Source organism: Ammospiza caudacuta, chromosome 4, assembly GCF_027887145.1.
Source record: "Ammospiza caudacuta isolate bAmmCau1 chromosome 4, bAmmCau1.pri, whole genome shotgun sequence".
Taxonomy (NCBI): domain Eukaryota; kingdom Metazoa; phylum Chordata; class Aves; order Passeriformes; family Passerellidae; genus Ammospiza; species Ammospiza caudacuta.
Window position 1 is genome coordinate 73271087 of NC_080596.1, and position 71622 is coordinate 73342708.

The 71622-nt window shown below is 43.4% G+C and overlaps 1 protein-coding gene across 1 annotated transcript; it reads left to right on the forward strand.

Annotated features, from left to right (window-relative positions):
• The first annotated feature begins 1517 nt into the window (after positions 1-1517).
• DDRGK1 (DDRGK domain containing 1) lies at positions 1518-48383 on the forward strand. Its single transcript, XM_058803406.1, has 9 exons — positions 1518-1628; positions 10921-11082; positions 22883-22989; positions 25453-25554; positions 37604-37726; positions 40417-40455; positions 43459-43515; positions 44226-44274; positions 46808-48383. Exons 1-9 carry the CDS (start codon positions 1541-1543, stop codon positions 46978-46980), a joined length of 900 nt encoding a protein of 299 aa, XP_058659389.1. The 5' UTR covers positions 1518-1540; the 3' UTR covers positions 46981-48383.
• Positions 48384-71622: the final 23239 nt, after the last annotated feature.

Sequence of the window (71622 nt, forward strand, 5' to 3'; positions counted from 1 at the left end):
TGGCACAGGGTGCCCAGAGAAGCAGTGACTGCTTCTGGATCCCTGGAATGCCCAAGGCCAGGTTAGATGGGGTTGGAGCACCCTGGGACAGTGGGAGGTGTCCCTGCCCATGGCAGGGGTGGCACTGGATGGGATTTAAGGTCCTTTCCCAAACCATTCCATCATTCTGTGGTCTCAAGCCATGACTTTTCTCACTTTTACCCCAATTCTCTCTCTGAGCAGGGATGGATGGGATATTGGGAAGGAATTGTTCCCTTTGAGGGTGAGAAGCTGTGGCTGCCCCTGGATCCCTGGAAGTGTCCAAGGTCAGGCTGGATGGGGCTTGGAGCACCCTGGGACAGTGGAAGGTGTCCCTGCCCATGGCAAGGAATGGAACAAGATCATCCTTAAGGTTCCTTCCAACCCAAACCATTCCAGGATTCCATGAATGACTCCCAAAAGAAGGTTTTTGAAAGGCTATTACTAAAATAAAACTTTGCCATCAAGCACTCAGCCTGTAGTTCAGCTCTTTTTTGAGAGCTTCCCACTGTGTCGCTGGTCCTACATGGCTAAAATTCAGCAAATCCCTCAGCAGAAGGTGCTTTTTATCTGCTGACAGATCTGAACTCATCTTGAGCTGGTGACAGGGACACAGGCAGCTGTGGAGCTCACAGCAATGATTAATTAGCTAAACAGTGCTTTTGATCACCTTTAGGTGTCCCATAGCCTCTAATTTGCATTTTCAATTTATTAAAACACTTTCCCCCAAGAGTGCTTTAAACAGTCACGCTGAAAGCATTTCTGAAGCAAGAAAGGGCTTGATCAGCCAGAACTTCACAACCACAAAGTGAAAATGGATAAAGTTTAAAAAATTTCTCTCCTCACTCATAGGACTGGGGCAGAGCCTGACAAAGTTTCACATCTAACAGTGGGTGACCATGCAAAGGGGGGAAATTTCTTCTCCATCTCCAGTGCAAGTTTCTGCATCATTTTGTGCACTTTTGGTTCAGGCCGGGTCAGGACATCACTCCTGACACGGCAGCTCCAGCTTTATCCCATTCCCAAATTCCACAGACCTAAAAGCAGAAGACAGAAATTATCCAGAGGTGTAATTTAAGTTTCATCATTGCCTGGGTCACCCTGACAGCTCTCAGGGCCTGCCTGGGGTGCACCCGGTGTAGGGTCACGGCTGAGATCTCCCAGCCTGACCCTACCCACCCAGTGCGGAGGATGGACGCATCACCAGCCGCTCATAGCAGCCGTGCCGGGCGACCACACCGGCTCACGGCCGGTTTTGCCTCATAATTTTTAATTTCTCCTTTAACTTCTGCTTTAATCCCGCCTTTAATTCCTTTTTCCGCGCCCTCCCTCAGCGCCCGCCTCAGGGACGAGCCAGGACCCCTCCCGCGGGCTGCCCGAGCCGCGCCTGCCCCATCGCAGCGCGCCCTCCGCGCCGCGCCGCCACAGGCACCCCGCGGGGCAGCCCGCGCGCGGGGGGCCTTGCTGCAGGGGAAGGAGACGGGGCGTACCAAGGGTGATGTGGGCGGGGCCGGCGCTCGGGATGGACGCGGTTCTGCTCGCCGCCGTTGCCGTGCTGCTCGCCGTCCTTCTTTTCTTCACCACCCGCCTCCGCGGCCAAGCTAGGGCAGGTGGGTCGAAGCGACGAGCGCACCGGCTGGGCCTCCCCCCCCCCCCCCCCACGGGGCCGTTCCGGTGGGCGCGGCCCTGCTCTCAAGCGGGTCCGCACACGCGCGCGCGGGGGGGGGGGGGGGGGGCGTTACTTGGGAGCCGCCAGGGGGCGCCACGCGGCGGGGGCCCCTCAGGGGGACCCGTCATGTTGGGGGCTGCGGGGATTTTGGGGGGTCCCGAGGGGTTTTGGGGGATCCCGGGGAGGATTCCGGGGCTGTCCCGGTGTCTTAACCCCGGGCTGCCCGGAGGTTGTGGGGTGCGGGCGCCGCTGCTGCTGGGGGTTCCCGGTCTGAGGCGGCCCCAGGGTGAGGGGTGCCGGGTTGGAAGTCTGAGTTCTCTGTCAGGGGTTCTGTCAGGGGCTTTGGGACTGGGAAGGTGTCCCTGAGATTCCTGTAAATGAGGGGAGAATGGAGAACAGGTCCCGGAGGCTCGGGAATGAGGCACAGGGTGTAGGGGGGGCCTGTCACAGTGGTGTCCCCGGGGTTCTGTGCTTGGTGGTTGTGGCTTGTTTGGACAATGGGGTCGATGTTCCCTCAGCAAGTTCGCTGATGATACAAAACAGGGAATGGCCGATGTCTCAGAGGGTTGTGCCCTTTCGGAGGGACTTTGACAGGCAGGGGAGAAGGGCAGAGAAAACACTTCCAAAATTCAGCACAGTGCTGATGATACAAAACAAGGAATGGCCGATGTCTCAGAGGGTTGTGCCCTTTCAGAGGGACTTTGACAGGCAGAGAAAACCCTTCCAAATTTCAGCACAGTGCAGTTCAGGTCCTGCACATGGGAAGGACAACCCTGAGCACCGGCAGACACCGGTGTGAAAAACGCCAATCACTTGTGGTTTTTTTAAATTTTAAAAGTTTGATAGTAATAAAATCGTTGTAAAAATAGTAATACAATTAGAGTAATAATAATTTCGACAGTTTGAGTTAGGACAATATGAGACGGTAAAAACAAAGTTATGGATGGTCCAGGTACCTCTTTCTGGGCAAAATAAGGACACATGTTAGCAGAGGATTAACCCTTAAAAACAACAGCCTGTTGCATATTCATACACCTCATCCATGATGCATAAATTCCTCTCAAACACAGGATTCTGTCTGGTCAGTGTCAGCTTCTTCCTCTTAATGAGTGAGGCAGGAAGAAAGTTTGTTTCTTCTGATAATGGAGCAATACATTCTTTTTCTCTGAAAGCTTTAGGTGTCCTGTGGCTGCTATCTCAGTGCAAGTTCCTCATTCCTCTCTTTAAAAAAAAGTATCTTACATAGTGTGAAAAACTATGCTAAGCACTTGTTTTTAGGATTTTTAAAGTTTCATAGTAATTAAATGGTTCTAAAAATAGTAATATAACTAGAGTAATAAAAATTTGGACAGTTAGGGTTAGGACAATATGAGACAATAGAAACAAAGAGTTATGGACAGTCCAGGTACCTCTTTCTGGGCAAAATAAGCCCAAAAAAGGACCCACATTAACAGAGGATTAACCCTTAAAAACAATAACCTGTTGCACATTCATACACCTCACACAGGATGCATCAATTCCATTCAAACACAGGATTCTCTCTGGTCAGTGTCAGCTTCTTCCTCTGAATCCTGACGGCTCTTCAGGGTTGAGCAAGGCAGGAAGAAGTTGATTTCTCCTGATAATGGAGCAATAAATTCTCTTTCTCTGAAAGATTCAGGTGTCCTGTGGCTGCTATCTCAGCGCAAGTCCTCTCTTTTAAAAAAAGTATCTTACATAGCACAGTTTCTATTTTAGCATTATGTTCTAACCTAAAACTATATTTAACACACTACTTAAGCAAATTAATCCAGCATCACTTTCTAACGTAACACATATAATATTCATTTTCATATTTGCAAAAAGCCAATCATAAAATACACATTTTTCACAGCCAGCAATGCCACAGCAGGAACAGGCGGGAACTGAAGCTCCACCTGAACATGAGGGAGAATTTCTGGAAAAGATTGCCAAGCAAGGGAGGCTGCAGAGTTTTCCTCACTGGAGATATTCCAGAGCCATCTGGGATCAACCCTGTGCCATGTCCCACCTCACTGTGGAGCAGTGGATGATGCAGCACTTGTGTGGCACTGCTGAGCTCTGTTAGATCAGAAAATCACCTGGGCTGGAAAAAAACCCTTTAAAATCACTGAGTCCAACCATAACCAGCACTGCCATCCCGCTGTGGGGAGGTGACCTTGTGTGGGTGGGAATTGGTGCTGTGGGAAGGAGTCAGGTGTGCTGAGAGCTCACTGCCCTTGCTGGGCTCTCACTCTCAGAGAGGTTTATTGGCTGCCAGGTGTCAAATGAAGATGTTTAATCAGCACAGTCTCTGAACTCCTGGTCAATACTCCACAGATTTTGGGGATATGGGGTGTTTTGGGGTTGGAATTTTGTATTATTTTTTATTTTGTATTATTTTTTATTTTGTATTATTTTTTAATAGAAACTATAATTCCACAGATTTTGGGGATACGGGGTGTTTTGGGGTTGGAATTTCTATTATTTTTATTTTGGGGGAATTGTTTTGATAATTTAGAGGGAAAACCAGCACACATTTAATACAAGCACAGTGCAATACTGTGCTGGTAAGAGGTCTGTGCTAAAAGCAGATTTTTGGCTGCCAGGTGTCAAATGAAGATGTTTAATCAGGACAGACTCTGAACTCCTGGTCAATACTCCACAGATTTTGGGGATATGGGGTATTTTGGGGTTGGAATTTTGTATTATTTTTTATTTTGTATTATTTTTTTATTTTTTATTATTTTTTCTTTTGTATTATTTTTTAATAGAAACTATAATTCCACAGATTTTGGGGATACGGGGTGTTTTGGGGTTGGAATTTTGTATTATTTTTATTTTGGGGGAATTGTTTTGATAATTTAGAGGGAAAACCAGCACACATTTAATACAAAGTCACTCAGTGCAATACTGTGCTGGTAAGGGATCTGTGCTAAAAGCAGATTTTTTTGGCTGCCAGGTTTCAAATTAAGATGTTTAGTCAGCACAGTCTCTGAATTCCTGGTCAATACTCCACAGATTTTGGGGATATGGGGTGTTTTGGGGTTGGAATTTTGTATTATTTTTTATTTTGTATTACTTTGTATTATTTTGTTTTTTGTATTATTTTTTAATAGAAACTATAATTCCACAGATTTTGGGGATAGGGGGTGTTTTGGGGTTGGAATTTCTATTATTTTTATTTTGGGGGAATTGTTTTGATAATTTAGAGGGAAAACCAGCACACATTTAATACAAGCACAGTGCAATACTGTGCTGGTAAGGGGTCTGTGCTAAAAGCAGATTTTTGGCTGCCAGGTGTCAAATTAAGATGTTTAATCAGGACAGACTCTGAATTCCTGGTCAATACTCCACAGATTTGGGGATATGGGGTGTTTTGGGGTTGGAATTTTGTATTATTTTGTATTTAGTATTATTTTTTAATAGAAACTATTATTTTTCTTCTGTGGCAGTTGCTTTGATTATTTTTAATTAAGAGGGAAAACGAGCACACATTTAATACAAACACAGTGCAATACTGTGCTGGTAAGGGGTCTGTGCTAAAAGCAGATTTTGCTGGTAATAATTAAATTTTCCAACATATTCCTCACACACCTCTGCTTCCACACACCTGGTCTAAATCTTTCTCTTGGAAGGATTTGGAAACTGATGTAATTTCATTGGATTCCTATGAAAGAAGAGATGAACATTTGGTAAAAGTGAAGGATGCATGTCCTTGAGAAATAGATCATTTCTGAGCTTCAATCCTGTCATGATTTGGATAAATCAGGGGCTGTGGGGTTTGGGAAGATTTCTTTTCTCTTTAACCATTCAAAATTCTAAATTTTAGCCCAAGCATTTGTTTTAAATAGTGTGAATTATTAAAAAAAAAATAAAAACCTTTAATACTGGTTTTGAGCAAATTGGTTGAAGTTAATTTATGTCCAGGACACTTTAATCATGTTGCAGTTGTTTTTAGTGGTAACTTTTTGATACTTCCAAGTTGGCCATGCTTTTTTTTGGTTTTTTTTTTAACTGTGGTTTTAAGATCTTTTTTACTTTAATACACTGTTTAATATAATATGTAATTTAATATCTATAATATATAATTTAATATCTTGGTTTTTGTCATGATAAATCACAGAATTTCAGCTGCTGGGGATGACCTTGTTCTCTGCACACGACAGAAATTATTTTTCAGAACCACTGGGATTGTGGTGTATTTAATAGCCACAAAATTTAGTTTTAAGCAGGAGGTTTTTTTTCTATTCCATTTTCTTAGGTGGAAAATGGAAGCTGCCACAATTGTGCCAATAAATCTGTGTTGCCACCTGGAAAGGACTTGAAACCAGGGACACTGGGCCTAAAGAAATGGTGGGAGCTCTCACCTTTAATTGTTAACGTGCAGGGATTGGGGCAGCAGCTTCCTTTTGTGTTATCTCATGGAAACTGGCTTTTAAAATGTTCAAATGTTTAGGGAGTGAGGGTCAGGAGAGGTAAATCCTGTACCTTTGAGTGTCTTTGGAAGGTCACTTGGAGCAGCAGTCACGTTGTTTCCAGCAGGGTCATGCCTGGACTTGTTCTACTGAAAACGAAAACAAAAAAAAAAAAAAAAGGCATTTCTTGATTTTCCACGTGGCTGTTTCTGATAAGCTCCGCTGGGCCAAAGCTCCTCCTCAGGAAGCCTCCACCTGCTGAATTCTCATCCCTGTGTGAATTTCAGAGGTTTTGCACGGAGGCAGAAGGTGCTGGGTGGTGCCGCCCCGTGTGAGGGTGCAGCAGGTGGAGCTGTGTCCCTGTCCCTGCAGCCTCCACGCCTGCCAGCCCAGTGTCACCTGGTGGAGCTGAGAGGAAGATGCTGTGATAGACAAGGGGCTGTTCTCTAGAAAAACATCTCTGCTGTTAGCAAAAGTCTGCACAGTTTTGTGAAGGAGCAGATTTCTACCTGGAGAGTGCAAAATGAGGTTCTGACCTGGGCTCTGAATGATTCCATGGTGGTTTCTGCAGTTTCACATCCAGTTCAGGAGGGATTTCTGCTGGCAGAGCACAGTTGTGTTCTCTCTCCCTTCAGGAAGGAGACACAAGCAGAGTCTCAGAGCTGCTGCTGTGCCCTGGCTGACAAATCAGCTGAAATAATCTGCACTGATGCTTCCTGAGCAGCCAGGCAGAGCTGCTGGGCCCAGCACAAAAATCTTCTGGGGTTTTCAGGGCTGAGTCAGACCCTGGGCACCACAAACGCAAACTGAGCCCGTGTCCCTTTCCCAGACAGCTGTTGAGTGTTTTGTTTGTATTACCTGTTAATTAGAGGGGTTTATCTCATTAATTCAGCCTGGTTTGTCATTCTGCAAAGCTTCTGGATGGCTTGTCTCACCTCGTTAATGCTGGCCATTAATTTTCACTCAGATGGCTCTGGATCAAGGCTAATTAGTGCTTGTGTGACTAATCTCTGCATGATCTGACTAGCCTGGGGTGCCACTGCTGAGACCTCTCTGCAGCTCCAGGAAAATGAAGAGATGTGCTCAGATAAGTGCAGCAGCCAAACCCCACCCTGTGTGCTGCAGGAGGAGGTGAAAAAAAAAAACAAACTCAGATCAAATCATTGTTCAGCTCAGATCTGATGGTCAGTCCAGCCCCAAGGAGAAGGAAAAGGGATTTTTAAGTGTGTCCTCTGTTGTGTGAAGCCTCCCCTCTGTGTGCCACAGCTCAGGGGGAGGGAAGCACGGCTGAACTTTCAGCATTCTGAACAAAAGCTGTGTCTGGAGTCACGTAGGCACAGCCCTGACCCCTGAGGGAGCAGGTCCAGGTGTGGCACAGCATAGCAGAGGAAATGAGGATTTTCTGCTGCTCCTGTGAAGGACAGGGAGAAATGCAGCGAGGAATATTCATGTTTTCCAAATCCCTGCCCAGCTGAGTGCCTGGCAAACAGAAGCTCGAGAATGCTCCTGTCAGAAAGGCTGGAAAAGCCCTCTGAGGTCAGGCAGTCCAACCATTAACCCAGTGCTGCCAAGGCCACCACTGACCGTGTCCCCAAGTGCCAAATCCACATGGATTTTAAATCTCCACAGGGATGGGGACTCCAACACTGCCCTGGGCAGCTGTGCCTGGGTTGGAGAGCCCTTTCCATGAAGAAAATTTCCTAAATATTCAACCTGACCCTCCCCTGGCCCAGCCTGAGGCCGTTCCCTCTGCTCCTGTCCCTGTCCCTGGGAGCAGAGCCCGACCCCCCGGCTGTCCCCTCAGAGCCACAAGGTCCCTCTGACCCCCCTTTGCTCCAGGCTGAGCCCCTTCCCAGCTCCCTCAGCCTCTCCTGGGGCTCCAGACCCTTCCCCAGCTCTGTTCCCTTCCCTGGACTCTCTCCAGCCCCTCCATTTCTTGTGAGGGGCTCAAAAACTGTCCCCAGGATTGGAGGTGCCCCAGCAGTGCCAGCACAGGGGACAGGCACTGCCCTGGCCCTGCTGCCACAAGCCAGCAGTGCCACTGACTCATGTTCAGCCAGCTGTGTGCTGCTGAAAAAGAATCTGCACTCAGGAGAAATATTTTAAAAACTGGAAGGAAGAAAAAATCTTCATTAAAACATTTAATTTCCTACAAAATGACAATCCACAGTGGCTTGGTGTGACAAATACTGTCCAGCAGCTGCCCTGTGTGTTTGGCTGTGCTATGGGTCAGGTGTGGTGGGGTTTGGTACATCCTGAGCCCACTCCACACTGGTCACTTTGAGAGGAATTGCTGAGTCTCCTGTAGAGGGTTCAGTGGAGAAAAGCTGAGGGCTTGGTTCACATGTTTTTCTCTGTGAGGGCTGAGCTCTTTGGTTTGAAATAAATACATGGCTTATAAATAGATTCCTCTTTCATAAAATGCAAAGCAGTCTCTGTTTCACAGGACACCAGGAACCAAAAGCAGAATGAATGAGTGCTGGAGCTGCACAGCTGAGCTGCTGGGCAGGACCATCTTGGGAATTACTGAAGCTTGCAGGTGAAAGGATGCTGAGGTTTGAGTTGCACCATATCTCAAGAAGTTAGGAAGTGAAATACTTCATTTGTATAAAAAGCTTTTTGCAGAGCATTTTTCAGTGTCCAAGAAGTGATGTGCTCTGCTTCTTCAGGAAAAGGTTTCCTGTAGCATTCCAGATAAGCTGTGAGTAGGACAGGGCAAGCTTTGGAGCAGCATTTTGGCATCTCTGCACTCAGTGATTTCTCCCAGCCCTGTTCTGTCTGCACAATCTTGGGAATTACTGAAGCTTGCAGGTGAAAGGGTGCTGAGGTTTGAATTGCATCATATCTTAAGAAGTTAGGAAGTGAAATAATTTGTATAAAAAGCTTTTTGCAGAGTGTTTTTGGCATTTATCACTGTCCAAGAAGTGACGTGCTCTGCTTCTTCTTGAAAAGGTTTCCTGTAGAATTCCAAATTGGAACAGCATTTTGGCATCTCTGCACTCAGTGATTTCTCCCAGCCCTGTTCTGTGTGCACAGGTGGATGGCAGCAGTGGGTGACAGCAGTGTGACAGGGCAGTGGCTCAGTTCCAAATGTCACAATGTGTGGGGACCTGCTGACGTCCCTGTGACATCTCTGCTGGCCACAGCCTGCCCCAGGTGGCCCTGCTGAGCTGGGGGCTGCAGCCTGTCCTTACCAGCCCCCAAATCAGCACTTTGAGGGCTGAAATAGCTGAGGTGAGCTGCAGGCACGCCCTTGGTGCTGCATAGATTCACTCACAACAAATCCCATTTTCTGATGGCAGATATGCTTGTAGGAGTTTTTTTAGGGGGGCATTGTTTGGCTCAGGGGTGCTGGAGACTTGGCACAGAGCTTACACACCATAATCTGTCAGATCACAAAATAAATGTGTCCTGAGTTGGAGTAAGTGAGTTGTTCTGCAGTTTTCCATGAGACCATTTGAATATTTGCTTGAATTAAAGCTTAAAAGTTAATACTTTGCAGGTAACAAATACCAGTTAGGTTTATCAACAGAATATGCAAAGCAGGTATCAAGGATGATGGCATTTACCATTATGTGGTTTTGGGGTTTTTCTTTGCATTACTGCCATAGTTAAAAGCAACAGGAAGCTTCAAAAAATCTGAGAGTTTTCTATGGAAAACTTCTGAAATGAACCCACTGGTCAGTTCCATCCTCCCAGCTGCTCTTGTCAGGATATTCTTAATTTGCCAGATCTTAATTAATAACTGCTGCATATGCAGAGGAATGGCAGTGAGAGCTGCAGTGGCCCTTCATGTCTTGTTTGTAATTTGGGGAGTTGAAACCAGCAGGGCAGAATGAAGTGTTTATTTCAGCTGTAATTTGTCATCCCTTTTTTGCTCTTCAGGGTTTGTTTCATGTGGAATGCTTTACACATTCCTCCCTGAAACATTCAGCCTCTGAGGTTTCATCAGATGAATCTACGTTACACAAGTACAAATTCAAATAAAAAAATCAAAATATTCAGAAATGTGAAAAACACCAATCACTTGTTTTTAAAAAAATTAAAGTTTAATAGTAATAAAATGGTTATTAAAATAGTAATACAATTAGAGTAATAAAAAAATTTGGACAATTAGGGTTAGAACAATATGAGATATAATAAAATAAAAACAGAGAGTTACAGACAGTCTGGGTACCTCTTTGTGGGCAAAATAATCCCAAAAAAGGGCCCACATTAACAGAGGATTAAAACCCTTAAAAGCAACAGCCTGTTGCATATTCATACACCTCATTTAAAGTTTAATAGTAATAAAATGGTTCTAAAAATACTAATATAATTAGAGTAATAAAAAATTTGGACAATTAGGATTTAGGACAATACAAGACAATAAGAACAAAGAGTTAATTTCTTCTGATAATGGAATGATAAATTCTTTTTCTCTGAAAGATTCAGGTGTCCTGTGGCTGCTATCTCAGTGCAAGTACCTCATTCCTCTCTTTAAAAAACATATCTTACATAGCATAGTTTCTATTATAACATTATGTTATAACCTAAGGCTATATTTAACACACTAATTAAGCAAATTAATATTTTAAAAACAAAAAATTAATAATAAAGTAAATTAATAAAATTAAATTAATAAAATTAAATTAATAATTAATAAATAAAGCATAACTTTCTAACATGACACGTATAATATTCACTTTCTTATTTGCAAAAAGCCATTTTTCACAAGAAAGAAAACCACGCTTTTGTGTCCGTGCTGTTTGCTAACTCAGAAACAGAGGCAGAAGGGAGAGTCAGCTTTAACGTGAATATTCTCTTTTTTTCTTGCAGCTGACGAGGATGAGCAGCAGCAGCGTGTGGCAGCAGCAGCAGGGGCCAGGCCCCGGGCCCAGGAGGAGCAGCGGGCAGAGGGGATGCCCCGGCGCCGCAGGAACATGGGCACCAGGCTGATGGCACAGAGGAGGGCCCAGCAGGCAGAGCAGGGCCTGGAAGGTAACTCTGCCTGCAGCTTGCCAGTGACAACCACCCACTTTGAAAAGTTAAAAAGGTTTATTAACAAAAGTACAACAAAAGGAGTACATAAGGAAAAATTCACAGCACTGGGAACTGCCCCTCATGGATACCAGTTCACCTTCAAGGTGGATGCTCAGTGTTTTATACCCCTAGGGTTGTATCAGCCAGCCCTGGCCCCTCCCAGAGTCTGTCATTCAGCTCTTCTGTGCCATTTATCAGTGCAAACTGCTTTCTTGTTGCTGGATTGGAGCTCAGGTGTTGCCATGCCTCACCCCCTGAGCACCCCCAAGCTTTTCCATTCCCACTGCCCATGCCAGGGACACCTGTGCAGCTTCTTTGTACCTGTCCTGGACACCCAGGCTGCCTGATGGCAACAATACAGGGGGAAAGGGAGCTGTGGGGAGAGCAGAGGACATCTAAACCACAATAACGTAACCATACTGTAGAAGTGAAGGGAGACAACCCATCCTTTGATCAGCATCAAACTCCGATTTATTGATCCACCAGGCACATTTTATAACAGCGTTAATTAAGCTCATACATATTGCAAAACCCGAGCTCATCATTGGTTACAGATTAAACACCAACCCCTCCTTTGGTTTTCAATACCTGTGGCTTGTTATTGAAACCAAGATTTGTTTTCTCACCCTGATATGAATGGTTCTCAAGGCCTCCATGTTTGTCATTTTTGCTTTCCCAAAACTTATCCAAGGACAAGATATTTACTTGTTATTAAAAAACGACCTGAGAACTTCTGCTGTTTACATAAATGTGCCTGAGAACCTTGTTGTTTACAGAAACAGGCTTTGAGAATTTGCTCCTCACAGCTGCCTTTTACTTTTCCATCAGCTGTATATGATTATGGCATGTCTGAACAAAACTCTATAAGCCATTTCTGAGCAAAATTCTCCAACACCATACATCACTAAAGCTTTCCTTAATGTTCACACAATTGTCATCCCTTAATTGTGAGAGCCAGTGATCTCATTATCCATCTGTAACAAGCTCATCTTGCAGGCATTGAAACAAAGCTTCACTGCAGGTGTTAAAGCTGGGCAAGGGTTGCAGCTGCCTCCTGGAGGAAGTTGCTGATGGGTTATTTACAGTTTCACCATGATCTGTGTTGGGGGATAAAATGTAAAAAAATATAGATAGTGTAGAAAGTAATTTTATTTTTGAGGAGTTGTAGTTGTATTAATTACTAATTAATTGTCCTCAGAACCAGAGGACACAGTCTCAAGCTATATCAGGGAAGGTACATGTTGGATATTAGGAAGAAATTTTTCACCAAAAGAATAATAAAGCACTGGAATGCTTTTCCCAGGAAGGTGGTGGAATCACCATCTCTGGATGTGTTTAAAAAAGCCTGGCCATGGCACTTGGTGCTGTAGTCTGGGTGAGGTGTGAGGGCATGGGTTGGACTGGATGATCTGAGAGGTCTCTTCCAACCTCATCATTCTGGGATTCTGTAAAGATTAAGAACAAGCCTGCCATTAGCAGGCCACAGCTGTATCCAATAAAGATGAGTGTTATAAAAGAGTGAGTTTACTTGTTAAGAAGAGAACTAGAGTTTGTTAACTGTGCTGTGAAGAAGAGTCAGTGCTGTGAGGAACTACCCCTGAGAAATCACTGAGAAAGTATAAAAAATTTACAATAAAATAACACCATATTTTCTCTCCCTACTTCATCTCTTTTCTCTCTATACCCCTTACATTAAACCTCTGCCTCTTCCTGAGGTGAATCCTCCAGGATTCACCTGGAGGATATTTGTGGTGCTAGACCCTTCACATCCTTCCTAAAAACTTTTGTATTCCTGCTTAGCCATGCAGGAAATTAAATTAAATTACCTTAATTAATTTAATTAATTTAAATTACCTTAATTTTTCACTCTCTACAACTCCCTGAAAGGTGGCTGTGGTCAGGTGGGGTTGGTCTCTTTGTGTGGTGCCAGACTATTCACATCATTCCTAAAAACTTTTTAGGAAGTTTCCTCCTTAGCCATGCAGAGAATTAAATTAAATTACCTTAATTTTGGTGACCTTATCACTCTCTACAAACCCCTGAAAGGTAGTTGTAGTCAGGTGGGGTTTGGTCTCCTTCTCCAGCAGCACTGACAGAACCAGAGCACACAGCCTCAAGCTGCACCAAGGGTTGGATAGCAGGAAAAAGTTTTTCACAGAAAGGGTGATAAAGTTCTGGAATGTTCTGCCTGGGGAGGTGGTGGAGTCCCCATCCCTGGGTGTGTTTAACAAAGCCTGGATGTGGCACTGGGTGCCAGGGTTTAGTTGAGGTGTTGGGGCTGGGTTGGACTTGATCTTGAAGGTCTCTTCCAACCTGGTCATTCTGGGAATTCTGTAAATTTGGGAAAAGAGAATCCACACCTTGCATTGAACAACAAGCTGTAGTGCATTACTGATCCCTTTTAAATTGGTGGGAAGCGTTAATTCCCAATGGAATCTCTGCAAAACATGGAGTTCTCTCTCCAAGGAGCCATCCGGGTGGTGCTCAGGATCAAGAGGAGATCACCACAGCCTGCAGCATTTTGCCAGCAGGTTGTTGACAATGTGTTGTGTAAATCCTGAGCTGCATTTACAGTTCACAGCTACATTTCTGTGCTGTAGACAAAAATATGGTGATAAATAAGATCTTTCTACATCCTGTAAGTATAATTCCCTTTTCTGGTGAAGCTTGACACATGATTCTCTTTATTGCTGGAGAGATGAGATCACCATGATTCACCCCCTGGATTCTTTCTACTTTCAGATTGTGGGTGAAGTGTTCAGGCTTTGTGCCCAAGTTCTGCATTTCGTAGTGGAGATCAGGGTGATTTGTGGTGTGCAGGAGGTGAAAGCACTGAGCACACACCTCTGTCATGCCTTCATTAGGGTCTGTTTGCACTTGGTTCAGCTTTTCTTGCCCTGCAGTTTGGAGGAAGCCTCACGTTGGCAGGTGAATGTCCTTTTCCAGCTAATTATGTTCAGCAGTTTCACAGATGGAGATTGGACAGGTGTGAACTTTTCAACTTTGGTTATTTCTTCTCGTGTGATAACATCCTGGAAAGAAAATGGAATCTAAAAATAGTCAGTTTTCAACTCCAGACATCAAAAGTTTGAACGCTGAGGGCCGACAGTGAAGCTGTCAAAGCAAATAGCTCATCTTATCTTACTTTGTCACTTTAGCAATAGAAGAATCTGTGTCATTGGGCTTTATAAATAATTCTTTTGCAGCTTTCTGTACATCAGATGCAAGTGCTGCTGCTTTTGCATGAAGTTCCCTTTGAAATGACATGCCTTCTTTTATTCGTTTTCCCTAATTTCTTACCCAAATTAAACCAGCTTCTTGCTTTTTTGCTTCTGTGGGTGGTTTTGTTCATATTTTGGGATGGTTTCTCCAAGTGGCTGAGCACAGGTGCACAGCAGGAGCAGCAAAGCCTTTGGAGATGAGCAGGGATTTGGGCAGAGGAGAAGCAGCTGTCCTGATTCCCCAGCACTGAGGGGCTCAGTGGCCATTGTTAATTGGGATTTGCCACCCTCTGTGCTGCAAATCCTTCAGCCTGGCCCTGAGCTGCTTGTCTTAGGTAAGGCATTAAGATACCTGTCTTTTGTAAAGGTTTTTTCCTTACAAAAGGATGTGTTGAATTTTTAAAGCTTTCTCTGTGGACATGTGGAATCACTATCCTTTTTTTTTTTTTTTTTTTTTTGCATTTTCTCTGTGTCACTGTGGTATAGAGCAGTTTTCCCTAATTGCTGCTTGCATTTGAACCAGCTGGAATGGCAAGTTCCCCTCCACAGCAGAGTTTTGTGCCAAAGAATTCATTGGCTCCTTGGAAAGAGAGCCCAGTGCAGCACCAGGGCTGAAGAGCAAAATTATTTGGCAATTTAGACAGAAACACCAAACCCAAGCCAGTCTGGTTTCTCCACTCTTGCCTTTGAAAACTCCTGAACATCTGCAACCAAAACAGATTTTTTTTCTGTTTGTTTGAATTTGTTGCAATTTTTACTGATAAATTTCTGTTCCATCTGTGGAATTTCCACTCTGGGCTTGTGCTGAACTTTGGGCAAAGCTGCCTGATCCTTCTGTGTGTCACTCTGATTTCTGCCAAGAAGTGATTTCTTCACCAAGTGATTTCTCAGCCCTGACCACCCCTGTGTCCCTGTGACAGTCACAAAGTGCACAAAGGTAGAAATCTGTTGCCACCTCAGAATTTTCTGCCTGTTGGGAGCCAGTTCTGCTGACTCTAGGAAATGTCCCCCAAGCTGCACTTGCAGACTTTGGAGTTGTGGTTAGCATGAGGGTTTTCTGTTTTCCATCTAACAATCAGATTTCAATTCCAGAATGAGAAAGAAGCTTTGAGGGTGAAGTTGTAGCCCACGGTTTCTGCTGCCTGTGCTGAGCTGCTGGGTTTGTGCCAGCACTCAAATCTCTCACAGAGCAATGGGGGAGGGAAAACACCCCCAAACCCTGGGCACTGAGATCAAAACCTTGAAAACGTCATTGTCCTTTCTGTAGCTTCAGTTTTACTTGTATGGTTTCTTTTACTTGTAAATTCCTTATTCCTGTATTAAATGATTCCTTATCCAGATGGATAAGGATAAGGAGTTATTAAATACAGGAGTAAGGATAAGGAATCATTTAATAGAGGAATAAAGAATTTAATTTAATCATTTAATAAGGAATCATTTAATACAGAGATAGTAAATTATTATTTTCAATATTCAAATCTACACCCACTGCATTTTGGGGCAGAAAGTGACCCATCAAGGTGATATTTCTATCAAAAACATAATTTCCTCTCAAGTGACAAGAAACTCATGAAGATGAAATAATGACAGGTAGAGTTGGGTTCTCTTGATCCAGCTGTGCTAAAAATAATGAGGGGTTTCTGTCACTTGGTTTTGTCTCAGGTTATAATTTCTTCAGCTTGCTGGGGTAGATATTAAATCAGTTATAGATTGTCACAGACAGACAATGGTGCAGCAGCAAATATTTTGACTTTCCTCCCAGAGGGAGAAGCCGGCAGGTGCTGGGTCCCTGATTGCCAGGGTCCCTGTGGGCTGTGACAAGGGACAGCCCCAGCCAGGTACCCTCTGATGGCCAGAGATTGCTGGGAGATCTCTCACTTTGTTCTCCTTGGTGACAAAGTGATTCTCAAAATGACTGGGACCCCTGAGCTAGGGCCTTTCAAGCTGGCTTTAGAAAAATGGTTTTGATTGCCTCAAATTGCCCAATTTCATCCCAGCCACAACACTCCTGCCTTTCCTGCAGCCCTCTGCAATCTGGGAGTGCTGTTAAAAACTGAAAACCTCTGTGCTCTGCACGTTGGAGCAGGGTGCCTGCTCCTCTCTCTCCCTGTGGAAAAGGAGAGTTGTGCATTTGTGTGGTCAGGTGGAGAGCCCAGCCAGCAGACTTAATTAACTCTGTGTCTTAATTTAAATTGAACCCAGACAGAGGTGGCTTTGTGGGCTGGCTGCAGCCAGGATGAAAATGCTGCAAGGCAGAAATGGGTGAGGATTTCAGGCATTAATCATTTAGGGCAAGAAAAGCCAAGCTGAGCAGTGGGAGAAGGGGATAAAGTGGAGTGGGGGAGGAAAAACACCCCCAGACCCTGGGCACTAAAATCAAAACCTTGAGAACTTCATTGTCCTTTCTGTAGCTTCAATTTTACTTGTAAGTTTGGATAAGGAATCATTTAATACAGGAATAAGGAATTTAATTTAATCATTTAATAAGGAATTTAATACAGAGATAGTAAATTATTATTTTCAATATTCAAATCTACACTCACTGCATTTTGGAGCAGAAGGTGACCCATCCACCTGATATTTCCATCAAAACCATAATTTCCTCTCAAGTGACAAGAAACTCATGAGGATGAAATAATGACAGGTACAGTTGGGTTGTCTTGATCCAGCTGTGCTAAAAATAGTGAGGGTTTTCTGTCACTTGGAGGGGTGTGTCAGGCCAAAACTTTGCTGCTGTTGGTGTGAGGGAGAGAGAAATTGGTGACTATAAATGCCCTAAATCATGGTGTGATTTATAAATGCCCTAAATCATGGGCAGAGCAAGAACCAGACTAGTGTAAGAAATGCCAAAATTACTTTCCAAAATGTCCCACACAACAGGGACCTCTGGGTCTGCTGGGGGTGTGGGTGGAAAAAAAAGGAAGAGGGAAGGATGTGTTAGAAGAGCCTCAGCAGCCCAGTCCATTTCCACAGAGTGTTTTTCAAGAGTTTGAATTTGAAAAACTTTCATTTTCACATCTTCAAAATGACCTTTCTGACCTGCTGAAAAATGTGCTGCCAAAAAATGGATTTTTGTATGGATTTTTGTTTTGGTTTGGATTTTTAACAAACAGAAAGTAAGGACTCCCTCGAAGAAATAATCTGCTTTTTTCACATTGTTTTTATTATTTAATATTTTAAAAATATTTATTAATATTTTATTATTTCACAATTGCAATAATAGTACAGAACCCAGTCTATGGGCTTGTTGAAAAATGTGTTGCCAAAAAATGGGGCTTTGTATGGGTTTTTGTTTCGGTTTGGATTTTTAACAAACAGAAAGTAAGGACTCCCTTGAAGAAATAATCTGCTTTTGTCAGGTTACTTTTATTGTTAATTTTTTAATATTTATTGTTTAATATTTTATTATTTCATAATAGCAATAATAGTAGAGAACCCAGTCTGTGGGCATAAAACTCCCAAAAGTTAAATATCTCAACATCTGCATGGCTTTTCCCTGAGCTTTTAGCATTGTGCAGCTGAGCACAAGTGTTGGAATCTCCAGCAGAGTGAACATTTGGTTAAATTATTTTACTTCCACAGCATCACTAATGATAAATCCAACAGCTTTTGACAGTTTGAGTGCTCGAGTTTGTGAAATAAAACATGAGAAAGAAAAGTTTGTGAGTGCAACATAAATGAAATTATAAGTTACTCTCTTCTTTTGCATGGTAAGGTGTGGAGATGAGAATCTCACATTTCTCTTTGAAAGTATTAATCATTATTGGGAAAGAAAGCAAAAAACAAGGTTTTAAGTTTTTAAAATTATAATAATAGGGCATTTTAAAATGCTTTTTATTGCTTTGTGTGGCATTTAAGCTTAGCTTTCAAATACGGCAGCTAAAAAAATTGTGTATGAGTGTTTTCTGCTGCTTTTTTGGGGAAAATAATATAAAAATAATGCTCCATCCCCATTGAGTGATGAATATTGTGCATAAGTTCGAGAAGAAAGTGTTTGTGCTGAAATCTCTTAAAATAAGCACTTTTTCTGAGCACTGAAAGCTCTGGAAAATGTGTAAATTTAGAAGCAGTGATGTGGTCCCACGCTTTTCTCGTGAAACGGAGCTGTGTTAATTTGTTACTTGAAATTATTTTAATGCTTAATCAGTGGGAAAACCTTTCTAGTACAGATGAACTTTGACTAATATCCCAACCAGTGAATCAAAAGTCAGTTTTGCCCCCAGTGAGTGTCTGGTCCTGCTCAGGCACAGCCTGGGCAGGGGGGTTTGTGGTTTCTCACTTCTGCCAAATGCTTCTAACTGAGAATAAACTTCACATTCTGCTCCAGAGCTCTGCTCTTTGTGTCTCCTACACTTTTCTGCCCTAATGTTGCCTGCTTTTGTGGCTTCTGATTAATAAACCAGTTTCTCGTTCAGTTTCTAAATTAAAAATTAAAAACGCACCAAAATTAAGGGTAGTTATTAGACTGTAATTAATCCCACCACAGGGTTGTGTTACTGGGGAATAACCACACCTTTCCAGTGGCTGGTGTCACACATCTGCTGGGTATTAATTACCTGCTGTTAATAACATTTTCTGCTTTTGCCTGGCATCTTTCCCACCCTCACCTTTCCCTTACTCCTTTTGTTAGGTGCTGCATAAATAGTAAATCAGGCTGCTGTGCCCAAAGTAGTTTCACCTGTACAACTTTCTTTTTTTTTTTTTTTTTTTTTTTTTAATGGATGGGAATCCATTTGCTTCACCCAAAATTTAAAAGGAAGCAAGACAAGGACAGCTGGACCAGGTTGGATGGGGCTTGTGGAAGGTGGGAGTGGCAGTGAGGTTTTGGAACAAGATCCTTAAGGTCCTTTCCAATCCAAACCGTTCTGGGATAACTAAAATACACAATGCTGATTGTTTATTTTGGAAGGTTTTGTCTGTTCCGTACACACTACAGAATTCTGCTGAATTTCTGGCCTGGTAGAGAACATCCAGCACTCCAGCACATTTTCTAAAAATACTGGGAAGCATTTTTAAAAAGAAATCTGTAAATTTCCAGCAAGTCAGACACCTGTGTGATAACTTCCCTGTTGTGCTGCCTCTCAGTGTGTTCAAAATATCAATGAAAAGCAAAATTTCCCTGAAACCACCTCTCCGCTGGGCAGCAGAGAGCCCAACATTTGTGTAAAGCAGAGTTTGTCACACTGCTTGTGCTTTCTGCCTGTGGGTGGGAACTCCTGGCACTGCTGAAATCACAGAAAGGTTGGGTTGGATTCATGTTAAAGCTCATCCAGTGCCACCCCTGCCATGGCAGGGACACCTTCCACTGTCCCAGGCTGCTCCAAGCCCCGTCCAGCCTGGCCTTGGACACTGCCAGGGATGCAGGGCCAGCCACAGCTTCTCTGGGAAATTTCACACAGGAAAAATTCATTCCCAATATTCCATTTAAACCTGGTTTCTTTCAATCTTAAAATTAAAAGAAATTTTCTGTCAGTGTGGGGTTTCCCACTGGCTGCCCAAGCCCAGCTCTTGGGAGATGCTAAACTCATGAACCCTCCTGCATCCCTCTCAAGCTCAGGGACAGATGGAGGCCAAATTTCTCTGGACTCGCTCCCCACAGAGTCTCCCAGTGCTGTCACAGCCACAAGTGTGTGAAAAGTGATTGTTAAAAGCTGCTGAAACAATCCCTGCTTGATGAAAATGAAATTAAGAATTGCTGGCTGTGCGCAGCACCCTCCCTGCTTTTGGTGGAGCTGTGACAACAAACGAATTTGTTGTCACAGCTTTGGCTGTGTGTTTATGTTGCTGTCAGCACCTTCAGGTTTATTGGGTAGATTTTAATTGCAGCCAGGTTTGGTGCCCTGGTGACCTTTGCAGCTCTGCTGAATCATGGCTGTGGCTGCATCCCCATCTCTGCCTCTTTTGAGGGTGGAACTCCACACTGCAGGAAGCTTGGGGGAAGTGGTGCCTAAAGGGACACATCAAATGCTTCAAAAAGAAGGAATAACAAAGGTGTGTTTGATCCAGGACTGGAAAAAAGGCTTTAAAACAAACCTTCCTTAGGTTTCTGGTTCAATTAATCTTAATATAGATGAAATCTGAGAAGCCCTGAGGTGGAACAGTGTCATAGATGCTGTTTTATATTTGTGGTGTTGGCAAGAAATAATTTTCTAAACTATAATACCAGAGCTGTTAATTTTGGAGTAATAACTAGTGCTGGGTATGCTCCCCTCAATGCTGTATTTAAAATAGAAATAAAATTATTTTAAGCATCATTCAAATTATAGAAGCAACTGTGTCAGGCCTGAGTATCCCTGGTGCAGGAAGGGGAACCCTTTTGATCCTCTCAGACTCCAGCATTTCTCTGAAGGCCCAGCTCAGCAACCAGGCTCATATTAATTCCATCTCCTGAAAACTGCTGTTATTTGAGAGGCACACCTACACAACTCTCAGATACATTTATTTCTCGTGATGTCTTGGTAGTTTAACCACAGAAGAGTGCCACAGATGCTGTTTTATACTTGTGATGTTTGCAGGAAGTCATTTTCTAAACAATTTTACCAGAGCTGAGCTGTTAATTTTGGAGTAATAACTGCTAGTGCTGGGTGTGCTCACCCATTGTGACTGGAGCTCCCCTCAATGCTGTATTTAAAATAGAAATAAAGTTATTTTAAGGATCATTCAAATTATAGAAGCAACTGTGTCAGGTCTGAGTACCCCTGGTGCAGGAAGGGATATTTAAGAAGGGATATTTAAGAGATTTCAGCACAAACACTTTCTTCTTGAACTTATGCACAATATCCATCACTCAATGGGGGTGAAGCATTATTTTTATATTATTTTTCCCAAAAAAGCAGCAGAAAACACTCCTACAAGATTTTTTTAGCTGCAGGATTTGAGTGCTGAGCTCAGATGCCACACAAAGCAATAAAAAGCATTTTAAAATGCCCTATTATTATAATTTTAAAAACTTTTAAAACCTTGTTTTTTGCTTTCTTTCCCAATAGTGATTAATACTTGCAAAGAAAAATGTGAGATTCTGATCTCTAAACCTTACCATGCAAAAGAAGAGAGGAACTTTTGATTTCATTTATGTTGCACTCACAAACTTTTCTTTCTCATGTTTTATTTCACAAACTCGAGCACTCATGATGTAGTTTAACCATAGCCCCATTCTGTGTCTTGGAATTAGTAAAACAAGAATGTTTCCAACCTAATTCTTCATAAAAAAGAAGTGGGAGTGTCATTCATCCATATTCTTCTTTCATAGCAGCTTTTTGGGTTCCCAAAAAAGGGACCAGGTGCTCTGGAGAGAAAACAGAAAACATCCTGGCACAAATCTCCTCCAGTTTGGATCTGAACTCAGCATCCAGCAGAGCAGCACTGGGGATGCTCAAAGCACCAATTATTTTACCCCAAAAATAAGATATATGTGAGAGTTTTCATTTTGAGCCTGCCATGACTGTGAATTTGTTTGTGCAGTGAGCTGAGGATTTCTCTGGGAGTGTTGAGCTCAGTCCCCAGCACTGATTTAGAGCAGCAAATAAAAGTGGCCAAATATTCCTGAGCTTTGAGCAGGGAGGAAATGGCTGCATTTAAAACTTCTTCCTCAGCCTTTGAATGAGCAGAAATCCTCATTTGCACACCCTTTGAGCATAAAACCCTTTCATATTTCACCCTTGCAGAATCACCTCTGTAAACAACCATTTGTCAAACAACAGGCAAATATTTACATGTCATTTTCTTGCAGGCAGACCCAAGATTTGCATTTCAAGGATTTTTTTTCCCCTCATCCCTAAAAGGTTTTTTCTGTCAGAACCCAGTGTATGAGTGGGGTGCCTCTGAATCCCATTTTTTCAGTGAAAATTGTTTGTGCAAAGCCTGGGGATAACTGGGAAGTCTCTGCAGGCCAATGTTGAGCAGGTAAATAATGCCGACCATTAGCACAATTTCTGTATCAGAGAAAAATCTCTCTTTTCAATTGTGGAAAGCAAGAAATATTTATGAAAAACCTCCCTTCAAAGGATCAGGGAAATTTTGGTCCAATTTCTGTATTAGAGAAAAATCTCTCTTTTTAATTGTGGAAAACAAGAAATATTTATGAAAAGCCTCCCTTGAAAGGATCAGGGAAATTTTGGTACAAGTTCTGTATCAGAGAAAAATCTTTTTTAATTGTGGAAAGCAAGAAATAGTTATGTAAAGCCCCCCTTCAAAGGATCAAGGAAATTTTGGTACAATTTCTGTACAATTTCTGTATCAGAGAAAAATCTCTCTTTTAATTGTGGAAAGCAAGAAATATTTATGAAAAGCCTCCTTTCAAAGGATCAAGGAAATTTTTATTTCTGCCTTCACTTGAGTGTGTGTTTGCCTTGTTACTTCTGCTCTGTGGCTTTGGCAGTCTCTTGTGATTTTTTCCCCTTTTTTCCATCTAAAAGCTCTTGTCTGAAGTGTGTGTGTATCTCCTTTTCATCTCCTGCTCCTTTCCTAAGCAGCACTGAAGTTCCTCTGAGAGACTTTTGACAGCTGATTTCAAATTTGTCATTTCTGCCATGTTGCAGAGGAAGAGGATGCTGAGGAGGTGCCAGAATTTCAGGTGTCTGGGAAAATTGGAGCAAAGAAGCAGAGGAAATTAGAAGAGAAACAAGCCAGGAGAGCACAGAGAGAGGTGAGGATTTCCTGCCACGTCTTCAGCAGAGAGCTGGGAATGACACAGAAAGCCAAAGCAGTGTCATCATCACTAAATGCTTCTTTTATCTTAAAAATGTCAGTTCAGCTTTTGCTGGCCCAAGAGGGCTGTGGAAAACTCTGTCTCATTTTCTTTCCGTTCAGGCTCGTGGGGAGGACAGGAGTTAAACTCTTGAATGCTCTTTTTTGGACGTTTCCACTGCTTTCCAGCTCAATGCCACCCCTGTCTCCCCTTAAAAATAAAAAATACATTCCAGTCCCCACGGAGCTGGTGCAACACCCTGGGCAGCTGTGAGGAGTGCTTCAGGTGCTCTCAGAAATGTGCTTTGGTTTGATCTGTGTTTAGCCATATTTATTATTTTTTTAGACTGAGGGAGATGAAACAAGATAACAGATAGAACAAGAGGACACAGTCTCAAGCTGCGTCAAGCGAGATGTAAGTTAGAATTAAGAAGGAAATATTTCACAGAAAGAGTGGTCAGAAACTGGAATCATTTACCCAGTGAGGTGGTGGAGTCATCATCCCTTGAAGAATTCAAAAAAAGACTGGATGTGGCACTTGCTGCCATGATCTAGTGAACAGTTAGAACATCGACTGGACTTGATGATCTTATAGGTCTCTTCCAGTCTTGAACTTCTGTGATTCTGTGTGATTCTGTGAAAAGCTTTTTGGTGTTAATTCCAGGGAAGCAAGAGGCATTTCGGCCTTCTGAAAGCAGCACTTTGTGCATTTTCCTTGGAATTGTTCTATTTTTTTATATATAAATTTTTTTCAAACTCTCTATTGTTCTGTATGAACATTTTTAAAGCTTGTGGAAATCCCAGGTTGGGAATTTTAGTGTCACCTGAGGTTTAAATCCAGTTTATTAGATGAAGCAGTTGGTAATAAACTTAATTACTCGTTATATATATACTTCCATTTTGAACCTTTTCTCACTGAGTGCTTTTATCATTTTGTTACTTTCCATACTCATTGAATTTAATTTTTCCCTTTTTTTTGGTGGAAAATGTGAACAAGCTTAAATGAAGTTGGATGAGCATCAGTTGGTGGAGCAAGGAATCTTCTGTTTCATTTTAAAACATGCTGATTTTTATTTTCCCATGTAGACAGATAAATTCCTTGGATGGGGCTTTTTCTCTGAAACTCTCAAAGCCAAGTCCTCCACTGGAATATTTTCTGCTTGTCCTTTTAATATATTTTCAAATAATATATTAATATATTAATTTATTTTATTACCGTATTTCCAATAATTTATATTTTATTATATTAATGTAATAATGTGATAATATAATATTTATATTTTATTAATATATTTTCATGCCCTGAGGAGCCTGAAAAAAAATCTTCAAAAAATCTAAACATAGCACGACAACACTGTCTTTATTTTTCCCTCATTTTGCAACAATTTCTTTGTCTTAACAACAAAAATAAAATCATTTTAAGATAAAAAATAAAATTATTGCTGCTTTTTCTACAAGAGATTCTGCCCAGGTAATGATACATTTAAATGCACTTTTTTTTACATTGTGTGTTCCAAATCCTTTTTATTTCCTTCCTTCTGTAAGGTCCTTCCTAACTAAACTTCAAGTGAGGAGAACTGAAATTCCATGATACAAAATTGCTCAGCATCACTGTTGTAATTAGCTTATAAGGACATTCAAAAATAAATTAGATAAGTGAGAAGAGTAATTTCTAAATTTACCAGAGAGTTGAGTGTGCTGAAGGGAGGGGAGGTGAAATCATAGTGGCTTTTTATTATTATTATTTTTATTCTTTTTGATGTTTCTTTCTATCTAAAAGGTGGGAAGAAACCCCCTCTTTCTTGAAATATTTGTTTACCTTCTTTTACTTTGATTTCTGTTCAGTTGAGGGCCGTGTAATTTATTTTTGCTTGAATGAGGAAACTCGTATTTGTTTCTGGTTTAGTTTGCAGTATTCCTAATAAAGACTGCACTACAGCACTTCTATTTCACATGATTCAGGGAAAAAGAGGAATACAAACTAAAAGTCTAATTTTATTGGTTTGTTTATTTATTTCTTTTAAATGTTGTGCACAACAATCCACAGAGTACTTCCTAGAACTTGGAAAATTGCTCAAATGCCTGAAAATTGCTCAAAGCCAGCTTGGTCACTTTAGCAAGTACCTTCCTACTTAAATCCCATAATTTTAAACAATTTTAGTTTAGTTTTATTATTTGTTTTCCCAGTATTTATCAGGACAGCAAGCCCACCCACCTTACAACAGGAACATTATTCTGCCTCTCAGAGAAAAATGCTTTCAATATTTAATTTTTTTTCTTGGTCTAAGTTGATAATCCAGTCACTGCTGAACATTTGCAGCATGGATCAAACTAAATGTGTATGATCATGGTATCATCATATGAAAGTTTAAAATGTAGATTCAAAAAGAGTAAAGTTTGGCTTGCATCATGTTTATTTCAGGCTGAAGAAGCAGAGAGAGAGGAAAGGAGAAAACTCGAGTCCAAAAGAGAGGAGGAGAGGAGGAAAGAAGAGGAGAGGATTCGTCAGGAGGAGGAACGACAGGTGGGAATAATTTTATTTATTTATTTCAGGAAATCCTGAGCCAGCTTTGCTTTGGGGATGGTTTCTGGGGGAGTTCTGTGCCCAGGAACCTGCAGGGACCACAGGGCCTGTCCTGCTCCAGCCACATCCAGAATTTGGGAGTTCAGGAATTTGCCCAGCCCGGCTCTGAGTGTCTCCCAAGGATGGAGATTCACAACTTCCCCTCTTCCCTGGGAGCTGCCAGCTGGAACCAGCAGGGCACAAAGTGAAAGGCAGCAGCAGCAGCAGCAATTCATTTTGCAAGTGTTGTGTGAAATTTCATTTTAATTTTATGTATTTGCATGTGCTTCCCAATGAAAGCTGCTTGAGCTGTGCATATGTGAGCAGGAGTGACCCAGAAAAACAGGTACAGCTCAGCTGAAATGCTGCTGGTGAATTCTTTTCATTAGAGAGGGAGGAAATCTTGGACATCAGAGCTGCTTTTTGTACTCAGTGCTGGCTGAGAACTTCGTGCTGTGGTGCTGCTGCAAGTTGTGGGGTGGAAAGGACAGAGGTGTTCTGCACAGTTCTGAGATGAAAAATTGCAGCCCTCAGCTCTCACTGAGAATTTTTTTGGTGTTTTTTTGGAAATTTGTGTCTCTGCTTCATGGAGATTTATTTTAATTTGCTCCAAGAGCAGGTTGTGTAAGTGGGGTGTGTTACTGATAATATTTTAGAAAGGAAAAGATGATTTTTCCTTTCCTCTGTTGAGGGTATGAAGGCAGGATAAAGCAATTTTAAAAAATAACCCATACATTACACATACAGATTATATCCATGAGATTTTTATGTGAATTTCCATTTAGCTCTAGGATTATTCCCCAAAAATCTCAAAATTTTCCTTCTGAATTCTCAGTTCCTTCCCATCAGTAGAAATCTTAAATTTCAGAAATTGGAGGGGGAGAATGTCAGCGCTACAACATCAGAATACGTAGAAAAATCTGAGATTTTGTAAAGCAGCTTGACCAAACTTCCAGAGGACCAATAATTCCACAGCTTCCCTTGCAAGACAGATGTACAAATTTATTTTTTTAATATTTTCCTTAAGTTCTGAGAGCTTCATGTTCTTGAAACCATTAATAATGGGCTGAGATGACTCCAGTGCTTTATGGGAATGGTGACACCCTGGCTGGACAGTGCCATTTAGTGACACTGGAACTTCCAGTCCCGTGCAGGGTGACAGCACAGAAGGTGAATTTTTAAGCAAATTCTTCCTGAGCTGGGCCAACCTGCTCCTCCAGGGAAGCTGTGGCACAGGACTGAGCTGTTCTGCTGGGCTTTAGCAATTTAGCTGGGTTAACTCAGGCACCATTGAAAAGTTCAGTAGAAAATAAAATTAGAATTTCAACTTCACACAAAAATATTTATTTACCTTCTTTTACTTTCTGTTCAGTTGAGGGCCATGTAATTTATTTTTGGTTGAATGAGGAAACTCTTACTTGTTTCTAGTTTAGTTTGCAGTATTCCTAATAAAGACTGCACTACAGCACTTCTATTTCACATGATTCAGGGAAAAAGAGGAATACAAACTAAAAGTCTAATTTTATTGGTTTGTTTATTTATTTCTTTTAAATGTTGTGCACAACAATCCACAGAGTACTTCCTAGAACTTGGAAAATTGCTCAAATGCCTGAAAATTGCTCAAATCCAGCTTGGTCACTTTAGCAAGTACCTTCCTACTTAAATCCTGTAATTTTAAACTATTTTAGTTTAGTTTTATTATTTGTTTTCCCAGTATTTATCAGGACAGCAAGCTCACCCACCAGGCTACAACAGGAACAGTTTCTCAGAGGAAAATGCTTTCAATATTTATTTTATTTTCTTGGTCTAAGTTGATAATCCAGTCACTGCTGAACATTTACAGCATGGATCAAAGTAAATGTGTTTGACAACATTTAATGTCCATGCTCAGCTGTTTTCTGGTAATTTGAAATTTGTCTTCATGGAGCCTGTAACAGGAAACAGAACAATTGAAGAGAGCCTGTCCTTAGGCTCAGAACATCTCATTTTTCCAATCTTGTTACAGCCTGATGGAAAAGGCAGAGCCTCTGAGAGGATCATTGGGTTTATGGAATACACAGGATAAAATGTCATTTATTTTCCTCTAGAGCAGGAATTCTTCATGTCATGGCTTGCCACTAGGAAGGCCTTGTGGACTGCACATGTTGTGATTCCATTCCCTCATCTGAAAGGCAAAATTCTGAGAGACACCTCAAGTAGTGACTGATAGCAGATAAAAACCAGGGTGGATCTGGTTTTTTAGAGGCATTTTGGTCACTGACATTGCTGTAGTTTATATAATCCCACAAGGCACAAAAAAATCAGTTTATCACTGAAATTTGCCTGAGAAATGTTGCAGTTGTCAGGTACCTCCTTTTCCCTTTCCTCTCCCAGAGTATTTCTGCAGAGACAAATCCCCAAACAAGCAGAGCCAGCTTTGGTACCTAAATTCCACTTAAACCCTTTTTTTTCCAGTGTTTTTCCTAAGAACTGCTACTAAAATTGTGCTGACAGGTAGGAACTGTGACTTGAGGGAGTTATGGGGGCTAAAATCTTGCCTAGCCTTGAGAAAAATACCCTCTGCTTCTATTTCAATAGATTTGTATGCACTTCTAAATAAAATGTGGTTGCCCCTTGGCTTGAGTGAGTGTTGCAAACCAGATCATGTATTTTTAAATTCAAGTTTCCTTTCCAGTGTTCTGCTGAGCTGATTGGCTGCAGGCCTGAGGAGGCTCCTTTATAACTGGCATTTGCTTCAGCTCTGCTTTACCCTGGGGATTTCCCTTTCACTCTTGGAGTTTTTTGGTGGTGAGCTGGTTTACCAGCTGACAGCTTATCAATGAGAGTGAATTTCCTCTGATGTTGCAAAACACAGTCTTCAGACAAAAACTGGCAGATTGCTCACACAAAAAAAAAGCTCTTTTTCCTTTGCCTGTGCACAGAAATTTTGGTACATTTGAAATTAAGTGCCTAAATGCACTTAGATTTTGGTAAATCTGCATTTAAGTGCCTAAATGCTCTTAGATTTTGGTAAATCTGCATTTAAGTGCCTAAATGCACTTAGATTTTGGTAAATCTGCATTTAAGTGCCTAAATGCACTTAGATTTTGGTAAATTTGCATTTAAGTGCCTAAATGCTCTTAGATTTTGGTAAATCTGCATTTAAGTGCCTAGATGCACTTAGATTTTGGTAAATCTGCATTTAAGTGCCTAGATGCACTTAGATTTTGGTAAATTTGCATTTAAGTGCCTGAATAAAAAAGATTTGGATCTTTAGAGCTGTAGAAATGAGGGTCAGCTAAAATCACAAGGATCCTCTGGAAGGTTTGACCCTAAAGTTTTGACTCTTTGATCATGGAAGAAGAGGCACCAAATTGTAGTTGTTTTATTATGTGAACAGCAAGATTTGCGTGTGTGTCTCAGCAGAGCTCTTCATTCATTGTCTGTTTGATATTTATATCCATTTTTCTACATTACCAGTGCATTTCTGGAGGCTGATGGAGAACCACTCCATAACTGCAATTTAAGCATCAGTTTTCAAGTGTGCATTCTTCCCTCAAAATCAATTTCTCATAAGAAAGGACAAGTTGAAAACCTTGAAAAAAAGCCTCATTTTTCCTCAGATTGTGAGAGGTTAAGGACACTTTCTGTCTAAGCAGGGAGGGGGGCAGGAATCCTACAGATCCATCTGCTCTGTGCCAAATTATTCTCAAAAGTCACTTTTGGCTTCCTGTAGAACCTGCCCTGACAATACAAAAACTGAATTCTGTACAAAGAGGGATTCTTTGATCCATGGCCCTCTAAACACTCAGGATGCTTTTCTTCATCCTAAAAATTGAGAAAACAGCCACAAATAAAGCACAGACAGGGAGCAGGTGTGCCTGAAGAGTGTTTGCTCTGCTTTCCTCACTACCAGTTTTGAGGTTTTGTCCACCCAAGCAGCATCCTGAGCAATCTGTGATCCCAAAAATCAATGTGTGCTTCCAGCTGGGAGCCTCAGAGAGATTTTGGGATAATAATATTCCAAATTTTGGAAATAATCCCTGGGATTATTTCTGCAGAACCTGCCCTGACAATACAAAAACTGAATTCTGTGCAAGGAGGGATTCTTTGATCCATGGCCCTCTAAACACTCAGGATGCTTTTCCTCCTCCTAAAAATTGAGAAAACAGCACAAATAAAGAAATGACAAGGAGCAGGTGGTGCCTGAAGAGTGTTTGCTCTGCTTTCCTCAATACCAGTGAGGTTTTCTCCACCCAAGCAGCCTCCTGAGCAATCTGTGATCCCAAAAATCCATCTGGGAGCCTCAGAGAGATTTTGGGATGCTGTGGGTTTCACTTTTTGGAAATAATCCCTGGGATTATTAAGAGGCAAACAGAGGGTGAAAGGAGCCTCACAGCACATCCAGGTCCTTGGTGGGTTGGGTGGGAAAAAGAACAGAAAACAAAGGTTTGAGTGACTCATTTATTTATTTATTTGTTCAATAAAAATGTGGTCAAAGTGGGATTAGTTTGTTCTTCACATGCAGTGGATTAAACTAATCAAAAAGAAATCTTTACACTGTTCAAGCCCTCAGTCTGGGTAACATTTAGATGGGCGAGGAGAGAGACCAAAAAAAAAAAAAAAAAACCCCAAAAAAATAAAAGCAGCTGAAGATGAGCATCTGCAGTTACCACATTTCCATCTGCTGGGATTTCCCCAGCACCCCACCCATGGCTGGGGGGTGGCCCAGCCACTCTCTGCTCTGAGCCACGAGCTCAGGAGGAACCTGAGTGCCCAAAATGTGGGGTTTGAAAGGGGGGTTTGAGCTCAGGAGGAACCTCAGTGCAAAAATGTGGGGTTTGAGGTCAAAAGGAACCTGAGTGCTCAAACTGTGGGGTTTGAAAGGGGGGTTTGAGCTCAGGAGGAACCTGAGTGCAAAAATGTGGGGTTTGAGCTCAAAAGGAACCTCAGTGCTCAAATGTAGGGTTTGAGCTCAGAAGGGACCTGAGTACCAAAAATATAGGGTTTGAAGGGTGGGTTTGGCCTCATATGTCAGGTTTGAAAGGCGGATTTGAACTCAGAAGGGACCTGAGTGCCAAAAATGTGGGGTTTGGGCTCAGAAGGGACATGAGTGCCAAAAATGTGGGGTTTGAAAGGTGGGTTTGAGCTCAGAAGGAACCTCAGTGACAAAATGTGGGGTTTGAGCTCAGAAGGAGCCTGAGTACCAAAAATGTGGGGTTTGGGCTCAGGAGGGACCTGAGTGCCCAAATGTGGGGTTTGAAAAGTGAGTTTGAGCTCAAAAGGAACCCGAGTGCCCAAATGTGGGGTTTGAGCTCAAAAGGGACCTGAGTGCCCAAAAATGTGGGGTTTGAAAGGGGGATTTGAGCTGAAGAGGAACCTGAGTGCCCAAATGTGGGATTTGAGCTCAGAAGGGACATGAGTGCCAAAAATGTGGGATTTGAAAGGTGGGTTTGAGCTCAGAAGGAACCTCAGTGCAAAAATGTGGGGTTTGAGGTCAAAAGGAACCTGAGTGCTCAAACTGTGGGGTTTGAAAGGGGGGTTTGAGCTCAGGAGGAACCTGAGTGCAAAAATGTGGGGTTTGAGCTCAAAAGGAACCTCAGTGCTCAAATGTAGGGTTTGAGCTCAGAAGGGACCTGAGTACCAAAAATATAGGGTTTGAAGGGTGGGTTTGGCCTCATATGTCAGGTTTGAAAGGCGGATTTGAACTCAGAAGGGACCTGAGTGCCAAAAATGTGGGGTTTGGGCTCAGAAGGGACATGAGTGCCAAAAATGTGGGGTTTGAAAGGTGGGTTTGAGCTCAGAAGGAACCTCAGTGACAAAATGTGGGGTTTGAGCTCAGAAGGAGCCTGAGTACCAAAAATGTGGGGTTTGGGCTCAGGAGGAACCTGAGTGCCCAAATGTGGGGTTTGAAAAGTGAGTTTGAGCTCAAAAGGAACCCGAGTGCCCAAATGTGGGGTTTGAGCTCAAAAGGGACCTGAGTGCCCAAAAATGTGGGGTTTGAAAGGGGGATTTGAGCTGAAGAGGAACCTGAGTGCCCAAATGTGGGATTTGAGCTCAGAAGGGACGAGTGCCAAAAATGTGGGATTTGAAAGGTGGGTTTGAGCTCAGAAGGAACCTCAGTGACAAAATGTGGGGTTTGAGATCAAAAGGAACCTGAGTGCTCAAAATGTGGGGTTTGAAAGGTGGGTTTGAGCTCAAAAGGAACCTGAGTGCTCCAGTGTGGGGTTTGAGCTCAAAAGGAACGTGAGTGCTCAAATGTGGGGTTTGAGCTCAGAAGGGACCTGAGTACCAAAAATGTAGGGTTTGAAGGGTGGGTTTGGGCTCATATGTCAGGTTTGAAAGGTGGATTTGAACTCAGAAGGGACCTGAGTGCCAAAAATGTGGGGTTTGGGCTCAGAAGGGACATGAGTGCCAAAAATGTGTGGTTTGAAAGGGGGGTTTGAGCTCAGAAGGAACCTCAGTGACAAAATGTGGGGTTTGAGCTCAGAAGGAGCCTGAGTACCAAAAATGTGGGGTTTGGGCTCAGGAGGAACCTGAGTGCCCAAAAATTTAGGGTTTGAAAGGTGAGTGTGAGCTCAGGAGGAACCTGAGTGCCAAAATGTGGGGTTTGAAAGGTGAATTTTGAGCCCAGTGCCCTCTCTGTGCCTGGCTCAAAATCCTGGCCTCAGTTTGTGAGGAGACCCTGAGGGTCTGGAGGTGTTCCTGGGTTATTTGTGTGGACACATTTGAGTTTTGTGGGAATTCTGCTGCCTAAATTTGACCCTGCAGCTCCCACACAGCTGCTCCATGAGCACGTGAGAGAGGAGAGGGTTAGAGAGATGGTGAAACAAAAAATATTCTAAATAAATATAAATATTCTAAATAAATATAAATATTCTCAATAGATATGAATATTCTAAATAAATATATATAAAAATCTCCTAAATAAATAGAAATATTCTAAATAAATATAAATAAATCTTCTAAAATAAATAGAAATATTCTAAATAAATATAAATAAATACTCCCAGCCATCCTGACAGTGCCAGGGTTCCCCTGCTCAGTCTCCACCTTGCTTCTCCCTGGGCACTTGTGCAAACTCATCTCTCCTCTTGCTCTGAACCAAGCTTTTAAATAAAATCCTTTTTTTTCCCTACAGATTGAATCCTAGGTGAATTTAGGTTGTAAAGCCTTTGAGGATCTTCATGAATTTTTAATTTTTAGATGGGAAAAAAAGGCAGCTGGAAATATTTTAATGTTCTGGAGAAAGCTACAAGCACCAGGAAGCTTTGAGGGCTGCCAAAGCAGTGGCTCAGAGCACCTGGAAATGCTCTGCTGAGCAAAATTCAGCATCTGGAAAACAAAATCCTGTTGGCAAAAGAGGGGCTGGTGGCTGAGTGTTCTGCTCTTCTGCCTTGTGTGGAATGGAAGTGCTGATAGGAACCTGCTGGGATATTTCCAGAAACTGCAAGGTGCTGTTTTTCAGGAGGGGAAGGAGCACAGGAAGGAGCTTTGTTCATTTTTTAGACCTTCCAGAAGCAGGAAAATGTGTTTTAGTTGTTGTTGCTCTCAGTGTCTTCTGATATTATCCTTTTTTTTTTTTTTTTTTTTTTTTTTTTTTGCAGAACCAGCTAGAAATTATTAACCAAAGCAACTTTGAGGCTTTGTGATTGGTATTTTTTCTTTATCCTCATTTCAAATCTTGCTGAATTACAACCTCTCTAATAGACCAGGGGAAGAACATTATTCTTGCCTTTCCAGGATCGAGATTAAATTTAATGCACTTACAAGAAAAGAACAATTGCTGTTGCTTCCAGATGAAATATGGTTTTGTTGTTCTTGGCATCTGGAGTGCGTGTAAGGGAAAAAATCTGCTGTTGGATTAATTGTTGTGGTGATGAATGACCCAAAAATGATCTTGTTGTGTGTCTCAGGAGCTTCCTCAGATCTGTAGATTTTTCATGAGATAGCAGTTTTAAAAAATGGATTTGGCTTTGCAGTTACACCAAGATCCTTTCAGTCCTGTTTTTCGCATTCTTGGATGTTGGCAGGATTCTTTCTGCTGACTTCCTGGGAATTTGATTTTTTTTTTTTTACATTTATTTATATATATATTTATTTTTGCAGCTATTTCTATTTTTATATATATTTATATGCTTTTATATATTTATATATTTATATAAAAATAAAACTATGTATGTTTTATATATTAATTATATTTTATATATTTATATATTTTATAGCTATAATTTTTAATATATTTATATAAATATAAAACTACTTTATATGTTTTATATATTCTATTTTATATATTTTATATATATTTAGATATATTTAGATAAAAATGAAACTATTTTATATGTTTTATATAGTAATTCTATTTATATAAATTTTTATATCTATATATTTTTATATTTATATAGAAATAAAACTATTTCTATGTTTTATATATTAATTCTATTTTTATATATTTTATATGTTTATATTAAAAACTATTTTATATGTTTTATATATTTATTCTATTTATATAATATAATAATTTTTAGATATATTTAAATTAAAAGAGGACCAAATCCTTTCTTTTTTACCAAAATATGTTTTTTTAATATGGATAAATTTTCTATATACTGAATGACCTAATGACCTGTTTCTGTCTCTCTTGGTTTGTTTTTATTTAATGGAACAAATATTTACATTCCAGCTCCTTAAGGAAGCAATTCCCATATCTATGTCCAAGATATAGTATGGCAAGCATTTAGAAAATTTATTTATTTATATTTATATGTATTTTATATCTATATATTTTTATATCTATATAAAAATAAAACTATATGTTTTATATAGTAATTCTATGTATATAATATAATAATTTTTAATATCTTTAAATAAAAGCAGGACCAAACACTCTTTGTTTTTTATCAAAAGACATCTTTTTTTAATATGGATAAATTTGCTATAAACTGAATGACCTGTTCCTGTCTCTCTCGGTTTTTTCTTTAATGGAACAAATATTTACATTCCAGCTCCTTAAGGAAGCAATTCCCACATCAATGTCCGAGATATAGCATGGCAAGCATTTAGAAAATTTATTTATGTATATTTATATGTATTTTTATATCTATATCTATTTTTATATTTTTATAAAAACAAAACTCTTTTATGTGTTTTATATATTCTATTTATGTAATATAATACATTTTTAATATATTTAAATAAAAACAGGACCAAATACTTTCCTTTTTACCAAAATATATCTTTGTAAAATATGGATATATTTTCTATATACTGAATGACCTGTTCCTGTCTCTCCGTGTTTTTTCTTTAATGGAACAAATATTTACATTCCAGCTCCTTAAGGAAGCAATTCCCATATCTATGTCCAAGATATAGTATGGCAAGCATTTAGAAAATGTATTTATTTATATTTATATGTATTTTTATATCTATTTTTATATTTTTATAAAACCAAAACTCTTTTATGTGTTTTATATATTCTATTTATGTAATATAATAATTTTTTAATATATTTAAATAAAAACAGGACCAAATACTTTCTTTTTTACCAAAATACATCTTTGTAAAATATGGATATATTTTCTATATACTGAATGACCTGTTCCTGTCTCTCTCTGTTGTTTTTTCTATGGAACAAATATTTACATTCCAGCTCCTTAAGGAAGCAATTCCCACATCAATGTCCAAGATATAGTATGGCAAGCATTTAGAAAATTTATTTATTTATATTTATATGTATTTTTATATCTATATCTATTTTTATATTTTTATAAAAACAAAACTCTTTTATGTGTTTTATATATTCTATTTATATAATATAATAAATTTTTTATATATTTAAATAAAAACAGGACCAAATACTTTCTTTTTTACCAAAATACATCTTTGTAAAATATGAATATATTTTCTATATACTGAATGACCTGTTCCTGTCTCTCTCTGTTGTTTTTTCTATGGAACAAATATTTACATTCCAGCTCCTTAAGGAAGCAATTCCCACATCAATGTCCAAGATATAGTATGGCAAGCATTTAGAAAATTTATTTATTTATATTTATATGTATTTTTATATCTATATCTATTTTTATATTTTTATAAAAACAAAAGTCTTTTATGTGTTTTATATATTCTATTTATATAATATAATAAATTTTTTATATATTTAAATAAAAACAGGACCAAATACTTTTTTTTTTACCAAAATACATTTTTTTTAATATGGATAAATATTCTATATACTGAAAATAATGGGAAACTGCAAATTTAGGAGCTCCCAGTAAAAACCTGTTCTTATTTAAAACATTTTCTAAGCAATCTGTCACATTCCCAATTAATCACAATTTTGATTTGTGAAGATGTGAATTCCACAGAACCAGGCATCACCATGTCACTGATGCTGGGCTTGGAGTTTTCTGGGCCAGAAAAGTCCAAAAAACTTTTATTGTGGCCTTGAAGGTTTTAATATTTATTTCAGGACAGGCTATGAAGTTTTTTTTTAAAGCCTGAAGCTTTTGTTTAACAAACAACATGTAAAAAATTCCTTTTATTAATACAATCATGCCTTGCCTCCTGTGCCTAAAACAGTTTATATTAAATAATTTAGGTATTATTTAATTTTATATATTATCCATGAGGGCACAGTTTGCTGGAAGAAAGGTTTTCTTAAGAAAGAGATTTTCCCTGAAAACTTGATTTTCCTGAGACTTTTACTCCCAATGTCCTGCAGTGGCAGAGCAGACCTGGGGCCAGGAACCAAAAATGTGAAAGTTGCATCAAAGTGCAGGGAGGGGCAGCTTTATTGTGGCCTTTAAAGCTTTAATATTTATTTCAGGGTAGGCCATGAAGTTTTTTTTATTGCAAATAACTAAAAGCTTAAGGCTTTTTAACAAACAAAAAGTAAAAGTAAAAAACTCCTTTTGTTAATACAATCACCTCCTGTGCCTAAACCACTTTATATAATAATTTAGATATTATTTAATTTTATATATTATCCATGTAGGAAGAAAGTTTTCATAAGAAAGAGGTTCTCCTTGAAAACTTGATTTTGCTTGAGACTTTTAGAGCTTCTCTCCACCAGTGTAATCCAGTGCTCCTTGTGAGCACTCCCAGTGGACTTTAAAGCTTTAATACTGATTGTTAATACAATCACCTCCTGTGCCTAAAATACTTTGTGTAATAATTTATATATTATTTCATTTTCTATATTATCCATGTAGGAAGGAAGTTTTCATAAGATTTTCCTTGAAAACTTGATTTTACCTGAAACTTTCACAGCTTCTCTCCACCAGTGTAAATCCTTGTGAGCACTCCCAATGTCCTGCAGTGGCAGAGCAGACCTGGGGCCAGGAACCAAAAATGTGAATGTGGCATCAAAGTGCAGGGAGGGGCAGCTTTATTGTGGCCTTTAAAGCTTTAATATTTATTTCAGGGTAGGCCATGAAGTTTTTTTATTGCCTAAAAGCCTGAAGCTTTTGTTTAACAAACAACATGTAAAAAACTCCTTTTGTTAATACAATCATGCCTTGCCTCCTGTGCCTGAAATACTTTATATAATACTTTATATATTATTTAATGTTATATATTTTCCATGTAGGAAGAAAGTTTTCACAAGATTTTCCTTGAAAACTTGATTTTACCTGAAACTCTCCACCAGTGTAATCTTTGTGAGCTCTCCCAGTGTCCTGCAGTGGCAGAGCAGACCTGGGGCCGGTTCTGCTTCAACCAAAAATGTGAATATTGCATCAGAGTGCAGGGAGGGGCAGGGACTTCCTGTGAGCAGAGCAGATTAATGCAAATGAAGCAGGCAGGTTGCTATTTAAGAGGTTTTCTGTCAGCTCTGCTAAGAACCAGCCCTGGCTGTGAGGTGGTCACTGCCTCAAGAGCGGCTTCTGAAATCGGTTGTGCCGTCAAGGGACAGCTTAAACTCATTTTTAAAACTTTTTATGTGCTGGCTGCAGAGGAAGGAGATGCTGCTTCACTTCAAACCTGGTTTGGGAAAGAGCAAACTTGACCACTTGTCATCTTTTCTGTCCAGGAAGAGGAAAAAAGGAAGGCAAAGGAAGAGGAGGAGAAGAGAGAATATGAAGAGTACCTGAAGCTGAAGGAGAGTTTTGTGGTTGAAGAGGAAGGGGTTGAAGAGTCAATGACAGAGGAGCAGGTATGTCAGGCTGGTTCTGCAGTTCCCCCTCTCCTGTTAGACTTGCTGCATTCTGTCTTGTTTAAAATGAAATTAAAAGTAGGAGTCAGCCAAAGGTTTTTGCTTGTGACAGCTAAATTGTGTCCGTGGCACAGGTTAACCCTGGAATATTTCCTGGGGAAGGCTGCTGTTCCTCATAGCAGGCCCCTACAGGGTATTTGAGTTCTGAGAGAACTTGCAGGAAATGAGTTCTGTCCTCCCTGTGTCTAAGAACTGAAATAAAACTCATCCTGGAATTCAGATTATCTCTCACTGTCAGCAGCTCTGCCTTACCCACAGAGACTGAGCCAGTGAAGCTGAATTTGGAGTTTGAAAGTGCCCACAGACCTTGGGGGCAGTTATTTGGGTTTGGCTTTATTTTCTACACCAAGAGAGCTGCTGTGAATTCAAATTAAAAACCAAGCTCTTGTCTCTAAAGGCTTCTGATAAGGGAATATTCAGGACAAACCCACACTGCTGCTCCTGTGGCTGCCTGCAGAGCTGCTGGGGATGGTGGCTGAAATGTGATATTTGATATAAAATCACAGCAAACCTGAAAAAGTTTTGCTGTGGTGGGAGGCAGAATTCTTGTTTTGTCTGCTGAAAACCTGTTAGACACAATTTATTTGCTATCACATCTTGCAATTGCTCTTGGGTTGTAGCTGCCAATTTGAGCTGTCCAGTGCATTTCTGGGGAAGGATTTATTTCAGGGCCATGTGTGCATTTGCTGCTCTGCTGAAGAGACTCTGGAATTAAATGGATTTGCTTTAGTGTGACTGAGAGTGGCTTTGAGCACAGCAGATTGTGCCCAATGTCAAGCACCACTGACTCATTGCTGGTTCCCTTGATGGATCCCTTCCCATCAAGAAAAATTCCTCCATCACACCAGGATTAACAGCAAAAGTTCTGTCTGCTGATGGGGAATTGCAGTGAACAGCAAAAAATACACACTTTCATGGACAATTCCTTCAAAAATCTGTCCCTGTCCTGTTAGGAGATGAGATTATCCCTAAATATTGCTGTGTTCCACTTTAAACACCTTTCAAACTGGAATGTGGTGATTGTCCATGTTCCTACAGCTGCCTGTCAAGGAGAAATTCATCTCCCTCCAGGTCAGAACAGAGAAGGTTTTAGGTTCCTCACCTCAAAGAGTTTGAGATGCCTGATGTCAGAACAGAGAAGGTTTTAGGTTCCTCACCTCAGAGAGTTTGAGATGCCTGATGTCAGAACAGAGAAGGTTTTAGGTTCCTCACCTCAAAGAGTTTGAGATGCCTGATGTCAGAACAGAGAAGGTTTTAGGCTCTTCACCTCAAAGAGTTTGAGATGCCTGCATCTTAACCTGAGATAATTTTAGTAGAGGTGTTAGGGGAGCTAGAATGTGAATTGCAGGTGATTTAAAAGTCACATTCAGAAATAATAACAGAGTACAGAGTTATTTGGAGGCAGCAGAAATGAGAAGGAAATGAAGCAGGCAGCCTGGCCTGGTGGTGGCTGAGGTTCTGAAGCATTTCAGTGTCCTGTTGGCAAAGCTGACTCTGCTGAAAATCACCTCCTGCCTCCAGAGCTCACCAGTTAATTAAGGCTGATTGATTCCTGGGGTTCCAGAGTAACCTGATCTCCTTTTAGCTGCAATGCACAATGTTTGCATTGCCTCTGCTCGCTGCATTTCAGGTGCATGGCTCTGAAATGCTTGAGCCTCCCCAGGTGCTGTGCAGCTGTGCTGCCCTTGGCCAGCTGCAGCTCCTGAGTCACTCTGGGTTTTCCTCTGCACAGAATGTCCTGGGTGTGTGATTTAATGATGCTTTAACTCTCCCAGATGTGGTTATTTCAGGGTATTTATGATGTAAAGAATAAAAAATTGGATTATAACCTTTTGGGAAATATTTAAATTGTACCTGAGCCACATTCTTTCTCAAAAAATACCTGTCAGAAATCCCTTGTGAAGATCAAATGTAGATTATTTTTCTTCCCAGTTCAGTATCTCAGTGTGTGTAGTTAAAACTTGGGAATTATGCAATTTAAACACTTTTAGAGTATTTATCTTCAGCATGATATCTTGATGCATTTAATGCTCATTAAATACTTAAATTGTACCTGAGCCATATTCTGTCTCGAAAATACCTGTCAGAAATCGCTTGTGAAGATTAAATCTAGATTATTTGACTTCCCAGTTCAATATCTCGGTGTGTGTAGTTAAAACTAAAGAATTATGCAATCTAAAGACTTCTATAGTATTTTTCCTCAGCAAGTTTTTGGTGCGTTTAATGCTCATGAAATACTTAAATTGTACCTGAGCCCCTTGTAAAGATTAAATCTAGATTATTTTTCTTCTCAGTTCAATATATCAGTGTATGTAGTTAAAATTTAGGAATTATGCAATCTGAACACTTTTATAGTATTTATCCTCAGCAAGTTTTTGATGCATTTAATGCTCATGAAGTACTTAAATTGTACCTGAGCCACATTCTTTCTCAAAAAATACCTGTCAGAAATCCTTTGTGAAGATTCAATCTAGATTATTTTACTTCCCAGTTCAATATCTCAGTGTGTATAGTTAAAACTAAAGAATTATGCAATTTAAAAACTTTTATAGTATTTATACTTAGCAAGTTTTTGATGCATTTAATGCTTATAAATCCAAAATTAAAATTGTTTTCCTCGCTGTCTCCAGTCTCGCAGCTTTCTCATGGAATTCCTGGAATATGTTAAGGTAAGGTGCCTTTGGTTTTTCTCCTTAGATGGTGTGAAATACCTTCTGTCACAATCTTTACTTCCTCTTTCATTTATTTAAATATTCAACAAGTAACAAAAGCGATCCCTTCGGTGTTATTTACTGAACCAGCACAAACACAATTATCTAAAATAATTTAATTCCAGCTGGGTCCTGGCTTTTGGGGCAGGATGTGGCCTGGTGGATCTCCCTCAGAGTTTATAGAAGCAATATTTGCTGTAGATTGGGATTTTTTGGGGCATTCAGGCTTTTTTGTTTGTGAGCATCAGCCACTGATTTAAAAACAGATTAAAAAGAGGAAGGAGAGCTGCTGTACCTGGAGGGTGGTTTGGAGCCTCCAACACTGGAACTGGAAAGCTCAACCCAACTTTTCTTGTGATTCCTTCACTTTTTTTTCTATCCATGCAGCTTCCAGGGTTTTTTATGTTCAGGAGAGCACTTTAAGAAGCAGCTGCCTTGTTTTAACCAGGGTGTGTCAGTCTCCCTTCCCTTCCATTGTGTGGCTGGGTGTTTAAAACCTGGGCTGTGCTCATTTGTGCTTTTGATCTGTGAGGGCAAATTGCTGTATCAAAGGTCAGATGCATTTTTCTCCTCTCACTCCAACACTGGCATGCAAATCTTTTTTCCTAATGAATCCCTTTCTTCTTTTACTGGAATCTGAACTATCAGGATGTGTGACCTGTGTGAAAGGCTTCTCCAGCAAACAAATCACTTGCTGCTAGTATCACTTGAGCTGCTAATCATTTTCTGTTCCAAAATCTCACATTTTGCACGTCCATTATCCCAGCAAAACCATGAATTTACAGCAGATTTATCTCCTGGAGTTAGAGATTTGCCTCATGGATAATTCTCCTTGGGGAGTCCTTTGGAAGTTCTGGACAGGAGCTCAGAGCAGAGCCCTGCAAAACTCTGCTAGGCTGCTCTCTGCTTCTCCTTCACTTCTGTAGGTAAAAAAAGGAAATTCCAGCGTCCCTTGGGATCTTCCACAAGTACTGGGAGCTTTCCATGGCATGACACAGACTCTGCCCATTGCCCCTGGGGTTGTGGTGGATGGACCAGATCAGTCACAAACTCCCAGCTGAGTGTTTCAGCACAAAATTCTCTATCAGTCACTTCATCTTGACGTCAGAGAAATTAAACTTGGGCTGGAAACCCAAGTCTGAATATTTGACACCTGATTTCCTCTGCAGAGCTGAGCTGCAGAAATGGGGCATTGCTTTCTTTCTCAAGTTTTAAGTATTTTTCTTTAATCTTGAGATTGTGCTTAGTGTATAGATTATGTATTGCCCTCATCTTCTGTTCTGTTCACAGAAACCATTGACAGGAAACAGTGCTGAGCTGCTCGTAGCTGTCAGGAAAAAAAATGTATAAATTAAGAGGAATTGGCTTTTTTTTTTTAAGTAAAATTGAATTTAGCTCTTCTGCTGAATAATTTCTTATATTTCTTATGCTGGTATCATTGACTGGAGATAGCTTACCCTGTGCTTCATTCTTAAGGGTGTTGGGAGCAAAATGCAGCCTCTTGCTGAGTACAGCAGCAGCATCACCCCTAAAATGAAATTAATTCAGGAAAATACGGATTTTTTTTTTGTTGCTGAAGGGAAGCTAAGCCTGTCTCTAGAACATGATGCATGTGGAGAAGTGTTTTATTCCCTTGGGACCTCATGTTGTCGTATTCCAGAGTGTGGGGGTGCACCCTCATCCCACCCCCTTGGGCTCTCATTCCCAGCAGGATCTGTCTTGGAAAGCTTCCATAAACTTGGTCATTGAAGGGAAATATCTTTAAGGGAAGGTTTAAGTCCTGTTTCTCCTGTTGATGTGGCTTTGCACCAACCCCCCCAGTCCCTTTAAAAGAAGATGTGACGAATGTTGGCAGTTCCCAGCTCTGAGAACTGAATTCCATGGACTGGTTCCAGTTCCATGTGTTCAGTCCATGGTATTCAGTTCTCTAGCTTGGCTGCATCAGACTTCACAGCTGCTAAATCTGTGTGTGCCTTCCTTTTGGGTCTGGTTTCATTAATGAAAAATATTCATCTATTTCAGCCTCTCTTGATTTCTTCAGTGGCCTCCCAGTATGCTCTCAAGACCAGAAACAAAGGATTTTATTGTTTGAAGCATTTTAATTTGTTACTGGAGATGCAGCTCCTGTGGCTGTACATAAATGGATTTTAGGAATGTAAACCTGAATATTAACTGAGCTTTCCAACACTTTTGTCTTTCCCAAGCTCCTTACAAACACTGCATCCTTTTGCAGCTAAACAGATGAGTTCCTAAAACTTTGGCAGAGAAGAAAACAGGAACCAGGTAGCTCCAGACAAGCCCTGCAGGTGTTTTCTCTGGAGCTACAGAGAAGCACAAAACCAGATGGGAGCAGTGGTGGCTGTGCCTTGACTGAGAAAAGCTGCAGGAAGAATCTGTCAGAAAGCAAAATGACAATGTGCAGTTCCAGCACTGACAATTTTAATAAGGTGTTGGCTTGCTTAGGAAGATTATTATGGCATTAATACACATGGCATCAGTAAAACAGAACTAAAGCACTTAATGCTGCCAGTCTTGCCTGGGTTTTATGTAAGTGCTGATACACACCAGTGATGGTTTTAAAAGCTGCTTTGAAACATCCCTGAAAGAAGAAAGGGATGTTGATAAAACACTCTGGAAATTAAAGGCAGCAGCTGAGAAACTCAGGAGGTGGAGGAGCAGAGTCCTTGTGCTCATCCCAGTGTGAGGAAAAGTCCAGGATCAATCAAGGCTGGCAGATGGGTTTAGCCTTGCCCTAAGTGGGTCAGAGCACTCAGTTTTTCCAGAGCTCCCTGCTTTAGGTAACCTCAGAGTTTTTCATCACAGGAAAGTGCTTACTAGGAAAAGTTACTAAAAGGAACAGGTTCTGCTTCGTCTGATTAATGCATTTTTTTATTGGAATGGAAAAAAATAAATAATCCCAGCTTGCTCATTCATCAGCTTAACTCTTGTTTGTCTCCACAGAAAACAAAAGTTATCCAGCTGGAGGACATGGCTTCACATCTGGGTTTAAGGACACAGGTAAAAAAAAGATAAAAAAATTACTTTCGGGGTGGAAGTGCTAATTTATGCTGGGCCCCTGCTTCCCTCTTAAAACAAAACTCCATTTGAGTGTGCAGTGGGTTACTTACAGGAATTTATCTACTTAAAATCTAAATTACAATTGCCTTCTGCAGTCATACAACAACAAGAAAGAGAGGTAGACATGTAGAAACCAACACTTAAGGTGCAGTGGAACTGCATGCTTGGAGTAACTGTAGAGTAAACCCAGCCATAAATTCAACAAGTTGTTGCTTTGGGTTGCTAGGAGAGGTTTGCTCCTAAAAGGAGCAGGAAAAGATACAAAAAATGTGGAATTTTTGAGCAAGGACCTTGGAGAAAGGACCTCAGTGCTTCATGGAACTACATGGCTCTGCACAGCCTTTCCAGGGAAGATTCCTGTAACCCCTGCTCCTTGAAACAGCCAAGTAATGGCAATAAAAGTCTCTTTTAAGGGGTAGGGAATTTAATTTGGACATCCCAAAATACAAAAAAAAAAAAAAAAAAAAAAAAAAAAAAAAAAAAAAATTACCCCTTTAAGACCAAAGGGCTGATTCCATCTCTCTTTGTGGGAGTTCTGAATTCCTTAACCCTGAGGGGTTCCAAGGTAAACCTCTGGAGTTGATCTGAGTGTGAAATGGTTTTTGCTTCCCTTTTGATCAGTCTGTTACTCCTTTTTCCCTTCTGCACAGGATGCAATCAACAGAATCCAGGAGCTGATGGCAGATGGCACCCTGACAGGTGACAGCCAAAGCACAAAGGGGATCTTCCTGTAGCTGCTGGTGCAGAAAATGCTTCCCTGTGGCAGAGACAGAATTCCAGTGCCATTCCTGCTCTGAGGATCTAGTAGGACTTGATAGCTAGATTTTTATATTTTATTTATTTACCCATCTGCTGAAGGCCTTTTGGGCTTGCTGAGCAGCCAGCTGCAGATGGGTTTTTATATTTTATATTTTATTTATAAGGATCTAGTAGGATCTAGTTTTGTAAGTTTAATCTAGTTTAATCTATTTATAATTTTAATCTACATATTTTAATTATAATAATTAAAATGAATAATCTGTATATTTAATCTATTTACAATTTGATCTATAAATATAATCTATAAATTTAATCTATATATAAGAGTCTAGTTCTAAGGATCTAGTAGGACCTGATAGCTAGATTTTTATATTTTATTTATTTACCCATCTGCTGAAGGCCTTTTGGGCTTGCTGAGCAGCCAGCTGCAGATGGGTTTTTATATCTTGTATTTTATTTATAAGGATCTAGTAGGATCTAGCTTTGTTAGTTTAATCTATTTTAATCTATTTATAATTTAAATATATATATTTTTTTTTAATTTTAATAATTTAAATTTAATAATTTTAATCTATCTAGTTTAATCCATTTATAAAGATCTAGTTCTCAGGATCTAGTAGGACCTGCTAGGTAGATTTTTATTTTATATTTTATTTATTTACCCATCTGCTGAAGGTCTTTTGGTGTTACTGAGCAGCCAGCTGCATGCAAATGGGTTTCTATATTTTACATTTTATTTATAAGGATCTAGTAGAATCTGCCTTTATAAATTTAATCTATTTTAATCTATCTTGTTTAATCTATTTATAACTTTATATATTTTAAATTTTAATTATTTAAATTTAATCATTTTAACATATATTTCATCTATTTATATTTTAATCTGTAAGTTTAATCTATCTAATTTAATCTATTTATAAGAATCTAGTTCTAAGGATCTAGTAGGATCTGCTAGCTTGATTTTTTTTTTTTTTTTTTTACCCATCTGCTGAAGGCCTTTTGGGCTTGCTGAGCAGCCAGCTGCTGATGGGTTTTTATATTTTATATTTTATTTATAAGGATCTGATAGGATCTAGTTTTGTAGGTTTAATCTATTTTAATCTATCTAGTATAATCTATGTATAAAGATCTAGTTCTAAGGGTCTAGTAGGACTTGATAGCTAGATTTATATTTTATATTTTAGTTATTTACCCATCTGCTGAAGGTCTTTGCTGAGCAGCCAGCTGCAAATGGGTTTTTATATTTTATATTTTATTTATAAGGATCTAGTAGGATCTAGTTTTATAAATTTAATCTGTTTTAATCTATCTAGTTTAATCTATTTATAATTTTAATCTATATATTTTTAATTCTAATAATTTAAATTTAATAATTTTAATCTATCTAGTTTAATCTATTTATAAGGATCTAGTTCTAAGGATCTAGTAGGACCAGCTAGCTAGATTTATATTTTCTATTTTATTTATTTACCCATCTACTGAAGGCCTTTCGGGCTTGCTGAGCAGCCAGCTGCACATGGGGCCTTCTGAAATCTGAATTTGAGAGGATCTCAAACTGGGATGATTTGGGGTGGTTTCCAAGCTGTGGAGACCCTTTCAAATGCCCTAAAGATGCTTGGAATGCAGGGAGGAGGAGGATGTGTGCTGTCCAAAGGCGGGGAGGCTCTTCCTCAGTGGAATACAAAAAGCCAGAGTTCCGTTCTCAGTCTGGCTGAGCCACAGGAGTGTGGGAGCTGAGCTGCATTCCCTTCAGAGGGGAAGCTGGAAAGGCTGAGCTGGGCCCCACAAGGACCTTCCTGCTCTGCTTTTCTCCACCAGCTGCCTCAGCTGGGAACATGAGCACCAGAAAAACAGGGTTAGGATGGGGAAGGGTCTGGAGAGGAATCCATGTGAGGAGCGGCTCAGGGCACTTGGCTTGAGGGGAGATTCATCAAATTCTGCAGCTTCCAACCCAGGGGCAGCTCTGATCTCTGCTCTGTGTGACAGGGACAGGAGCCAGGGAATGGCTGGAGCTGGGTCAGGGAGATTCATGGAGATCAGGAAAGGTTCTTCCCCCTAGAGGGTGCTGGGCACTACCTCAAATCGGCCAAAGCTCCAGGAGAGTTTGGACACCACTCCCAGGGATGCCCAGGGTGGGATTGTTGGGTGTCTGTGCAGGACCAGGAGCTGGATCAGTGATCCTGGTGGGTCCCATCCAGCTCAGGACACTCTGGGATCCCTGCAGCAGCTGCTGTGGAGCTCCCAGCCAGCTGTTCTCAGTGCCAGAACTTTTCCTTTGAGCAAAAGGAGCATTCCCAGGGCTCTGGGCTGCTGCTCCAGCTCCCAGCAGTGGCCAGAAAATAAAATCCTGCCTGGCCTAGGCGGCTGGATGGGATGTTCCTGCTGCCTCAGCAGCTGGAACATCCCTTCCCAAAGCAGTGAGTGATGCCTGGGGAGGTGAGGGGAGCCTCTCAGTGCTGTGTTTGCCCTGCAGGTGTGATTGATGACAGGGGAAAGTTCATCTACATCACAGCAGAGGAGATGGCAGCCGTGGCGCAGTACATCAAGCAGCGAGGCCGAGTGTCCATTGCAGAGCTGGCCCAGGCCAGCAACTCCCTCATCAACCTCCAGCCTGACAGCAGAGCTGTGGCTCCCACCCTGGCCTGAGACACACACACTGCAGGAGTTGAAGCTCTTAACGAGTAAAGCACATAATTAAAGGCAAATGAGAAGCTCCCAGGGCCGTTGGGGGTGCCTGAAGGTAGGATGATGTTCTTCTGAAGCACCAGCTGCAAACTCTAAGGTTTTGCTTTTCCTTCTGTTAGAACGGCTGTTAAATAGTAAAAAATGATTGTACAAGAGGCTGGCCAGGAGGTCAAACACTGGTGCACCTGTAGCCAAAAAGATCAGTAATTTATCCCCTGGCAGCCAGTCTCATGTTGCTATAAACAAATTTATTGTTGTTTGCAGATTCTGATGTCTGTATCAAATTATTTGGGATTGTTTGCATTTAGGATTCTCCAGGCTTGCTCTGCACTGTGGAGCTGTTTAACTTTGTGATGGACACAGGTTTGTTTGCATTCAGGATTCTCCAGGCTTGCTCTGCGCTATGGAGCTGTTTAACTTTGTGATGGACACAGCATGGGCTGCTGTACCCAGATTGGAAGGAAAGAGTAAAAAAAAAAAAAACTAAAAGTGTGTCTTTGTTCTTGCTGAAATATATCCTGAAACCCTGGAGAGAATGGTTGCTCTGTTCAAAATTCCAGGGGCTATTTCAGGAACCCTTTGCTATATAAATATGTTTTCCTTGGTTTATGTAACATGAGAAGTTTGCTTGCAGACAAGCTGCATCATTTCCCTGTGGCCAAGAGACAGAAACCCCTCCAGGGAAGGGCTGAGTGGCCTCATTTATTTATTTATTGTGCAGGCCAGTGCTGCTGATACCAACCAGATCTTGGTGATTCATCCTTTGAAGTCAGAGCCAGCTCAGAAGGCCTCAGACACCCCCACCCCTTGGCCTCTGTGTGCTGCAGGTCTGGGGGTTTTTCAATAAAAACTTCAGACACTCTGAGTCATGCGATTAATGTTCCAAGTTAATGATTATTAGTGCATTAATTGTATGGGTCAGTGTATTTCCTGCATAAGAATATTTATTTTTTCAATCATTCATTTATTCTCCTGTCTAAAATCAACAGAATTTATGTGGATGAACAGTAACTGGGGAGGACAAGAGGTTTTGTCCCTGCCAAATTTAGAGGTAACTTGAGCAGACTAAAAGCCACCTTATCAGTGGGATGAGACAGCAGTAAAACAATGGAAGGAAACATTCCCTTTTCATTTCTGCACTGCTGCTGGGTGTCAGAGTGCAGGAGAGTGGAGTTCCACCAGCACCACGTGTTGGTGTGAAAGATCAGCACATCCTGAGTGCTCTGCAACCACAGCCAGAAAAGAGGTTATTTAGCATTTGAGGTTTGTAAAGTCTCTTTCTTAAGGATTGCGTATTAAATTTTTAAAAAATATTTGGGTTTGCCATTATTTTTTGTTCTGTCTTAAACTATTCTTGTAATAAAATTGACAATATTGAAAGAATTGCAGAGGTTTGAAAGGTTTGTTAGAAATGGGCAGGACACGACTGTGAGCTCTGCCAGCAGCTGCTCTGCCCTCCTTATCCTCTTCCTCCATTTCCATTCCTGTTCTTTTCACCCAGCACTCAGGAAAACTCAATTTTCTCTCATTTTGTGGGTGCTCTGCATGTGAATGGTGAGGATTTACATGAGCCAGGAGAAAATAATGTAGGTAACAAAAAACACGAGTGGGGCTTCTATCTCTGCTGAAAACTCCTGTGGAACAAGCTCTGGTGTGCCTTGAAGGAATTGTTGCACCTCTGTGAGATTCCTCAGTGGCTGCAGGAGGTGAGGACAGCTGGGTGTTGGTGCTCTGTCCCTGGGGAACAGCCACCACTAAAAACTGCAGCTCTGCTTTCTGTTAAAGGAATGTTTTGGTGTTTTCTAGGAATTCATATCCAAAGTCCCAGCAGTCCCAGCTGAAAGTCTGGACCACAATTGCTTCAGGCCATTTGTTTGGATGGGTTATAAATGAGGCAGTTCAAATCTAAACTGCTCTTTCAGTGTGTCTGTGGAAGTCGAGGGGGAAGAAATTCAGAGCTGTGCCCCCAAAATGACTTCACTGGCTGAACTCAAAACACAAGTTCAATATATCCCCAAGAGACATGTCCTGGTTTAGGACAAATTAGGGGAAATCTCCAAAAGGGAGCCCCCCAAACAAAACAAACCTCCAACCACCCCTCCCCCAACACCGGGTTCGGGAAGGAATTTCTCGGAGGAGCAAAGTGGAAAACAAAACCTATTTATTTACAAGTAACAAAAGAACACTCCCCAACACAAGAAAAGAAAAGAAACCAGACTGTGTTGTGAGGGCGCCAGGCTTCTCTTGCAAGCTCCAGGTGTCCTGGACGTCTCAGGTCCGGAGCCGGTCCAGTATCTTCAGGGGAGGGTAAGAAAGAGGGAACAAAAGAAAAGGAAAAAAAACAGCGCAGAAAGCAAGCAAGCAAAGCGGCTAGCCAAGCCAAGCAGCCAAAAGCAAAAAGGCCTGGTCAAACACTCCCCCCCTCTCTTCCCCGCCCCGCCGCAGCAAGACGGCCGGGGTGGGGGGAAGAGAGAAAAGGCACAGCTGCCAGACACAACACACGATATTGGGATAAAGGCTGTCAACCCACGACGGACACCAGATGGGAAAAGAGTTGTTCCCTCCCTGCTGGCTCGGGAACAGGGACACCCCTGGGTGTCCTGGCTCACTTGGGAGTTGTCCCCAGTGTCCCTGGTGAGGATTGGTGGCTGAGGGTGCTGGGGGAGAGGTGGAACAATCTGGGGGTACTGGGATGCTCTTCTCTCCTAATAAACCCCAGGACTGGGTGCTAAACTTCATCTCCCTCCAGCCTTCCAGGGCCTGAGGCTCCAGGAGAGCTGGAGAGGGACTGGGGACAAGGGATGGAGGGACAGGACACAGGGAATGGACCTAAACTGCCAGAGTTTGGGATATTGGGGAGAAATCCTTCCCTGAGAGGGTGGGCAGGCCCTGGCACAGGGTGCCCAGAGCAGCTGTGGCTGCCCCTGGATCCCTGGAAGTGCCCAAGGCCAGGTTGGATGTGGCTTGGAGCAACCTGGGACAGTGGGAGGTGTCCCTGCCCATGGTTGGGGTGGCACTGGATGGGATTTAAGGTCTCTTCCCAAACCATTCTGTGGTCTCAAGCCATGAATTTTCTCACTTTTACCCCAATTCCCTCCTTATCCCTTTCCCTGGGATGAGCCTGTGCTTCTGTGGGACTCAGCTGGGGCCAAGCCCTGCCAGCCTGGCACAGTCAGCACCAAATACAGAGCAGCAAAACACTGGGAAAATGGTAAATACAGCAAAATTCTGGGCACTAGATTTTAGGCTCCCCACTTTGAGATGATCCATATGGAAATCACTCATCAAAATCAGCCATGGGCAAGGGCAGCTCCTCCCATTGCCCCTCCCTGCAAGAGACAGGATGGGGGTGATATTTTGCTTTTTGCTGCTTTCTCCAATCTAATTTCATCAATTTTAAAAAGACTGAACTTCCCCCTATTATCTGATTTTCAAAAAACTCCCCATTTTCTGTTAAACTTTGCCATGCTTTATGCAGCATGTTTTCCCTTGGAAGTAGCACAGGACTCCCAGGTACTCTGGCTGTACATGGAAGGAGGAATAAATAATAATAATAATAATAATAATAATAATAATAATAATAATAATAATAATAATAATAATAATAATAATAATTTCCAGGGTTTTTTTTCCCTGCCCTTTGCTTTTTAGTGGAATGGCAAAATTAGGACAAGTTTGCTCCAATGAGCTCCTAGTAGTAGTAATAATAATAATAACAGTAATAATTCTATATATACTAATTAATGAAATTATAAAATTGTTATTGTATTATATTTATATAATAATTTTATATAGGCTAATAAATATAGTAATAAAAATTATTCTATCATTGCTATTATTATTAATATTAATATTGATATTAATATTACAATGAGCTCATTGGAGCAAACTTGACCTAATTTTGCCATTCCACCCAAAGGCAAAGGGAAAAAAAATTAAAAAGAGATTGAAAACGTTTGTCTACAGAGCACACAAGGTGAGACCTCATCAAGGAAAACTCCAGCTTCTTGTCTGATGGAAGATTGGAGTTTATGCAAAGAGTTTACAGGTTAAAAAATAAAAGCAACAAAATGTCACAACTTTTCATTTTATTTCTTTGTGATAGAAAAGAACTACTCATCACCCTCAGGGTCTGAGTTTCCTCTGTAACTATGGATACTAGGAACAGATTTGGGGGTTTTTTTCCTTGTTTGGGGTTCTGTTCTAATTCATGTTCATCATTTGAGGAAAATGTTAAATATCACAAGATGGCAGTGAATTACAAAGCTGCAATATTCCCCTCTGCACAGGAACAGCCACATTCTGCATTCACAGATTTCTTTCTTTTTAACCCCAAAAGCAAATCCAGATCATTAATACCAATCTGTGGCTGCAGGGATCCCTGAAAAATAAAAAACCTGATACCCAGGGAAGTCTTGTGCCTGCAGCACTGCAGGGATGGTGCTTTAATTCTTTTCATCTTCTTTGATACAAAAGAAAAAGTAAAACAAAGGAGGGGGGAAATGTCTCCTTCCTGCCCTGGAGACAGAAGAACATTTTATGAATAACATTTATGGTCTCTCTGCATCCATCAGACATGACATTTTCTATCCCTGGGGACAAGGTGGAACAAAGAGTGGCATCAGCTGCTGCCTGGGCCTGGTTTTGGGGCAACTGGGATGAAAGCCCACACCTGGGATCCATGGGATGGGATGGGATGGGATGGGATCCATGGGATGGGGTGGGATGGGATGGGATCCATGGGATGGGATGGGATGGGATGGGATGGGATGGGATGGGATGGGATGGGATGGGATGGGATGGGATGGGATGGGATGGGATCCATGGGATGGGATGGATGGGATCCATGGGATGGGATGGGATGGGATGGGATCCATGGGGTGGGATGGGATGGGATGGGATCCATGGGATGGGATGGGATCCATGGGATGGGATGGGATGGGATGGGATCCATGGGGTGGGATGGGATCCATGGGATGGGATGGGATGGGATGGGATCCATGGGGTGGGATGGGATGGGATGGGATGGGATCCATGGGGTGGGATGGGATGGGATGGGATCCATGGGATGGGATCCATGGGATGGGATGGGATCCATGGGATGGGATGGGATGGGATCCATGGGATGGGATGGGATGGGATCCATGGGATGGGATGGGATCCATGGGGTGGGATGGGATGGGATGGGATCCATGGGATGGGATGGGATGGGATGGGATCCATGGGATGGGATGGGATGGGATCCATGGGATGGGATCCATGGGATGGGATCCATGGGATGGGATCCATGGGGTGGGATGGGATGGGATGGGATGGGATGGGATGGGATGGGATGGGATGGGATGGGATGGCATGGCATGGCATGGCATGGCATGGCATGGGATGGGATGGGATGGGATGGGATGGGATGGGATGGGATGGGATGGATGCAAAGCTGCAGCTCCTGTTTGTAACCCTGAGAAACGAGGCTGAGCTGCAGCTCCAGCTCGTCCCACGCTCCCTGTGGTGCCTCCACACAGGCAGAGGAGGCTCCCAGCCACCCTCTGCCATCTGCACCCTGTGCTGCCACGTTTTGTCTCTGCTGCTGCTTCCATCAAGACACTAAGGGTGGCATTAACTCCTTGAGAGTGTCTCAGGGGTCTCTGTGGTCATGATGACCCCACGATGTGTTAGAGAGTCCTTTTTCCCAGCCTGGCAGCCAAAGAAGGAGTCAGGATTCTTCTGTTCTGGTTTTCAAGTTGTTTATTTGCTGTTATCTGTAACATTATTTTTCTGACCTGCTGAGATCTGTCCAGCAGGTTGGGTTTGGCACACTGACACCCTCTGGGCCATGTTATCTTTTATACTAAAAACTACATGTACTTCATTTACAATAATTTCCCAATACCTATCACCTATGTTAGACAGTTTGTCTCTACTCTAAACCAATCTAAAAGTGCCACCATCACAGCAGAAGATGGAGGCCAAGAAGAAGAAGAAGAAGAAAGACAGGACACACCCAGATTCCTCCATCTTGCTTCCTGAACCCCCATTCTAAAACCTCCAAAATTCTACATTTCACCCTGTGATAAACTATTATTCTACTTATTTGTGGCTTTTGAATACTCATATAAGGTTGATAATTGTTTCCATGGGCTAAAATCAAAGGCACAGGTGGTTTTGTCTCCATGCCAAGGTCTCTGAGCCCCTGCCAGGGTCTGCAGTCCTCCAGGCCAGCCAGAGCAATGTCTTGGGTTCTGACAGAAGGGCTCTTGCTGGAACAGCCACCTCTGAGCCACTCTCCATCCTGGGGCTGAGCTCAGCAGATCTTCAGGGTCCTCCCAGGGAGGCCGGTCCAGCACAGGATGTGTCCAAAGTTCCCAAAATACAACATGAGCATGATCCTGGTGTGTCCCAGCATTGGGGTGGCAGCAGGACCAGGGCACTGTGCTGGCACTGCTGGGGCACCTCCAGTGCTGGGGTGGTTTTGGGGGCTGGGGAAGGGTCTGGAACTCCAGGGGGAGCTGAGGGAGCTGGGAAGGGGCTCAGCCTGGAGCAAAGGAGGCTCGGGGGGACCTTGTGGCTCTGCACAGCTCCTGCCAGGAGGGGACAGCCGGGGGAACAGGGACAGGAGGAGAGGGAACGGCCTCAGGCTGGGCCAGGGGAGAGTTAGACTGGATATTTCAGAAAAATTCTTCATGGAAAGGGTTGAAGGGACTCCACCCAGGGCAATAGTGGAGTCCCCATCCCGTGAAGGATTTTTAAATTGTGTGGATGTGGCACTTGGGGACACAGTCATTGGTGACCTTCGCAGTGCTGGGTTCATGATTACACTGGATGATCTCAGAGGGCTTTTCCAACTTTAATGACTTTATGATTTGGGATCATGGCCGTTAACTGGAATTGTTAATGTTGTTTTGGGGGGACCCCGCACATTCAGGGTGACATTCTGCCAGCCTCCCGTGGCCCCGCTGCGTCCCAATGTCCCTGCCCGGGTTCGCGCTGAGCTCTGCCCGGGACATCTCCGGGACATCTCCGGGACTCACCCCTGCTCCTCCTGCCCCCCTCGCCATCCCGGCTGCTCCAGGAGGTGGCAGCAGCAGCTCTCGCATCCCCCTCCTGCACACGTTTCCATGGCAACGGCAGCCGAGCATCCCCCGGAGCATCCCCAGAGCTTGGAGGGGCGACCACAAAGCTGGGGACATCTCACCATCCCTGTAAGGGCCAGAATGAGGGATGTGGGACTCCAGGGGCTCTCCAAAATGCAGTTTATTGTATCCAGATCATGGGTGATAGAGCTGTGCCCACAGCTGTCAGCTCCAGCTGCAGGCAGGCCTGGACAGCCTGAGTTTAGGTTACAATGCATTATAGACTTTTTTTTGTTACAATGCATTCTATACTTTTCTTTGCTGAGCATCTTCATACAGTAGAACCAATCTATGCCTTAACTTTTATCTCTATCATAACTACTGTAATTACCATATTCATGTCACTGTTCTCCAATCACTAACAGTCAGTGCATTACAGTTTAAGCTAGAAGTTGTTTTCAGTTTTCTTGCAGTGGAAAATTCTGAGACCTTTTTTCTGCTTGCAACATTTGCTGACTTGTTTGCCTGTGCTCTCTTTCTGCTTGGTAAAAACATCTTCTTGTTTGGGGTGGGTTTATCTTTTGCTCTAAGCCATAAAACCCCTTCTCACTAACACACCCTTTGCCTCCTTGGTTATCCAGTGAGACTGGCTCAGCAATTCTTTTCTTCTGTATCAAAACTTGCTTCCATCTCTATTCCTTCTTCATATTCTACATGCAAAAATCTTTCTGCCAAGCACCTGTGAGACTTTCTTGTCAAACTTTCATCCTTCCCACCACATTTCAGCCCCTGTTCCAGCTTCCCAGGGCTCAGCAGGGCTGGGGGCTCTGCTCCTCCCCAGCATTGAGACATTGAGGTGACAACTGGGATATTGGGGTCAAATTAACCAAAATTGCTGAGTTTTACCTCTTTTAGCAGGATGGAAAAGCCACGGGAAGAATGACAACACTTCTGGATGCAATGAAAAGGGCAGGATTGCCCCAAAAGCTGTGCAGCATCATCAGAGCAGGCCGGGAGCACGGAATTCTTTGAGGGTTTATTTTGTATTTGTAGGGTTCCCAGACGAAGGAAGGAATGATGAATCTGACTCCATGTTCTCAGAAGGCTAATTTATTATTTTAAGATACTATATTATATAGAGAATACTGTACTAAACTATACTAAACAATACAGAAAGGATACAGACAGAAGTCTAAAAAGATAATAATGAAAACTCGTGACTCTGGAAAGAGTCCTGGCACAGCTTGGCCCTGATTGGCCAAAGAGTGAAAACAATTCACATGAAACCAATCAAACAATCACCTGTTGTTTAAACAATCTCCAAACACATTCCACATGAGCACAACACTGGATAAGCAAATGAGATAAGGATTGTTTTCATTTTCTCTGAGGCTTCTCAGCTTCCCAGGAGAGAAATCCTGGTGAAGGGATTTTTCCAGAAAATGTGGCAGTGATGGGTTTAGATGCTGCTGCTGCTGGGCAGAGGTTCCAGAGGGTTTGGGAAGGGCTGTTCCCAATCTCCCAGTCTGGGGAAGCTGCTGAGCAGAGGGGTGTGATGCTGAGAGCTCATTAGTGCTTGTTAATGAGCCTCGAGAGCAGAGAGCATCCAGCGGGTTTGCACAGAGAGCTTTTGGCAATCAGGTGTGACATTACACTGAGCTGTCCCTGGGGATGTGCCCCTCCACCTGTGGCCAATGCCACTCCCAGCAGGGCAGATGATGAGCTCTGGGATCCTGAGAGGTGGGGAGTTCTGGGATTCAGCTGAGCTGTGCTGGAGAGCTCCAGGGAAGGGTTTCCTTTAGAATTTGGGTGGGAATAACCTTAAAGTTCATCTTATCCCACCCCCTGCCATGGGCAGGGACACCTTCCACTATCCCAGGTGGCTCCAAGCCCCATCCAACCTGGCCTTGGACACTTCCAGGGGCAGCCACAGCTGCTCTGGCACCCTGTGCCAGGGCTCACCACCCTCACAGGGAACAATTCCTGCCCAATCTCCCATCCATCCCTGCCCTCTGGCAGTGGGGAGCCATTCCCACTTTCAGCATCCTTCCCTGGAGTCAGGACACAGCTCCAAGTGCTGCTCAAGGAGGGCAAGGGCCGTGTTTGGAAGCAGTTGTTTCAAGGTCTCAAGGCTGCTCTGTTGAGTCAATAAATTCCATTTGCCTGGTCAATCTGATGCTTTCATCCCTGGAAGCATCCAGGGCCAGGTTGGAGCAATCTGGGACAGTGGAAGGTGTTCCTGGAATGAAATGGGATTTAAGATCCCCTCCAACCCCACCCAGGCCCCGGGGGGATCACCCAGCTCCCCTGATTTGTTCTCCTGTTGTCTCAAGCCCTGGAGCTGGTTCATCCCCCAGCAGAGAGCCGGAACAGCACAGGCCCTGTCCTGGGGCTGTTTTCCAGCTGCTCCATCTTTCCCTCTGGCATTCAGCTCCAGCCAGAGGTGCTGACAGTGCTGGTGTCACCCTGCTGGGCCTGACACAGCACAAACAGACACTGCCCTGCTGCTGTTCCAGCCCTGCTGCTGTTCCAGCCCTGCTGACCAGAGAGGGACTGACACAGCAGATACACACAGAAAAACACACATGATCATCATCATCATCATCATCATCGTCATCATCATCAGGCCTTTGGGATCCTGAGCAATCTGCACTCTTGTGCAGTTTCAGGTTTCTTCTCTAGAAGGACTCCACCTGTTTTTCTTGGGAATTTCCTGTGATGCTGTTCACAGGGGTTCTTGGATGAGGGAAGAGATGAGGATCTGACTCCATGTTTCAGGCGGCTTGATTTATTATTTAATTATATATATTACATTAAAACTATACTAAAAGAATAGAAGAAAGGATTTCATCAGAAGGCTGGCTAAGAATAGAATAGAAAAGAATGATAACGAAGGTTTGTGGCTCGGACAGAGAGCCCAAGCCAGCTGACTGTGATTGGCCATTAATTAGAAACAACCAACATGAGACCAATCACAGATGCACCTGTTGCATCCCACAGCAGCAGATAATCAATGTTTACATTTTGTTCCTGAGGCCTCTCAGCTTCTCAGGAGGAAAAATCCTAAGGAAAGGATTTTTCATCAAAAGATGTCTGCGACAATTTCCCTGGACAGATCCTGACTTATTTCAGAATTTGAGCAGCTCTGAAGGGCTGCAGCTTTCAGCAGCTCAGCTCTGGGTGAGCTGCACTGTCCCAGGCCATGTCCCCAAGGTCTGGGGAACCAGGAGAGGAGGAGGATGGCACAGGGCCAGGACAGGGAGCTCAGCTGAGCTGCCCAGCTCCACAGAACCCGCTCAAGGAGAGTGGGAAAGGCACAGGTCAGCTCTCCTGGGCTGCTGGAGAGATGCTGCATGTCTCTGTCTTCTTTTTCCCCTTGCTGATTTTCCCTGCTGTCATTATTTGCCTGACTGGCAGGAAGGATTCACACTGACTTAGCAGAAGTGCATTCACATGCACACTCATCCCAGAGAGCTGCCACTCACCAGCATGCCAAGATATTTTGGGTAAATTGAAATGGAGTAGAATGAAGCCAGAATGCAAAGCAAACTGCTTGTGCAGACAGCACAAAGCACCAGGGATGTTTGCAAAGGACCTTGGGGTTCTCTGCTGGAAGGTTGATTATGCCAGGAAAATCATCCAGCCTGCTGCCCAAAGCAGCCTGAGCTTCGCTTATGATCTCTGAGGAGCTTCATTGTGGCATTCACCCTCTCTGGAAAAATCCCTTCACATAGGATTGTTCTCCTGGGAAGCTGAGAAGCCTCTGAGAAAAAGGAAAACAATTCTTATCTGATTTGCTTCTCCTGTGTTTTGCTGCTTTGGAATGTGGTTGGTGATTGTTTGATTGCTTTCATGTGAGTTATTTTTGCTTTTTGGCCAATTGGGGCCAAGCTGTGTTGGGACTCTGAAGAAAGTCAGGAGTTTTCATTATTATCTTTTTAGCCTTCTGTCTGTATTCTTTGGTGTAGTTTAGTTTAGTATTCTTTATATAGTATAGAACATAAAATAATAAATTAGCCTTCTGAGAACATGGAGGCAGATTCATCATTCTCCTGTGTTGTGCTCATGTGGAATGTGTTTGGAGATTGTTCACCCACAGGTGATTGTTCCATTGGATTCTCCTGGGAGTTGTTTTCACTCTTTCGCCAATCAGGGCCAACCTCTAGGAAGAGTGAGGAGTTTTCATTATTATCTTTTTAGCATTTAGTAAGAATCCTTTCTGTATTCTTTAGTGTAGTATAGTAGTCTTTAATATAATGTAGAACATAAAATAATAAATCAGCCTTCTAAGAACATGGAGTCAGATTCATCATTTCCTCCTTCATCCTGGGGACCCAGCAAATGCCACAGCCCTGGACATCTCAGCGTGTGAATGTCACTCATTTTGTGTCCAATCATGACACGAGGCCATCCCCAGCTCTGCTGGTATTTCCCAGAGGAGATTCCCACCCCAGAGCTGCCATTCCCTGTGGAATGCAGATCCCTGGCACTGCAGCATCCCCCCCTGCATCCCTGCATCAGTGACACCTGGCCTGGTTGCCATGGGAACCCGCGGTGTCCCCGTGTCCCCTCCAGCCCTGGGTATCTGTGCCCTGAGCAGAGCTTTCCCTGCTCTCCTGGCACTGGAGCAGCCCCTGGGGCTGGGAATGGGCTCCCAGCTGGGGCTGATGCTGGAATTGGTGGCAGTGAGGGCAGCCTGGGGTCACTCTGCACCCCAGGAGTATCTCCCAGCTCCAGCTGCTGTTGGCCAAGCTGGAGGCAGTGATTCCAGGCTCTCCCAAATCCAGGATTGTTCACATCTGCATGTCCTGGGTGCTGGTGGGGAGATGAGTGAGCAGAGCTGGCCAAATATTGCCAGGAAGCCTCTCACTTGGAAAACATCCTAAAAACCACCAAGATCCATCCATCCATCCATCCATCCATCCATCCATCCATCCATCCATCCATCCATCCATCTCCAATATAAGAATATTCAGGGATGTTTTTAATCAAGCTGCAGAGGGTGTTAACTCTGATTAATTTCAGGGTGGGGTTGATGCTGTTGAACAAAATCCCACAGAACCATGGGATGGTTTTGGTTGGAAAGAACCTTAAAGCTCATCCAATCCTACCCCTGCCATGGGCAGGGACACCTTCCACTATCCCAGGGTGCTCCAAGCCCCATCCAACCTGGCCTTGGACACTGCCAGGGATCCAGGGGCAGCCACAGCTGCTCTGGGCACCCTGTGCCAGGGCTCAGCACCCTCACAGGGAACAATTCCTTCCCAATGTCCCATCTAACCCTGTCCTCCATCAGTTTATGCCCATTCCCTCTTGTCCTTGCCCATGTAAAAAGTTGTTCTCCTTCTTTCTCACAAGCCAGAAGTTGAATCTTTCAGAAAAGCCTTTCGGGATTATCAGGTGCTAAACTTTTGGGATCCATGTAGGTATTTTATCTTTGCAGCATCCCACAGCAGTAATTCCTTATTTAGCTGTGCAGGTGATGGAGAGCAGGTCTCCTTTCTGTCTGATCTGTCCTAGCCAAGTGTCACTTGATTGCTCATTTGTCCCCAGTTCTGTGTCCTAACAGAAGAGCCAGCAAGGAATTGTCCACATCCTTTTCCCAGCCACCCTTAATGTTTTAATTAATCTCAATCCCATTCAAATCCTCCTTGGTCACCCCTCCAACAGCAGCTATCACATCCCTGCACCTTCCCTCACTCCTCCACTGTCGCATTCACATTCTCAGAAAAATCCCTTCACCCAGGATTTTTCTCCTGGGAAGCTGGGAAGCCTCAGAGAAAAAGGAAAACAATAATTATCTGATTTGCTTCTCCTGTGTTGTGCTCATGTGGAATGTGTTTGGAGATTGTTCACCCACAGGTGATTGCTCCATTGGATTCTGCTGTGAGTTGTTTTCACTCTTTGGCCAATCAGGGCCAAACTGTGTTGGGACTCTGGAGAGAGTCAGGAGTTTTCATTATTATCTTTTTAGCATTCTGTAAATATCCTTTCTGTATTCTCTAGTATAGTACAGTATTCTTTAATATACTATAGTATCATAAAATAATGAATTAGCCTTCTGAGAACATGGAGTCAGATTCATCATTCCTCCCTGCCACGAGGGTCCCCACAAATACAATACTCCACAAACCGTCCCCAAAAATTCCTAACAAGGGCTGATCAAGAGGAACCCAAACCCATCAGAGCATTCCGGGGGGGTCTGGAGGATCCCAGGGATCTCGTTGGCAGCCTCTGATCCCTTATATAACCACTGGCTCTGTTTGTTTTTCTTGCCCCACATTTATTTCGTGTGCGCTCCGCCCGCGCTCGCGGCTCCTGAAGCCGCTTCGGACAGCGCTAAACCCTGGCTCAGCCAGGCTCTGCTCTGCTCCTGCTGACTCACTGAGCACTTTCCTTGCAATAAAAAGCCTCCCCCTTCCTCCCAGCACCCCAAAGGATGACACTGGCACCACCACCCCCTTCTCCATGCGCTCACCCACCACATCTGGCACTGAAAGGTTTTTTCCCCTCTTGTTTTACCAGATTCAGGATTTTCGTGATTTCTCCCCTTTGTGGTGACTCTGATTTGGGACATGCTGCCCATGAGATGCTCAGGTGGCCTCCTCAAAGGGGTGGGCAAGGTCTTGGTCATCCTTAGATACACTAGCCTGCCAAATCTCCCCCCAAAAGTGAATCCCAAACTTGCAGAGGTACACGACATCCCATGGGTGTGGGAATGGGTGTGCAGGAGGCACTGAAGTCCTTTACAAGGTCCTGGATGTTTTTCTGACTTAGTTTCACCTTGCCAGGGGATTTTTCATAAAACACAATGTGTCCTGCTCTTGCTTTGTGCAACATTGTCCTCCAAAACCTCTGTTGTGTTATTTGTGTGCAAACACACTCAGCAGATGGACACACACACACATTTTCTGTGAAATCCCACCTGCTAAACCCCCCTTGCTAAGACAGATCAGGAGTTTTGGGGCCTCACTGAAACCTCTTTGCTCTGCAGGGTGACTCTGTAGAAGCCCTGGTCTATCCAGGTCTTTTTTATCTATGCCTGTGTCTTTTTTGGAAAGCAAATGAATTTTTGTGGGCCCTGGAACAAAAGCTTTGTATCCTCTCCAGAAGAGCCTGACCAGTTTGCTGCTGGGAGAATCATGGAATCTGCTGAGCTGGAAGGGACCCACAAGGATCATCACTCCAAGTCCTGGCCCTGCACAGGACAATCCCAAAAATCAAACCCTGTGCCTGAGAGAATTGTCCAAATGCCTCTTGAGCACAGCCACAGCCAGGAGCTGGGACTGGGGCAGGACATTTTTACAGCCTTCCCAAATGCTGCAGCTCTTCCAGCCCAGTTTCAAACTCTCCCTCCCTGAGACCCCTGAGACCAGCCCCAGAGTGGTGGCTCCAAGGGCTCAGCCCAAGGCAGCTTTTCCCTTTGTGATGCTAAACATCCAGGAAGGGATAATCAAATTATATCCACACGATTACATGGAGAGCACCCCAGAGGGATTTGTCCTTTGTCCCTTCAGGAGGGACACTGGATCTCAGAGAGGCCAAACACTCTCAGGACTTTGAATAGAGAGATGGGAGGGCTGATTTGGCCACCTTGGGCTGATTTGGCCACCTTGGGGTACCTTTTATTAGCACTCCTGAATATGCTCACCTGCTTTACATGGAAAGTATGGAGTGCATCTCTCTCTCCCAAAGAGATTTGTCCTTTGTCCCTTCAGGAGGGACAGTGGATCTCTCAGAGAGGCCAAACACCCTCAGGACAATGAACAAGGAGATGGGAGGGCTGATGTGGCCACCTTGGGGTACCTTTTATTAGCACTCCTGTATATGTTCACTTGCTTTACGTGAAGAGCATCCCAGAGATTTGTCCTTTGTCCCTTCAGGAGAGCCACTGGATCTCTCAGAGAGGCTAAGCACCCTCAAGACATTGAACAAAGAGATGGGACAGATGATTTGGCCACCTTGGGCCACCTTTTTTGAGCACTCCTGGACTGTGACAGTGTTCACAGGGGTCTTAGGATGAGGGAAGAGACGAGGATCTGACTCCATGGTTCAGAAGGCTGATTTATTATTTTATTATATATATTAGATTAAAACTATACTAAAAGAATAGAAGAAAGGATTTCATCAGAAGGCTAGCTAAGAGTAGAAAAAGAATGGAATGATAACAAAAGCTTGTGTCTTGGACAGAGAATCCAAGCCAGCTGACTGTCATTGGCCATTAATTAGAAACAACTCTATGAGACCAATCACAGATGCACCTGTTGCATCCCACAGCAGCAGATAATCAATGTTTACATTTTGTTCCTGAGGCCTCTCAGCTTCTCAGGAGAAAAAAATCCTAAGGAAAGGATTTTTTTCAGAAAATATCATGGCTACACTGGACCTGCTCACCTCCTTCCCACCACGACAGTGCTGCCTCTCCCAGCTCCTTCACCTCCCTGGGGAGTTTTTGGGGTGCTGCACCCCACCCTGAGCGCTCTGCGGTGTCCCTCCACATCCCCTTTCCATGGCACAGCCCGGGGGGAGCAGCCGCTTCCCGGCTGGAGCAGCACTGCCGGGGTTACGCAATCCTGGCGTGAATCAGCAGCACATCTGGGCTCCTGCCGAGGCTGCACCGTCACATTTTCCCCTCCATCCCAGCCCCACAGAGCTCTTAAGCGCCGGCAAGGCGGCGATCCAGGCCGGGCTGCCTGGCTGCGAACAGGGAGGGAGGCAGGGAGAGGAAGCCGGGCTGGCTTTGCCTTGCAGGGGAAATGTTAAACGCTGCCATCACGTAACTGGGTCATGTCCCTGAGTCTGCCTGAGCCGGGGTGAGAAATCGGGGCTGTGCTCTCACTGTGCTCTGAGCTTCCCTGGGCCCTGCACTTGGCTCCCCTCGTCCTGCTCCAGGCTTTGGGGCACAGGGATGCTCCCGAGGCTTGGGGTTTTAGGGCTGGGATATTATTATTATTAGTAGTAGTAGTATTAGTATTATATTTTATTCCTATATATTAATATATTTATTGTATTTATTATTATATTATTATTATTACTTTTTTTATTACCTGGTCAATCTCAGGGGCAAGCTCGGGGTGAGCAGAAGGAGCTGGGAGGATGAGGATGGATAAAGAGAGGCTGGGGATGGAGGAGAGGGTTGGACTTGGCTCCCCTCATCCTGCTCCTGGCTTTGAAACAGAGGGATGCTCCTGAGGGTTGGGTTTTTAGGGCTGGGATTCATTGTTATTGTTATTATTGTTATTATTAAATATTTATTATAAGATTTCATTATTATTGTTGTTGTTATTATTGACCTGGTCAATCCCAGGGCAGCCAGGGGCAAGTTCAGGGTGAGCAGAAGGAACTGGGAGGATGAGGATGGATGAGGAGAGGCTGGGGATGGAGAAATAGAGGCTGGATATGGAGAAAAAGAGGATGGGAATGGAGAAAAAAAGGATGGGGATTGAGTAAAAGAGGATGGGAGTGTATAAAGGAAGATGGGAATGGGGAAAGGGAAGCTGGGGATGGAGAAATAGAGGCTGGATATGGAGAAAAAGAGGATGGAAAAGGATGGGAATGAGGAAATGGAGAATTGGATGGAGAGGGGGAAGCTGGGGATGAATAAAGGAGACTGGAGGTGAAGAAAGGGAAGATGGGGGTGGAGAAATAGAGGCTGGACATGGAGAAAAAGAGGATGAGAGTGGATAAAGGAAGATGGGAATGGGGAAAGGAAGGATGGGGATGGAAAAGTAGAGGCTGGATATGGAGAAACAGAAGATGGGAGGGAATGGGAGTGGGGAAAAGGAGGATGGAGATGGAGAAATAGAGGCTGGGTATGGTGATTTCTCCCTCAGCAAGCCCTTGGAGCCTTTTCCCCAGCCCATTTACCCCTCCCTCAAGCTGGGGGGCTGGATGGGGGCACCGGGCGCTGCTGGGGCCTCTCCCGGGGGCTGTGGCTGCAGGAGGGGCAGCGGGGGCTGCCGTGTCCCCGCTCACACGGCCGAGTGTCACTGCTGGTCACCGTCACCTGCACGGCTCGGATCGCCACGGGCAGGAGGGATGCGGGAGGAGCATCCCTGCCCCAGCCCCAAATTCTCGCTTTTCCCGGGATGCGGGGAGGAAAGGCGACAGGGGAATGGGGAGGGAAGGGTGTCACAGCTGGAGTGAAGCACCAGGGGGTTGTTTGGTGAGTGGTTTTCCTCCTGGGGGTGTGATTTCTACTCCTGCCCACTCGTTTCCCTTCTGGAAGAAGTGGGAGATATCAGGTGCAAAATCACGAGGTGTTGGCGAGCAGGGAGAAGGAGGGTGTGGATCACACATTGCCATGGTACAGACAGCCCCTTCCACAAAAAAGCCTAAAAACAAACCCCAAAACAAACAAACTAAAAACAACAACAAAAATGCAAAAAAACAACCAAACAAAAAAAGCCCACCAAAAATAAGAACAAAACCAAAAGAAACTACAAAAAGAAACCCCCAAAAAATCCACCAAAAAAAAAATCAAAAAACAAAAAAAAAAAAACCAAAAAAACTAAAAAAACCCAAACAAGCAAAAAATAAAAACAAAAAACCCTGGAATCTGGCGAGATGTGTCTGCAAATGGAGAGCTGGTTCCTTCAGGCTGTGCATCCCAGAGGTGCCAGCCTGGTCCTTCTCTCTGCTGGGAGGCACCGAGGAGCCCAAACTGAGCCCTTGGACCTTTGCCAGCAGGATTTGGCCTCTGTGAATCATTGCCCCTGGGCTGCCTCATTCACCCAGGAACAGCAGTGGGTGATGGAGAGAAGGGGACACCAGGGACACCTCTGTGCTCCCATTTGATCTCATTATCAATCAATAATCAAAGGTTGATCCAGCCCAGCCACCAGCATCCTCCTCTCCCTCCAACCAGAGAAAGGAGGAGAATTTCTACAGTGTCTTGGTTTGGAAAGACAGGAGTCTGCCAAGGAAGGCAGGAGCCTCCCCTGAAATGGAGAATGTAAACCCTCTCCACCCCTCTGAATTGCTATAAATTTTAAATTAAGGGGCTCTCAGGCAAAAATATGGGAGCAGGAAATAACAGTTCTTTAACAGGGAAAAGGAAAAAAAAATAAAGGATAAAATAAACAATGCAGTACACTAGAACATCACTGACAGAGTCAGAACCCAACCTGACACCCTGTGGGTCAGGGTGTTGGTGGCAGTGCCATTGGAATTGTGGCTGCAGCCCTCCTGCAGTGGCAGGGGTGGTTCTGCTGGAGCAGGGATCCTGTAGAGAAGGATGTATTCTTCCTCTGAAGATCCAGTGGAAGAAGAGACAGCTGCTGTTTCATCCAGTGGAGAAAGCCGTGCTGGGGTCTCAAAACCTCTGGATTATATCTGGGTAGCAATGCTTGGCTCCTCCCTCTGGGCTCACATCTCCCAATGGGATGCCGCAGTTCTTATCAGCCATGCAGTGACATTCAATGGCTGTTATCAGCAGATGTGCCCTCCTGAGGGAGGTGTGATTGTGGTCACTCAAAGAGAGAGATAAGGCAAACTGCCCACTTGACAAAAGATAACCTGCCATACAGATGGTAACAGAAAACATCTTGCCTTGCAATCTTTAACTTCCAGCTAACTCAGGTCACGGCCTGCCCTGATTTTTCCCTGCCATTTCCAGATGATTATCTTTGAAGTGTTACAATTTAGAGGGCAAAAAGGCAGCAGAGCCCTGGTGCAGAAGGCAGGAAGTTTGAGCTTGGTCTCATTAACCAGCAAACCACAACGAGCCGCGACACTTCTGTCCGGGTTTGCTGGAACAAATCCAACACTCAGCTCCCCAGTTATCCAATTACTGCTAATTCCCATCAATAATGCAATTATGGTGGGTGCACACAGGCCTCTGAGCATCTCCTGTGCTCAGGAGTCAGCACAGCAAATGACCAGCTGTGGTGGTACCAGTTGTGGTTTTTTCTGGGTCTGGATTGAAGGTACTTGAGACAGTAGTTTGGACTCAGGTGTTTATTATTTCTTATCAGTAAAACAGCCATCCCCTTCCACAAAAAAAAAAAAAAAAAAAAAAAACAAAAAAAAAACCCCAAAAAAAAACCTCAAAACAAACAAACAAACAAAAAAAAAAAAACAACAAAAATTCCCATGGTCTCACAGCTTTTCATTAGAAGGCACAAAATGGCCAACAATCTCTTGTTCCAATGGCTTTTAAGACTAAACTATCCAATTAAGAACTGACACCTGGATTATTTTCCCTTTTAACCCAATAACTGATCCCAAAGAGCTGCAATGCAGACTTTTCTGCCCAATTACAAAATGCCACCCAAACCCATGGAGAAGAAGGAAGAAGAATCATGGAGAAGAAACCCAGGATGACACCCTGTGCCCTCCATCTTGCTGCCATCCACAACACACTAAAAATCCCAAAACCCAAATTTCTCACCCAGTCATACACCTACACTACTCTCTATAATCTATTTCACACTTTTGTGGATTCCAGTCGATCTTGAAGTCTGGGAAACTTTCTCCATGAATGAGGGTGAAAGTCAGTGCTGCCCTGGGGATCAGGGCACCCCAGAGCAGACAGAGAAATATTTGACTCCATGTTCTCAGAAGGCTAATTTATTACTTTATGATACTATATTATATTAAATAATACTAAACTAAACTATACTAAAGAATACAGAAAGGACACAGACAGAATTCTAAGAAGATAACAATGAAAACTGATTCTCTCCAGAGTCCAGACTCAACTTAGCCCTGATTGGCCAAAGAGTGAAAACAACTCCCAGCAGAATGCAATGGAACAATCACCTGTGGGTAAACAATCTCCAAACACATTCCACATGAGCACAACACAGGGGAAGCAAATGAGATAAGAATTGTTTTCCTTTTCTCTGAGGCCTCTCACTGCCTTTAGCTTCCCAGGAGAAAACCCTGGGTGAAAAAATCACGTTCAGGGAATGTGAATGCCACAGCAATGCTCGTCTGACCATTGGGCAATGTGCTGTTTCAGCTCAAATCAGCTGAAAAGGGCTAAAAAAAGCTCCAGGACAAGGCTGCCAAGGCCTCCCAGGACCTTAGCCCTTGTCTTGCTTAGCTGAGTGAGGAGCATGACCTAAAGGCAGTGGCCACCCCTTGTTTTTGTGCTCCCAGGGGGTGAAGGCTGTGCTGTGATTTGTTATCCCTGAGTCCTCCTCAAGTCTGCCCTGAAAAGGGGAGATTTAAATGGGAATAAATCGGAATAAATTCTTCCCTGTGAGAGTGGGGAGGCCCTGGGCTGCCCAGAGAAGCTGTGGCTGCCCCTGGGTCCCTGGAAGTGTCCAAGGCCAGGTTGGATGGGCCTTGGAGCAATCTGGGATAGTGGGAGGTGTCCCTGCACATGGCAGGGGGTGGGATGAGATGGGATTTAAGATCCCTTCCAACCCAAACCACTCCATGAGTCCTGCATCCTCCTGCAGCACCCCTGGGTCCATCCCACCCTCCATCCTCTCCATCCAGCTCTTGGAAGCCACTTGACCTCCACTTTCCTCTTGGCCCCAGAAGGGTGCAGACAACAAAACATCAAAATTCACTGTGTTCCTACAGGATTTTCCTAAAACCCCAAACACTGAGGGACAATTAGCATCCTTTGAATGCTAAACAACAAAGCTCTGGTTTTCTTCCCTTTTCATCTTCCTTTGAGTATTACTCCTTTCATTCCCATCAGCAGATCTTTTGCACAGTGGGGTAAGCTCCCATTTCCAGGCATCATTTCCTGAAAGAGCCTCAGGCTGCTGGACCAGAGGATGGCCAGAGCTGGGAGGTTTGTCCCTGAGCTGGCTTGGAGGAGGATAAAACACTGCTGCAGTGTGAGGTAATGGCAAGGAGAGATGGTTTTTTTGAGCTTGTCAGTAGGAAGCATATGGCTGCTGCTGAGCTCCCAGGCTTATTTAGGATTTAGTGACTGTTTGATCTATTTTAATCCAGATGTTCAGCTCATCACATAATGAGATCCCACCACCAGAGGAGCTGTGATGCCTCCCAGACAATCCAGTGCCCAAAGTGCACTGGGGAGAAGGAGCAGCCCCACCAAGGCTGAGCATCCCAGGGAGCTCGTGGTTCCCACTGGGGTGACACCAACACTCCAGTTTTGGGAGTCCAGACACTGCCCATGTCCTTTTGGCAGCCCACCTAAGGAGTTTCTAGAATCTGAAACTTTTATCTTCAAGCATTTGGACATTTTGAAGGGTTTAACCAAAGATGGGAGGTGTTTCCCTCCAGCCTCCTTCTCCCTGGGCCTTGAGCCTCCCAGCCAGACACAGGCAGCATTTCTTCTCCTTATTTTGGTCTCTCCTCACCTGAATTCTGGTGTTTGTGCACATGGAATATGTCAGATCCCACTACAGCCTATGGACATGGACATGGACATGGACATGGATGGGAGTCCAGACTGGAGTCAGCTGCCTGCTCATAATCTCTGAATTCAGAGAATTCACAGAATGACCAGATCATCCAGTCCAAGATCATTGAGTCCAACCCAGCCCCAACAGCTCAACTCAACCCTGGAACCCAGTGCCACATCCAGGCTTTGTTAAACACACCCAGGGATGAGGACTCCATCACCTCCCCAGGCAGAACATTCCAGAACTTTATCACCTTTCTGTGAAAAACTTTTCCCTGATACCCACCCTGTATTTCCCTTGGTGCAGCTCGAGGCTGTGTGCTCTGGATCTGTCAGTTCCTGGAGACAGAGCCCAGCCCCAGCTGAGCACAGGCACCTTTCAGGAGCTGTGCAGAGTGATGGGGGCAGCCCTGAGCCTCCTTTTCTGCAGGCTGAGCACCCCCAGCTCCCTCAGGGGTTCCTCACAGGGTTTGTGTTCCCAGCCCCTCTCCAGCCTCATTGCCTTCCTCAATCACCACCAGAGAAACCTCCCTGAGTGCTTTCCAGCAGAAATTATGGTTGGTTTGGAGCACTAAATTTCTCTGACTTGAAGCTGGCTCAACTGTGGGCTCCCCAGAAGGTGACAAAACCACATCTCATCCCAAATCCCCTCTGCTGTCACCTCTGCAGGATTTACACTGAGATTTAAAATTTTATCAAGATTTAAAAAGGCTTTTCCCATGTGAAACACTGACCCTGGCCAGGTCTGAGGCTGGGGCAGGGACCTGGAGCAGGGTGGGTCAGGATGTGGGTGGCCTGGGACAGGAGCTGTTTTTAGGTTTTTGGCCAAGGAGGATGGAGGTGATGAATGTGTCCTGCCTGCAGCTTCCTGCCCTGCTCCCTCCTCTCCTGATTCATCTCCAGCTCTCCTTGGGAGGACAAACTGTACAGAAACATCCTCTGGGAGTGCCAGCACTCGGCATGCAGCCCTCCATCAGCTGCAAAAAGAGCATCTGGCAGCTCTCCATGTCGGACACTGCGCCTTTCCCTGGGAGACCTGAACAAGGAAGCACACAGGAGACTCAGTGTGGGGACAAAAAAGGCTGGAAACACCTCAGCTGTGCAATTCCCATCCCTGGAAGTGCTCAAGGTCAGGCTGGACAGAGCTTGGAGCAACCTGGGACTGTGAAAGGTGTCCCTGCCCATGACAGGGGGTGGAATGAGATGAGCTTCAAGGTTGTTTCCACCCCAAACCAGTCTGGGATTCTGAGATTTGGGGATTCTGGGAATCTATGATGTCTCCAGACCCCTGGAGGGCCATGCCAGGCTGCCCTTGGCTGCAGGGAAGCAGTTTGGGTCGTTCAGGATGTCCCACACTGGTGCAGGACAGCGCTGGCTTCCCCCAGGGAGATCTGAATAGGGAAGCACACAGGGGAGGAGGAGACTCCAGGGGACTCAGTGTGGAGACAAAAAAGACTGGAAGCACCTCAATTCCCATCCCTGGAAGTGTCCAAGGCCAGGCTGGACAGAGCTTGGAGCAACCTGGGACAGTGGAAGGTGTTCCTGCCCATGGTAGCGGGGAAAAATGGGATGAGCTTCAAGGTTGTTTCCACCTCAAACCAATCTAGAATTCTGGGAATCCATGATGTTCCCAGACCCCTGGAGGGTCCCTTTGCTGCAGGGAAGCAGTTTGTGTCGTTCAGGATGTCCCACACTGGTGCAGGACAGCGCTGGCTTCCTCCAGGGGTGATGCCCCAGGACCAGTCCTGGCTTTGGAGGTGGAGGAGCTGCACCTCCAGCTGTGTTTGGCACATCACAGAACCATGGAGCTGGAAGGATCATCCAGGCCAGCTGCTGGCCCTGCACAGACACCCCAACAACCCCACCCTGTCTCTGGGAGTGGTGTCCAAACCCTCCTGGAGCTCTGGCGGCCTCAGGCTGTGCCCATTCCCTGGGGGAAGAACCTTTCCCTGATATCCAGCCTTCCAGATAACCACCCCAAAGGATTTCAGGGATCCTGCCTGGCTGTGATCACAGTTTCCCCACAATTTTCCCACCCACACAGTAGCTGAGCTCTCCATGAATCTTTCTGAGCAGAGGCCACTTAAAAGGTAAAAAAAACCAACCCGAATATCTTGACATTTAATTAAAGAGATGTGAGTGGTTCATGGAGGATGCAGAGTGCACAGCACCAAGCCAGGAGATGCCCTTGAAGGAGCCTGGGCTTGGGAGCAGGGGGAGGAGGATGGGAAACCCATTTCAATCAAGATGCTGAGGCATGAAAGCCCTCCTGGCCTCACTCCTCTGTGCACTAATGACCCTGCATTCCCCTCCTCCATCCCAGGTGGCTGCTGGGAGGCTATGGCACAGCACATCCTTGTGAGAGAGGCAGGAGCAGAGAGATGGGCCCTGCCTGTGGCACTACATGGGCTGTAAGGTCCCTTCCAAGCCAGAAAAAGTCTGAGATTATGGGGTTGAGTCCCTGCTGGAGGAGCAGCTTTGTTCTTTGGTGGAGTGGATATAGGAATGCCCATCGAGAATGTGGGGTTTGCACCAGGGCTTGTGTTTTCAGGGTAAACACCACAAATTTGGTGGTTTTTTTTTCCTTCTTGTCACCTCCTGCAGATAAACTCAGAGTAGGAAAAGCACCTCTACCCTTATTGAGAAGGAAAGGTTATGGGAAACTCTTCCTTTAATGTATTCCCAAGGATTTCTTGCTGCATTCAAAAGAGCCCTGTGGGGTGAGGCTGGCAGGTCCTTCAGCATCCTCCCTCCAGCTCCTGGGTGTCACATTCACATTTTCTGGAAAAATCCCTTTGCCCAGGATTCTCCTCCTGGGAAGCTGAGAAGCCTCAGAGAAAAGGAAAACAATTTTTATCTCATTTGCTTCCCCTGTGTTGTGCTCATATGTGCAATGTGTTTGGAGATTGTTTACCCTCAGGTGATTGTTCCATTGGATTCTGCTGTGAGTTGTTTTCACTCTTTGGCCAACTGGGGCCAAGCTGTGTCACAAGTTTTCATTATTATCTTTTTAGCCTTCTGTAAGTATCCTTTCTGTATTCTTTAGTATAGTTCAGTATATTATTCTTTAATATAATATAGTATCATAAAATAATAAATTAGCCTTGTGAGAACATGGAGTCAGATTCATCATTCCTTCCTGCCATGGGGCACCCCACAATACAATACCTGAGCTGTGAGGACAAAGGAGGAGCGGGTCCCAGA

What these genes read in the sequence shown, in the direction of transcription:
- DDRGK1 (XM_058803406.1), top strand. Translation starts at nt 1,541, where the DNA reads ATGGACGCGGTTCTGCTCGCCGCCGTTGCCGTGCTGCTCGCCGTCCTT. An exon ending in GTCAGGAGGAGGAACGACAG is followed by an intron (nt 25,555 to 37,603) that starts GTGGGAATAATT and finishes TTTTCTGTCCAG; the next exon opens with GAAGAGGAAAAAAGGAAGGC. An exon ending in AGTCAATGACAGAGGAGCAG is followed by an intron (nt 37,727 to 40,416) that starts GTATGTCAGGCT and finishes CGCTGTCTCCAG; the next exon opens with TCTCGCAGCTTTCTCATGGA.